The 72,089-nt window shown below is 31.8% G+C and overlaps 2 protein-coding genes and 1 long non-coding RNA gene across 3 annotated transcripts in view; all 3 read left to right on the forward strand.

Annotated features, from left to right (window-relative positions):
- The first annotated feature begins 3,456 nt into the window (after nucleotides 1-3,456).
- Nucleotides 3,457-12,971, forward strand: LOC134695293 (uncharacterized). The gene is made up of 2 exons (XM_063556516.1): nucleotides 3,457-3,560; nucleotides 11,656-12,971. The coding sequence occupies exon 2, from the start codon at nucleotides 11,676-11,678 to the stop codon at nucleotides 12,969-12,971; it is 1,296 nt and encodes a 431-aa protein (XP_063412586.1). The 5' UTR covers nucleotides 3,457-3,560; nucleotides 11,656-11,675.
- Nucleotides 12,972-22,416: 9,445 nt separating this feature from the next.
- Nucleotides 22,417-38,957, forward strand: LOC134695466 (uncharacterized). Its single transcript, XR_010102771.1, has 3 exons — nucleotides 22,417-22,509; nucleotides 37,953-38,071; nucleotides 38,411-38,957. It is a non-coding gene; the product is annotated as an uncharacterized LOC134695466 (long non-coding RNA).
- Nucleotides 38,958-66,444: 27,487 nt separating this feature from the next.
- LOC134695294 (uncharacterized) overlaps nucleotides 66,445-72,089 on the forward strand; it is an 8,542-nt gene continuing 2,897 nt past the window's right edge. The window contains exons 1-3 of the mRNA XM_063556517.1: nucleotides 66,445-66,667; nucleotides 70,562-70,729; nucleotides 71,930-71,989. Coding sequence (XP_063412587.1) covers nucleotides 66,445-66,667; nucleotides 70,562-70,729; nucleotides 71,930-71,989 — 451 coding nt within the window. The remainder of the gene's footprint in view (nucleotides 66,668-70,561; nucleotides 70,730-71,929; nucleotides 71,990-72,089) is intronic.

Consider the following 72,089-nt stretch of genomic DNA (forward strand, 5'->3'; position numbering starts at 1 on the left):
CTCTATAAATTTGTACTTTGGTGTATTCACGTGAATATGTTGTTTCATTATGAGTTTCATCTAGACAATTTGAATTATGCTATTTAAGAATTATATAATCAATGCAATAATATTTTATACGACGTCGAGGAAAAAAAACCTGTTTTTCCTCCATATGAAAGGTGTTGGAAATTTAGTTTTATCTTTGAACACCTTTACATTACTTAGGATGTCGTTCAGATTGTTTTTCGTAATTGAGGTTGAATATTCAAACATATTCATGATAAACTTTTGTTTTGTGTCCTTTACTAGCAGGAAACAAAATAAATGTTAATACAATGTCACTATCTATACTTTAATACAAAAAAATCTGTTAAAATACATATTAGTTCGTGAAATACTTTTATATATTAATTAATGTTGGCTAATAATTTGTTAATAGTATTTTCTTTAACAACAATTTTGAACAGATTCAAAAAAACATATTTTGCATACATTTCAAAGAACTTCTTCTGATTATTAACTCCAAAATGTGCAATATTATTCTCACGTAATTTCATGTTAATATTTGACCTGTAACTTGCAGGATTTTTTTTTTCTGAAAAAAAGATTGAATGTGTAGTCTTTTTAAATTATTTTTTATCTTTTAAATCAAACAATCCGTTTGATTACACACCCTTTAAACTGAAAACACAATTGCAAAAAGGTAAAATATAAATGTATATCAATATTAAGAGTTGTTCAAGAATATTGAAGGTAGAAAATTTCACTGTGTTGAAACATACACGACTGTTTTTTATATCTATTTAGAAAATAATTGTAGGTTACACTTTGTTGATACTGTTGTTTCACAAACAACACGTCTTTTGGGGGAGATATATTGTATTCATAGATATTTTTCATTGTTTTGTTAACTGGTTCCCAGATATTATCTCTATGTTTCATCTTAAAGAGACATGACTTTGGAATTTACCAGAATCCATCTTAATAGCGGCAAAATTTAATTCTGAGGAAGAAGGAAATAAAAGGAGTGATAATGGAGAGTTATAGTACAGTTTTAGGATTTAAAAATTTAAAGGAATATGAAATAATGATGAAAATGTTCCACGCAATTGTACTGCTAATAACTTTTCGCCGTTAAATGATATACTTTTTACGAATCTTAAATGTAAAAAGTTACAGTTTTCAATATTTACAGAAGTGCAACCTTTGTTCGATGACAAAAAGAACTTGAAGAATATCAATTATACTAATTTTATTTCAGATATTTTAACATTTGTAATGGAAATTAGTTTACAGTTGAAGGTTCGCTTACATAAAGCTCTGTATGCAAAGGGAACTTATAATATATGCATGTATGTAATCTAAACAGTGCAGAGGCGCTTATATTAAATAATTGTGGTAATTAAAACTCCTTGGTGAACATCTAAAAATATACATGACACTCCATATTCACAGAAACGAGTTAGTTAACAAATCTCAGACCTAATTGGTAAAAAACAGAGATTGATCTCACCCCGGGGTCATAAAACGTACATCTATTCTGAAGGCTATCATTTTACTATAATATCTAAAAATACTTTGTTTTGTTTAGCTACTGGTTCATAGGCAGTTAAAATGTTTCTGTCCATCCATATAATTTTTTTTTGGAAGAAATAAATAAAATTGACAAAATAAGAATGTGTCATAAACCCACTAGTATAATACAGATCTACTTCTAATAATCTTAGATCATTATATTTTTATTGAATCAAACATATCATACTTCGTTCCTAATAGATGGATATGAAAAAAATCGTTGTCTTTGTTATTTGTACAGTTTGTCAAACATTTTTAAAGATAGCATACATTATCATATCTTTTGCACGGATTCACGTTTCTTTTGCCAATACATTAATCTACACGGAACCTGTGGATGAAACTATTCATCCATCACATACTGCCCATTATAAATATAAATCCATTTAAAATAATTGAACTACGTATACATATATTTTGGTCACACCTTGATTTTGATGAAAACAACGGAAACCTTGCGTTTAAAAGTGGATACAAAAATTTGTAATGTGAAAAACAAAATTGAACACCATCACTCAGAAAAACATGCTCCTTCAATGAAAGAATATTGGGTATGTCATAGATGTAATTGAATCTTTAAATGTAAACAATCTCGCATATCCCATATATAAAAAATAACTACATGGTGGTTCGAACATTGGGGAGTCAATAAGCATTGATGAAACCACACTTTTGACAGTTGTCATGTTACATTGACAACTACATGTACGTATAAAAATGTACAAAATTGATGTTTTTATCGTCAAACTAAAATGGCACTTATCAGCTTGATAACACAATAGTTGGCTCTACTTAAACAATTTAAAAACGCAAATACTTAGATTATGTAAGTTCATCATGTTCATTATATTTAGTTAACATTTAATTTTCGAAGTTTTCGTGGACAACGGTAAACCACGATTTTAAAATTTCAACGTAGTACAAAATAATAAAGACTTGTATATGTTGTATTCAGTCATTAGCAAAACCTATAATCAAATATCCATGAAATGAATTAATCAGGATAATGAGTGTTTCGTCTACTAAAGACTCAGCAACTGTCATGACGCTAGAAATAAAACAAAAATTAAAAGACAAAATAAATTACAAAGTTAAAGAATATTGAAGACCAGAAATTCAGAAACTTTTTGCGAAGATACGCAATGAGGTAGTGGGTAAAAAAATAGTGCAGAGTTAAAACACGCAGCAGTAACAAGTATAACTCACTACAAACAACGACAATCATCAAATATCAGGATTCTGGTTTTTTTTTTCTTTCCTCTTCCGTTTAAAACCGAATTTAAATTTGCATAAACTAAAATCGATCATGCAAACAACAGTCTTGATATATATTTACAATATTGCATCTCAGTAATCATCATTGTTTCCTGGTCTAACTTTCTCATCGCGTCAACTGTCTTGCAAGGCGACAAGATATTAAGCTCGCAACTATTTGACTGATTGATCGCTGCCGAAATCACTCAAATAGAATTCGTCATATAAGTTTAATAGATTATATTGAGTTGATAACCGGGCTTTCATGTTTACTGATCAATCAATAAAGTAAAAGTAGTCACTAGGATTTATAAATAAATCACTCACTTTGTCTACTAAAGACTCATCAGTGACGCAATAATATAACAAAAGTAAAATGGCTAAATAAAGTATGAAGTTGAGCCGCAATGAGAACCACTATTTAAGGGGTAGAAACCCGTAGGTTTTTTTTTATATGTCAAAAGTTCCCTTTACATTTGATTTAGAATGACGACATTGTTAATGATGAGCGTCAAACGTGTTTGTTAAAATAACACATGAATTACCAAATCTGTATCCCATTTTTCACTCTTATGTTGCAACCCTATATCACCTGATTTAAATAATATCTATTTAGATTAACTGAAGTGTATCAATGTTTGTGATAAAATACTTCAGTTCAGTCATTGTTTATTTATAGATTTCATTCAGAAGATAGGGACGCCTTGTGGAATTTATTTTTGAAGAGAGAACAGTCATTGACTATACCGGTAAGTAATATCTGAAACATACCATCTTCTATAAATGCAATGTATACATTTTATTTTCTGACATATTCGATAACTGAACCAATAAAACGTAAAACCACAAAAAATACTGATGTCCAAGCAAAATTCAAAACGGAAAGTTCCTAATCAAATGACAAAATCATATGAGGAAACACATCAAACGAATGGAAAACAACTGTCATATTCCTGACTTGGTACAGGCATTCCCAAATGTAGCAAAATGGTGGATTGAAGCTTTTTTTATTGCGCTAAATCTCCCTTGAATGACAGACGCATCAAATTCCATTATATTTATAATGATAATATGTCTGGTTTTTTTTCCTAGTTTAAAAACTTCGGAATTTACTACAATAAAGGATGAAAGATGATTTATCAGGCCTAGAAAACAAGTTCATGACCTTTGTCTGCCGAAAATATCTTACATTTGTGATGATTTTGATGTTTTTATGTTGCTTTGATTACAATTATTTATTTGGTCGTACTTTTTTCTCATCGTTGGTTCGACATGTTATCGGTAGAGCTACCTGATTTCCATGACTTAACTGTTTGTCTCTTACGGTAACTCACTTGAAATTAGGCTAAATCTTTTTAATGATTATTTTGATGTTAACATCATCTATAAATTATGAATAATGAACATGTACTATTTCGCAAACAACAACAACAACAACAATGCTTTATTTTAAGAGTGTTACACAGTAAGCTATAGAACTATTCTTCCCCAAGGCATTCATCATGAAAATCATACAAAATGTAAATATATATGTCGTGTACAAGTTGTGATTTTGTACAGGTTATAACATGTACAAAAATTTTGTACATGTTATAACTTGTATAATGCAAAAATACAAGTTATAACATGTACGAAAGTACCTCATACATTTTATAACTTGTACAAAATATTGCTTAAAAATGGTTTTAACTTGTACAAAATTTAAGATAAATCTTACTGAAGTAAAATATACATTTAAATTCACCAATGCATAAAGAACAACGATAAATAGGCCAGACCGTGTTTTTTTCTATAGAGGACAATGATTACAAAGTTTAAGAAATATATGTTTCATGACTTATGTTGAAAAATGTGTTTTCATGTAATTGTATGTTTTATGCAGTCCATCATGGCTTAAATAAGTGTGACACTATTTACTAAAGCTTGCATTTCCTCAATGACAATTACATTAGACAGAAGTAACTAAATTCTTCCAAAAAATTTAAGAACAATGCCTAATAATTTTGAGTAAAACTTCTCCCTCTTGTTTTATAGCATGCAAAGACTGAAACAATGTCTTATAAGCTAACTATGTAAAAGCAAGAGAGAGCTGAAATTGTTTTCATAGGACCATGCTTCATTATCAATATCTTTGGAACCACTCTTCAACATTTTTGGCCTCCAGCATGACTTATGTAAATTTATAACTCAATTTGTTTTTGACAAACTATAAGATCATTGCATGAGGCAAATTTCATTTTGATGTTTTAAATATATATCCTGTACTTTAAAAGTATGTATTTGTGGCCTTTGGATGTTGTCTGCTCCATGGGCGGGTTGTTGTCTTTGAGACACATACCCCATTTCCATACCTAATTTTATTTGTAGACACATCTATCCCGGCCATCCTCTTCTGTCTTTTAGTGTCAACTAGAATAAAAGTATTTTACTAATTTCACTCACAATTATAATCATCAAATAAAGATATGTCGATAGATAGTCATAAGAGGATCATAAAAAAAATATCATATGGCAGGTCTAAGGAATGCTTCGTAATACCGACCCTTGGACATTAACTGTATAAAACAGGACAAAACACAAACACGAAGGAATAATAAAAAAGTTATGAAAATATTCTTGAGGTTAATAACATCTATTGCGATAATAGAAACATATATCCTTTTTTTTCGATTTTGTACAAGTTAAATCCATTGTTAAGCAATATTTTGTACAGGTTATAACATGTACGAGGTACTTTTGTACATGTTATAACTTGTATTTTTGCATTATACAAGTTATAACATGTACAATATCTTTGTACAGGTTATAACCTGTACAAAATCACAACTTGTACACGACATATACATTGTATACATCAGAATAAAAAGTCATGTATGTAATATTTAGCAAACAATGTGTCAATTTTCAGACTCAGCCACTAATAAAGGTTAAATTTACTGAAAGATAGAAACATGTATGACGACATTACTTTCGGTCTTTTAAGGACTTACAATATCGAAATGGTCCTTTTCAAGTCAAAATTGGTTGACTAAGGGAATCGAAAAATAAAAGGTTCATATTATTGATAATCACTGGTTGCTATATGTATGTGAATGATTAGAATTATATGGATACATATATAAAAAGAAAAAGATGTGATATGACTGCCAATGAGACAACCCTCGCCAAGAGACCAAAATGACACAGAAATTAACACAATAGGTCACCGTACGGCCTTCGACAATGAGCAAAGCCCATACCGCATATTCAGCTATTAAATATACTATATCTTTAAAGGCAGTGGTCATATGAATGCTAAGTATTGTTAACTGTGCTAATTCATACCATCGAATATATTACATCTTATATTGCAATGCAACATATAATTGAGGACCTTTGCTTATTTGGATATTTAATACACAATGGGAACAAACCCCTACCTAAGAATTTAAACAAACGAAATCAGATATGATATCAGCGGTAAAATATCAAAACATTTTTAGAAAAGAAGCAGAATATTCAAGAATGATAGTCCAACTCAAAAGTCAAAGACAATACCATGACAAACAAAAAATGTGATAAAAAGAGAAATAAAAGTCTTTAAAACACTACACAGAAAATCACAGACTGAGTTAAAGTTCATTCCCTCATCACTAGATTAACCGATATTCAAAACTTTAACTGTATGTAGAATTCAACGACACGTGCTGCATCATTTCTTTGATATAAAAAAACGTAGATAAAAGTTTCCATGGATTTCACTTTCCCTCTGGTATCTTTCACTCCTCTTTCATTTTAGATGACAGCTTATAACAATTGGTTTTATCTTATTCTTTACAAAGACAGTTTGGGAGAGAAAAAGGTCTATTTTACATTTAAACTTGACAAACAGTAGGGTTTGTCCGAAAACAAAATGATCATATTTCAGTTTTATTATCATAAGTAGGGAAACTCTATCCATTTAAATAAACTTTTAAACTTTTCCGCGCTTGAATGGTCCCATCGTTGATAATCTTTTCAATTCAAAACACTATGTATGTTTTATGTTCATTCGCGCAGAAACATTCTTACAGTATATTCTGTAGATTCGAATTTTTCATCTTGCTTTCCCTTTGGAATTTGAATATCATTAACGTATGTGCTTTTGAATGAAGAAAATAATAATAAGACAATTTAGGCTTCAATGGTTTTATTACCAGATTATAAAAATACGCTCTAAAATGACGAGATCATTAAGGTAGGAGTAACGCAGAACAGCCAATTTTGTGTAAAAATGAGTTTGCACTAGGTTGACATTAAATTATAATATCAATTAATTTAGTTCTGTTGAATTTTATTTGATATTTAGCCGGTATTGGTTTAAAAATAAAGAAAAACCAAAAACATTTCCACTCTATATTCAAACAATTATATTGGTCTAAAAGATAATAACTGCATTTCGATTGTTATCCTTTCTAAAGTTCGTGTGTACTCGTGAATTTTATAGACCTAAATATTCCGAGTGATCTTGCTATCAAATGACACCCATATCTGCTGAATTCTGTTTTTTTGGTACCTGAACCCATGTCTTCTCTGCTCTATTTCTGTTCCCTATGTCTTAGTTTTTGATTTTGCACTACAATAGTCCATTTTGTAACGTTATACTTCATTTTAGAATTGATACAACATGAACATATATGTGCATTTAAATCATAAAATGGTAATAATTAATATGTTATAATTTAGCAGTACTAAAATTGGATTTCGTTCGATTTATGGAAATAAAAATTCTTGAAGCACGTAAAGATGGTGTATCATAGCGATCGGATTCTTAATTGATATAGTATTAGTCGAGTGTCATATTTGAAAAAGACGTCTAGTTGATAGTATTGGATCGTGTAATTATATAGAAACGGATCGTGAATTCACAAAAATGCAACTTCGAAATATATGCAAATAATCCGTTTTAACATCTTTATATAAAAAGAAAAGGTGTCACTTAGATTCACTCGTTTTATAAATCTGCACGTAAGATGAAGAAAAAAATTGGAACTTCTTTAAAAGTACACAAATCCGATACTTTATATTTCTGAATCGTCTAAAAAAATCATATTTTAAATTTTTCATGGTCCGTTCCAATCTATTTGGATATACTTGTAGTTAAAACTGGATTGTGTTACAACGTCAATCATATCGCATTCCCATTTTTGTTTATAAACATCACAACAGACTTATACTTTTATTACCAATTGAGTGTGTATTATCTTTATTATTTTCTATATATTAATTTTTGATACTTAGTGTTATAGACCAAATTATTTTCATCAAAACATTTTTTAATACACTGTGAAAAATATTTGCCTACTAAATGGATCATTAACTATGCTTTACAGTTGAATTAATCGTCAACATATGATAAAGGTCTAGAACAAGAGGAAATGATTTTCTGTTCATAAGGGGAAACAATTATTTAATATATAAACACACACCTTCAGGATTTATCTTCCTATATAGACAATAACAACAAGACATGCAGTATTATAAGGCCATATTGACCCTTATTAATTAAGGCAAACGTATATACGATGTTATATGATTTACGAATGCGCCAATTATGGTCATTCCTGAGAGGACATTGATTAAGATAGCATTATTGTTTTTTAAAGGAATGTTAAGGGTTGTTTCCTACTATTTAAGTTTTTTACCCAGATTTGATTTCTATCAATCGATTTATACCTTTGGAACAGCAGTATACTCTTGTTGTCCCTAGTTAACACCTAGTTTCGTTTCGTACCTCACTCAGAGTTTTATAGAGTCTAATATCATTGTACCTAACTATACAGTCATAGCTCGATTGTCTTGGGTCGGTAATTTCATCGATTGTGTCCTATTTCTGATCATAACAAGGCCTGAATTCTCTTATATGTTAACACCAATTTCTGATCCCTTCCAAATCAACGTGTTAACAGTGTACTTATATAGACTATGTCATTATAACTGTAGCAAACGTTCAAAACATTCTTTAAATCAATCGTTAAAGACAGGCAAAACTTTCCAAAGGCACATATACACTCAAAAGTCGAAAACAAACTGACAAATCGATGGCTGAAAAAAAAGAAAATAACAACCAAACAGAATTCAAAACCTAAGAAAGAATATAGACCGAGCAACACAATTACAACCAAAAGCCGGTAGCGTGTGATGCTATCAGGATTTCCGGAAGGGTTAACAAATTACATATGGTACATTTAATTTTAAATTGCGCATGTTACAAAACGATGATAAGTCGAAATGACTATGCCACATTCTTGAAATGGACTGTATTGTTCTTGTAATTGTAGCAAAAAGTCATCTGTTAAAGAATAATTCATTTCATTCAATTAACTCCTTCAGTACACAAAAATGTCACAACTAGGAACTGTTGGTTTAGTAAATTCCATGTAAGCAGCAACCCTTTATCAAACACTAGATTGGAAAACACCAGCCATAGAATATCAACTAGGAGGTACATGTATATACTCCAGATTTACGCTGTACTGGAAAATTGATTTATCGATATTGAAAGTTGATATTTGTTCTCGTTTTCCGTGCAGTTTTAATTTTCACTGACCCTCAATGTCAATTTCTAAATGTTAGTCCAATTATGTATTATATCTAAAGGTAGATACAATAGTGACATTGATAGATAGACATTTGATATTCCATCTTAACATTTAATGACATGCAAATAACATCTGTTGAATTAGTTCACTGATTTACTAATAAAATTTATCATTTTTCAAAAAAAATAAAATGTTTAAAATAAATTTGTGTTTTTAGAAAATAATGTTTTTTTATGTCTATATTTTTTCCTGATACATCATTGCATTACTTACCTGTGAGTTGTATTATATTAATATCGGAGGGAGCAACATTTCAAGAAAAATCTTGATGTTTCAATTTGTGTCTTCTAGTCGATGATTGGTAACTGAATAATCAAATGTCTAATCATATCTTTTTATTTTTATTTTTTCCAAGCTGTTTGCTAACCAGTACATTTTTTTTATTAAATGTATAATTATGTATACGTTTCTTTATACACTATTTCAAATGTGTCACTGACACCAACGGCATCGATCAATATATTTTGACCGTTAGGGAAACATCAATTTGGAGCTATGCTCCAAACAAAGGTGAAGGTCCGGTAAGGGCCGATTTTTGCCTCTCCTGTTCATCTAAGGATTTTAAACACTTAAGTGTCTATTTCAGTTGATTAAATCAGTTTGTGTGAAAAATTTCAACTGATTTAGTCATAAAAACGCTCCGATTCATGCTGAAATATGAAACATCTATCAAATAAACCAAAAAATGTAATATTTTATGTGTTTTTTGTCACAAATAAACGTGACTCATCCGTGTTCATCCTCAACCTTTGTATATGTTAAGTATTATCATCAAATACAACTTACATTTCAATATAAAGAATGAACAGGAATGCAGCCACTTCCATTTAAGACGGAAACCGTCTAAAATTTAACTAAAATGTGACAATTGTGAAGATTTCAGTAATTTAGCATGACTTAATGATGCTAGTACACGTAGTACCCGATACATGTTTATTGTATTGTCAAAACAGCCCATATATATGCCGCAGAAGTATTCTACTTACAATAAACATCTAAAAGTTTATATTTTAATTGTTTTGTAAAACTGCTATATTTTGAGGCCAAAAAGGGGTCTTACTTAACCTACTTCTTTATGATACACATCATATGTGTTTAATACAAGATTGTTTGTGTAGGCCTTTTACTTCTTATTTTTGCCATGGTGTTATCAGTATATTTTCAGTTGACTTAGTGACAAAATGTACATTACAATTAAATCAATTAAAAAAATTATGTTAACTTTAAAGAATCCGGATTGAAGCAACTTTTGTTATTATCGGGTACTTTAATTTTATCAAAAAAATTTCCAGGTACCACTTGCAAGTACATGGTAAAATCAAAAATTGCTTGAACGGTGTTGACTTTAAAAATCCTGATTGAAACAATTGTGTTACTATCCGATGCTTGAAAGGTGTACCTGATAAAAAAAAAAAACTGGTACCATTAAAACAATCAAATTATTGAAATTACATATCAGAGAATATGAGGACCACATACTGAGGACACTATTACATAAATTATGTACACACCTATGGAAGCTTCTAAATTTTTTGTTTTCATCTAATCGTAATAAATTTAAGGGATTTAGTAACTTTAAATAAGTCGCTTTATAAATTTTATGAATTACCATTAATTAACATGTTATAAGTGGAAGTAATTAAACTGATGTAAATATTCCACTCTAAATTCTTGAGCAGCACCAATTTCGCTTGATATTTTTATCAACATCCTTTAAAAACTTCCTAGCAAAGCTAATGTCTTTTTCAATTATAAATAATTATAAATAATGGTCTGCTGTAAATATATCTCCTTACCACCTTTTCTCTTGTATTAATGTTTAATTCAAAGATAAAGTCTATATTTTATCATCGTGTGCTCCGTTGCAGAGGAATCTACGGAGAAAAGAAGAAAGTGTTTCTACTGGTTTGTTTACCGTGCATTATAAGTTGGCAGTCCTTCTGTCATGTTAGCAAACATGAATGTTATTGGAATATTGTTTTAAATATCAACTGTTAAATGACTGAAATATATTCACAAATTATTATTATTTTATTCCATTCCGTTTTTCTTATTCTTTTAAATAATATACTAAATGCTGAGACGAAACCAATCTTAGGTGCTTCATTGTTAGTTTCTCGGGGATATAAGTTTAAATGACCCTAGCCTTGGTTATCTTTATATACTATTCAAGGGAAGGGGAGTGGTAGAAATATAAGTATAACGTAAAAAAATATAATTTCAGGGAATTAAACCTTGCATACGATGGAAGAAGGCCTGAAAAATATTGAAGAGTTTCTATCGACAACAGAGTATAGTGAACATTTAAGAAATGGATTGGAGGATCAGAACACAAATAAAGCAGTTCAAAGCATTGCAGCTGTAATCAAGAATATTCAAAATCAAAGTATCCGTGATGTCGTGGTAGCTAGCTTGAAAATTGTGTCAATTATGGTTACTGCAGCATTTCCGGGTTACGGAACTCTTGCAGGTGGTATATTATCGGTGTGCTCTGCAATTTTGTGCACAATATGGAAAAACACCAAAAACACTGATGACGCTATAACAGAAGATATTAAAGAAGAACAGAAAATTAAAGAACTGAAATCAAAGGTTAAAGGCTTACTTGCAACTTTTCATGTTTCGGAATCTTATCTGAGTACTTTGGAATCTAAACTCACGAAAATCAAACAAAAAGATATCGATTATATGATGGCTTCAATAGATCTTTATCAGGGCTCAGAAATTCTCGGAAATTTAAGAAGTACTATTGAACAAGATATAGATCTTAAAAATAATGGAGAGGCAAAAAGAATAATTTGTCTGACAAATTTATATGTAAGAATAGCAGCCATTCGATCATCTATGTTGTGGCGAATGTATTCAATTTTAACGTCTTCTACTACGACATGGCTTGGTATGTGGCGGAGGAACGACCCTGAAGTGTCAAATACGAGTGAAGCCATAAGAAGTGTAATTAGGAGAGAATATGACATGCATAAAGAATTTCTTCTGCTCGTCGTTGTACCAGATGATAAAACTATTCATTTCTTGACTCTATTTAATCCATCGGAAAATATTGAAATTGCATCATTTGTTAGAAGTTTCAATTTAGAATTCCAACGATTACGTGATGAATTACAAGGAAAATTTTCAATTAAATCGGAAAGATCGGAAGACTATGGAATAATAATGTCAAGTAATATTGTTGGATCTGTGTGGGGATCACGCACACCGACCGAAAATCAAAATTTCTTTAGATTCGAAGCAGTTTCAATAGAAGATAATATATTTGCAATTTTCTCTATCAAATGGCCATCTTGGTATGTTCACATGGAAAGTGATGGACAATGTAGAGGTTATTATGTGTATTCTAAGGGGATAGGTCCACGATCCAAATGGAAGATACTTAGATTAAAGAATGGTTATTTCATTATGTCACCAATACAGTGGCCTTGTAGGTATGCACATATATCAAATTCTATGTTTTCCTATCTTAAAGGATTCGAAGGGAAACCTAGCAAAAGTGGAAACCTAATTTTCGAACCTGAAGGGAACTAAAGTATCAAATATTCGTGACATAATTCATAATTTATCTTCCTGGAAAACAAACATTTACATATGTACATGTATTAGAAACTTAAGAAAAAAATAATTCAAACTGATAAAAAAAAAAATACTTAATTTGTTTTTATCATTGTGGATATTCGTATGTATAGTGTTTGTATAGCATTGAATTACGGGAATATACAACCTGACAAGTAATCGCATCTTCATATTTCGATAAAACTGGCTTATAAGACCCATTGGTAGTCTTAAGCTGTTAGCTGCTTTTTAGTCGGGTGGTTGTGCTTTGGGCATATTATATGTAACTGTTGCCATTCTCAATTTCGTTATAACATATAGCAATGAATTTAGTTTAAACAAATGCATATTGCCTTTCTTTCAATCATTATAATTTCATTTTGGTCATACTTCTGACTCACTAACTCTGGATAACTCTGGATAGTTCTAAGTTCTTGTCATTTGGTTAAGACAGTTGTTTAACATTTGAGCTTCTGATTTATTTTCCCGTTGGTGTTCGGTATTATTTGTTTTATTTAGTTTTTACCATCTTATTTTTCCTATAAGAGCACAGTATATGTCACATGGATTATATACCTAGGCAAATATAGAAATCCGTGAAATTAAAACATAATGATTCAGATATTAAAAGATATCTTCTTCTTTCTTGAACATTAATACATACTTTCATTTAAACTGCTTGCATCACATACACATTCGACATTATTTGTATAAGAATACCTGACATAATTTTGTAATACTGTTTGTGATGCTGTTTTCACATATTTTGCTATGAAAAAATTAAATATATTACAATCCGGAACAAAATTTCTCAATGAACTCAAAAACAATTAACGTGCTCTTATTATACATTTAAAAGATATACCTCATCTCGATACATGTCTGTACCTATTTTCACCTGATGAACTTTGTATTAAAAGATTGGAACGTTTGGTGGATGGGGTGGGGTGGGGGTATATAACTGCTTCAATAAAAGAAAAGCTTAATATATAAATTAATCCAAAAGTTAATAATCATGATAATGATTGCAAACACAAGTGCATTAAATAGCAATCGAAACATTTTATAGATCAATTGTGTAGATGTTTTATAACAGGGTAAGTTTTAGAAATACCTGTTCTGTCATCTAATGTGATTATGGTTCGTTGATTCTCATTAACAATTAGATAACGTGTAATTTAAGTTGAAATTATTGTCATTTTTGTTTGCTTTGTTTTGTATTTTGTTATATATATCATATGCTACAAATATTTAATTAATCCAAGAAAGCTTGTTTTACGTTTGTGTTTGATCGTTTGGACAAATAATGTTTTATAAATAGCAAAACTTGTTCTAGTTCCAAAGCGAACGGAAAGAAAATGACGTTTGTAATATTGTTACTGAATTATTGATGATGAAATTGTATCACTATTTTTAAAAATAGTCCTGTTCTCTTTATGTTTTATGCTTTCAGTATTATAATATTCACTAACTGATGTATTGCATTTTTTGTTTGTTATCCTGCCCTTAGTTTTGTATTGATTTGATAATTGCATGATTATAAGTATTTAGTGTAGATTATACTCTGCCATGAGAGATTTGAAACAAAGTTGGTTCCTAGACTTTCAAGTAAATTTATTGACTATCAGAAAAATATGTGGTATGATTGTCAACTATATAAATAATAGAGACCAAAAGGCGTAGAATTAAAAAAAAAATGTAAAGGTCGCCGTTCGGCCTCCGTCAATGAGCATGCACAACCATAACTGCATAGTTAGCTATAAAGGTCCCTAAAATAAAATGATAATTTATTCGGACGATCAAATAAAGGGCCAAGTGTGCAAAACAAAACAGGGTCTTGACTAAGGCAGATTCATTTATGTATTGACGGGTTTACAATATTTACTGGCGCGAAACCCGCCTTGGTAAATGAAACATTGTGTAACATTTCAACATATAACAATAAATACAACTGTACAATTTGAGAAGGGCTTTAATCATCATCATATATGTACAAGCCTTATTTATATGTATATATTATTAAAACGAAATATTCTTAATTCATTTATGAAAATTATAACATTTATGTTATCCCACACAGTTGATCGCCTGGTATTAATAGGTTGATGTTCTTGTCAATTTGCTAATAAAACACCATTATTTTTTTAATTGCTTGTTTAAATTTTCCATTACCTAATTGCTAGATATCACCCAATTACCAACAAGTTACCTTTTCATTAAAACATTAGGTATGTATTACTGGTATCAAGACTGTAAATATCGATGACAACGGCTTACGTATACTGGATGTGTTTTACATCACTAGAGATATTTTTATGAATTTTATGGTTACTTAAAATGAAAGCATCGAAGTCAATTCTGTTTTAGCTTTAATATATATTGCGTGCCATCGACAACATTTTTTATACATAATTGAAAAACTTGTCTTTTATTAAATTAAATTTTGATGGATGAGGGAATATTTTAGCACTATGAACATTAAGGTTTTATGGGATGTTGCCTTACATCAGCAAATATCGACCTTATGCTGCATAAGTGTTGTGCATTTCAATTGCGTGGCATTTTCTACATATTGGACCTAAGTCATTGTTTTCGTCTTGGCCAAATCAGTCGTTTAGTAGGATTCATCCCTCATATCTATTCAATTAAAATACTTGTACACGCTTAATTATTTAGATACATTTACTTTTTGTAAGCTGTTTTGCCAATGCACATAATAAAAAGGTCTAAAAGGAAATCTGATAATATTAGTCCAAAAAAAACCGGTTCAAACCGTATTAAACATCTTGCCAACCAGAATTTATGAGAAATAAGTAATTGATTTTTCGCAACATGAGAGGTAATCAAAACTTTCTATTGTAGCATGACAAGTATTAAATTCCCATAACAACGAGACTCTGCATGCCAGGGAAATTCAAGCTAGATTTATTATCACCTCTTAAGAAAAGTTTTGAAATTTGTCTGCATCTCAATATAAAAACTTATACATGGACTTTTTCCTCAAGCCTTAACAGATATGTGTTTGGGTAGTAAACTGTCAAAACATGCGTTACCGGTAGTTTATTCCGAACTAAAGGTCTCAGCATCCGACAGATTCCATGGACAAGAAACGTCTTTGAAATTTGATTGTGATCTTTCTCGGAACCGTAACTCATCTGTATTTGTTTAAAACAAAATGCAAACACAGTATATATAAGTATCAGGTGACAGTTAAACAATGCGATATTTAGTCATAAATGAGAACATTGTTTCATCTTAAAAGTACAATTACAAAAGTACTGAACTCCGAGGAAAACTTCGAACAGAAATATCAAAATCAAAAGCTCAAACGCATCAAACAAATAGATTACAACTGACTTCTTATGTAAACAAATGTTGTATTGAACCTGGTTTTATAGCGAAGTAGACCTTTCACATGTAGAAAAGTTCCATTATATTGACAACGACGTGCTAACAATGTAAACAGATATAAAAGTTAAAAATGTTACAAATCACTTTTAAAAACAATATATGTAACAATAAGGCATGTAGACAAAACACATTGCAAAACAGAAAGACAAGAATACAAAATGTTTACAAGAGAATAATAACATAATGACGGGATGAAAATGTACAGTGTAACGTTATATTGTTAGGGAAACACAAAAAGGTGTGTAGACGAAAGCACATAGCACAATGAAAGACAATAATAGAAAAGTATAATATTACAATAACACAATGAAAAAAAGTATAAGCACAGAGCCTACGTCATATGTATCAAAGAATAAGGAATAATTTTTAGAATAAAGACGAGTAGTTCTTTGAAATACTCCTGGTTCATCATCTTTCTGCTCGGACACTGGTGACGTTTTACAAAGTCTGACTAGCAGCTGCAAGTTCTTGATGACCGAATAAGTTTAGAAAGTGTATCCCAAATGCCGGTAAATTTGGTATGTTGCTTAAAAGGTTGGAGAAATCGATAATTTCAAAATAAAAATCGTCCCGTTTGTCATTCTGGTACTGAGATGATTGTGTTTTTCAAATTCCTTCCTGCCAACTAGCATCTTTGAGAAATTATTCATTAATGTTGCAATAATAGAGTTAAACAAAACTTGCATTTGTCCCATGTCAAGTATAATATGCTGTTAAACGAGAATTCACATGCCAGATGAATTCTCGCTATATTCAATATCTCCTCTAAAGAAAAGTTTTTCGGCATCTTTGTATAAAAACTTATACATGGAATGCTTACCAAAGGCATACAAGGTATGAATTTGGGTACACATGTAGTAAACTGTCAGAGCATGTGTTATCGGCAGGTAATTCGAGATTAAAGGTTCCAGCGACCGACAGTTTCACTGGACAAGAAACGTATTTTAAATTTAATACTAATCCCGCTTTGATCTCATCTGCATTTGCAAGTTTGAAAAAAGTAAATATAGAGTACTTATACCTTAATATCAAATAACAGTTAAACAATGTGACTCGAAGTCATAAAAGAGAGTATTTTTCATCTAAAAAGTAAAATTACAAAGGACTGATCCCCGAGGAAAATTTAAAACAGAAAGTCCCTTATCAAATGTTAAAATCAAAAACTTAAACACATCAAACGAATAGATTTCAACTGTCATATACATGACTCGGTACAGAGATGTTCTTATGAAGGATTTTATCTTTTTTCATAGTTAGGTAGACTTTTCACTTACATGTATATGACAGTCACATAATGTCCGATAATTTTGCTTTTTGTTTACCACTTTTGCTTTATTTCCGTTTCGCTTTTTGTCCGATAACTTTCTTTTTGGCCGATAAGTGTTTTCCTTTGAAACTGCTGGCACAATAAGAGAAAATGTGGCTAAAATCATCCTTATGGTATCTAGTTTCAAAAAATTATCCGATGACCCTCCTAATAATTAAGATGACCACCATGTCTAAAAATTGAACTTTTGGGTAACATATAGATTAAGGCTTATATCTCTAAAACCAAAGCATTCAGAGCCAATCTGACAGGGAGTAAAAATTGTCATCAGGTCAAGATGTATCTGTTGAAACATTTTCCGACACAACTGATAACAAGTTTTTGGGTTGATGCCCCTGCATTTTTACGATAATTGTATTTGATTGTAGTTATATTAAGAAGTGATAACAACTAAGCTTACTTGTTATAACGACTTAGCTTAGTAGTTAATTCGACTTAGATAACAACTTAGTTACCTTGTTTTAACGACTGAGTTTAACTTTTTAAACCTCTTATTGTATAGATACACTGTTTTAACAGAGTAATGTTTGATTACGATACTTGTGTTTGTTCACTGATAATTCCCACTTGTATCACACATTAATTTCAAGAATTCAATCGTCTGGGTAACCGAGACTTGTCCCAGGTTTTATTATATTTATCTTTCTCTTTCGGGAGTCATAACAGGGGAATCTGTCTTTGGTAGGTACATATAAAAAAAGAAAAGATGTGGTATGATTGCCAATGAGACAACTCTCCACAAGAGATCAAAATGACATAGAAATTATTAACTATATGTCACCGTACGGCCTTCAACAATGAGAAAATCCATACCGCATAGTCAGCTATAAAAAAAAACTAAATGACAATGTAGAACAATTCAAACGAGAAAATTAACGACCTCATTTATATATAAGTAGAGGCTCTAAAGAGCATGTGTCGCTCACCTTGGTCTATGTGAATATCAAACAAATGACACAGATGGATCATGACAAAATTGTGTTTTGGTGAATGTTATGTGTTTGTACAACTTACTTTACTGAATATTCTTGCTGCTTACAATTATCTCTATCTATAATGAACTTGACAATGTAATTTCAGTGGAAAATGTTAATAAAAATTTACAAATTTAAGGAAAATTGTTTTAAATTGGCTATAAAGGACAATAATTCTTAGGAGGTCAATTGACTATTTTAGTCATATAGACTTATTTTAAAGTCTTACTTTGGTATATTACTGCTGTTTATCTCTATCTATAATAATATTCAAAATAATAACAAAAAACGGCAAAATTTCCTTTAAATTACCAATTTAGGGGCAGCAACCTAACAACGGGTTGTCCGATAACTGATTAACAATCGAACCCCAGTCAGATTTGCTCTAAATGCTTTGGTTTTTGAGTTATAGGCCAATAACTGAATGTTATCCCCTATGTTCTATTATTAGCCGTGACCGCCATCTTGTTGGTTGGTCGGGTCACGCCACGATTTTTTGAACTAAATACCCCAATGATGATTGTGGCCAAGTTTGGTTAAATTTGCGCCAGTAGTTTCAGAGGAGAAGGTTTTTGTAAAAGCTAACGACGACGGAAGCCAAGTGATGAGAAAAAAGCTCACTTGGCCATTCGGGACAGGTGAGCTAAAAAATTGAAAGAATAACAAATATGTAACACATAACACATAAACAAACGACAACCACTGAATTACAGGCTCCCTACTTGGAAAAGGCACATACATGCATACTTTATTTATAAGAAATATACCGATAACTTTTTTCCGCATTTACGAATTTTGTAAGTATCGCATTTCAGTGAGAAGGAAAAAAATATCAATAACTTGTACTTTTGCCGCCTTACAGACTTGACCAATTTTAAAATAAACAGTGTTGATGTATGTATTTCTAATGTTTGGTGGTTGTCATTGGTATTGATAAAACTGCAAGTACACATGCAACGTAGTGTAAATTTACTTTAATCCAGATTTTGGCATACAAATAAAAAGAAAGATTCACTAAATTACACTTGTTACAATTCAACTCAATCCAAGAAAAAAATTAATTCACAGTAGCTACAACTAACACTTTAATCTACCTTAAATCAAAAGTTTATCAAGTGGTATAAACTATGAAATCTGGGACTAAAATATAATTTAGCAAATATACATTGTTTCTCGTTTCTCGTTTTGTTTATATAGATTAGACTGTGGGTTTTCCCGTTTGAATGGTTTTACACTAGTAATTTTGGGGCCCTTTATAGCTTGTTGTTCGGTGTGAGCCAAGGCTCCGTGTTGATTCGAAGGCCGTACTTAAACCTATAATGGTTTACTTTTTAAATTATTATTTGGATGGAGAGTTGTCTCAGTGGCACTCACACCACATCTCCCTATATCTATTAAACAATTTACTTCATAAAGAACGTGTGTATATCAAGCTAGACGACCAACAACTACTTGAAACTAAACAAAATGGCTACATGTTACAAGAGCAGAATTAAGGTAGATCAGACAGAATTTTTTTATATTTTGCCAAAATAAAGATTATTCTATGCTCTTTTCAAAAAGTTTGTAAAAAGTATGGGTCACCGAACTATTTTTCAAGCTATGAGTCGTTGAAAATTGCCAAAATTTGGTTAGTTTGTTTATAAAAAAACACATTAGTGTGCATCAAAAAAATTCTTTGAGATAGAAATTTGAAAAAAAATGTGGAAAGAAAGGTTTTATAATATGTTTTAAGAAAATAAAAAGAAAACATTATGTCACCGAACTTGTTTTCTTGCTATAAGTAAAAATAAAAAAAATCCCTATTAGCCCAGTAAAAATTTTGTACTAGAAGAGTTATCTCCCCTTAAATGGCTTATTTGATTTTTTTGTTTAATTTTAAAACAAAAAAAATGATATTTGTTAAAATATTTTGTAAATTAATATTAATTAACAAGTTTTCGTCAAATAGAAAAAACAGTCTTACTATTGGATTGCAAATCTGTCTAAATTTGCAGATATAGGCTAATAACTAGACCGATTTTGTACTGTAATTGTACAATCCAAGATGGCGGTATACCATCAATCTACCTTAAGGACTAAATTTAGGACTAAAATATAGTGCTTCGTCGGACTGATAGTCCCTTCGTATTAAAATGAGAGCGTTCTTTAAATGTGTTACTCAAAATATAAGATTGACCGTACAAAGGTAACTACTATAACCATGACCCTTAAGTTTAAATTTGAAAGCTTTGAAACCTTACCCAAGTCACTGGGTTTTAGATAGAGCTTCTTACATCAGTGACTGCCGTGTTAAAATAGTTATCAAAAGTACCAGGATTATAATTTTATACGCCAGACGCGCGTTTCGTCTACATAAGACTCATCAGTGACGCTCAGATCAAAATAGTTAAAAAGCCAAATTATAATCCTTGTACCTTTGATGACTGTTATAACTCAAACTGAGGGAAACCACATATATAAGAGAACTACGACTCAGCAGAAACACAAAACTAAAATGTAACACACACAGACACGAACGATAATGTAACAATTGCCATTTTCCTGACTTGGTACACTACCAACAATTTGACTAGCGTTTACATGTACATTAAATGCCGCTATAAAAACAGTACTTTTAGGAAATATTACTAATCAGTACATTAAATGCGGCTATATAAACAGTACTTTTAGGAAACATTACTAATCAGTACATTAAATGCCGCTATATAAACGGTACTTTTAGGAAACATCACTTTTCGGTACATTAATTTTTATATCATTTTCAGTAATGTTGGGAAAAAGTTGATAACAGTACTGAAAATTACAGTCATTTTTCAGTACTGAAAATTTCAGCCATTTTTCAGTACTAAAATTTTCAGCCATTTTTCAGTACTTGAAATTTCAGCCATTTTTCAGTACTGAAAATTTCAGTCATTTTTCAGTACTGAAAATTTCAGTCATTTTTCAGTACTGAAAATTTCAGTCATTTTTCAGTACTGAAAATTTCAGTCATTTTTCAGTACTGAAAATTTCAGTCATTTTTCAGTACTGAAAATTCAAATCATTTTCAGTACTTAAACTTTTTGTCATCTTTAAGTACTTCTACACATACAATATAAGGTCAATGTCAGAAAAATATAAAACGTTTTTATACTGCAACTAGTTGTGTTTATTTTATATAAAATATTGTAACAAAGCTCTATTGTGTACGACGTCAATTTCATCATGGCACACTTTCTCCACAATCAGGGGTCCATGAAGGGATAAAAATAAGTCTTTCGTTTGTGTTACGATTTGAATAGCTATCAATTTATTAATTTATGTTGCAGTATAAAAGCAATATTAGGTCAATGTCAGAAAAATATAAACTTTTTTTGTGCTTGGCGCAAAACTGGGGAAGGGCTCGGTAGAACCTCGTCCTTCCCCAGTTTCTTAGCCTTATACAAAAAATATGTATGAGACTGCGAAACTGGATAGGGCAATATTTTACTGCGCCCTTCCTTTCCCCAGTTTTATTCAGAATACTAAAAAGTTTATATCTTTATGACATTGTTCTAAATTATTCTTTTTTTCTTACTGTAAAAAAAAGATAAACTAAATTAAAATTGATTTTTAAATCGTAACTGTTATATATTATTTGCATGAATATCAAACTGTTTGTATCCCTTAATGAACCCCTGATTGCGGAGAAAGTATTGCATGACGAAATTGACATTGCATAAAATATAGAAATCAACGACAACGGAAGCCCGCAATGAACGGTGTTTTATCTTTTGCTGACGACAACTTCCAAATCTACTTAGGACCAGGATTTTTTAAGGTAAAAAGTTACGAAATATATCAAAGTAGTTCACATTTCATTTGGTTAGTATGGTGATCACGAAATCAAATAACGTGTTAAAACTTGGGGCATTTTAGTTGGTTCCAACATGTCCGTCCTGGGACAACTCGGACCGTCTTAAAAAGACAACTCAGACAAAGACAAAAGGAACATGTTTACTAAGTTTCAAGTTGATTGGACTTCAACTTCATTAAAAACTACCTCGACCACAAACGTTTACCTGAAGTGGGACAGACAGATGGAGGAGTGCACGCACAGGCCAGAAAACATAATGCCCATAATTGAGGCATACAAAATGTAAAATAACAACTTTAGAAAATTATGTATCTAGTATATTGCAGCAAAATAGGCTAGAAAGGGCTAAAGAGAAAAACAGTATCAGCGAATACATTGGTTCACAGAAAATTAGACTTTGAAATAAATAAATAAATAAAAGATTAAAGGAAAAAAAAAATAACGAGTCTGATGAGAAATATCTAAATTGATATTTCCTTTTTATTCCAAATTTGAGTATATATAAAATGATATCGTAAGCATTAAATTTGCCTCAATGTAGTTACTGCCCTGTAATAAAAGTGAGGTATGTGTATCTGACACAATAAAGCTCAAGTTAAATGAAACCCTTTTTCAGACATCTCAAGTATATTTTAAATAATATTAATAATTTTATTAAATGAACTTTTCAGAAGTGTTTCCCGACTTTTTTGTAAATTTTCAATGCATTGTAAGTCAGGTTATGTATTTTGAAACGACCACAGAACAAACCATTTATTTTGTGATTATCAAGGCTCCCCCCCCCCCCCCCCCAGAATATTAAACAGTTGCCTCCTTAGAAGGACACTATATGGACAACTAGCTGGATAAATAATAAAACACACGGACAATAACAGTAAGGGTACGACCGTTTGTTATTCTAAGGATGGGAATGGGGCAGCACGATTTTTTGCGGATTTTTTAAAATTATTTTTTAAGTCTAAAAAATTGTCGCCAAGCATGCCTATTGATTCCAGCTCTTACCAGGCCACCATATTTATATTCAAAGACCTCCTGCCACCTCCCCCTTTTAACCCCAAAATTTAATTGATTTTCTACACGAGTTTAAATTTATTGATTGTTAGTTGTTTGCTTTTAACGTCAAGCGACTAATATTTCATATATAGTTTAGACAGGACGCGAAATTTAAAGTCATGCACGAAAAATGTATACAATAACATAACCAAAGAGATGTGGTATGACTGCCAATTTGGTAACTATCAACTGGAGATCAATGAAGTAGTTTTATTAATTATAACCAACCGTGCGGCCTTTGACAAAAAATGACAAATACCCATACTGTATATCAGTTATAAAAGGCCACGACAAAAAAAATGTGAAACAATTAAGACGAAATAAACTAACGGCCTAAGGGACGACATCAAAAGTTCAATGAAGGATAACTAGAGCCTCTTAAGAGCCTGTGTTGCGCACCTTGGTTTATGAGTGTATTAAACAAAGGAAAACGATGGATTCATGACAAAATTGTTTTTGGTGATTGTGATCTGTTCGTAGATCATACTTTACTCATCATTCTTGCTACTTACAATTTTCTCTATCTGTAATGAACTTGGCCCTTTAGTTACAGAGGAACACATTTTGTAAAAACTTACCCAAATTTACCAAATTAATGAAAATTGTTAATTGAAAATTGACTATAAAGGGCAATAACTCCTAAAGGGGTCAATTGACCATTTCGGTCATGTTGACTTATATGTAGATCTTAATTTGCTGAACATTAATGCTATTTGCATTTTATCTCTATATATGAAAGCATTCAAGATAATAACCAAAAACGGCTAAATTTCTTTAAAAATTACCAATAGGGGGACAGCAACCAACCAACCAGTTGTACAATTCATATGAAAATTTTAGAGCAGATATATAAAAATATACTGTAATAATGATTTTGGCTCAGTTTGGTTGAATTTGGTCCAGTAGTTTCAGAGGAGAAGATTTTTGTAAACAAATTACGAAAAATTGGTAAAAAAAATGACTATTAAGTGTAATAACTCCTTAAGGGATCAACTTATCATTTCGGTCATGTTGATTTTTTGTAGATCTTGCTTTGGTAGACATAATGGCTGTTTACAGTTGATCTCTATCTATAATAATGTTCAAGATAATAACAGAAAACGGACAAAATTTCCTTAAAATTACCAATTCAGGGACAGTAACCCAACAACCCATTGTCCGATTCATCATTCTTTGGTTTCAGAGTGATAAGCCAAAACATACATTTAACCCCTATGTTCTTTTTTTAGCCATGGAGGCCATCTTGGTTAGTTTGGTTAGTTTGGCGGGTCACCGGACTCAATTTTTAAACTAGATACCCCAATGATGGTTGTGGCTAAGTTTGGTTAAATTTGGCACAGTAGTTTCAGAGGAGAACATTTGTTTATAAGTTAACGACGACGGACGCTCAAAATTCGGATTTGTGGACATGTTTTTCCTGTCGACAGGAATACATAACTTTTTTGTATTAAAAGATAAACAGATAAACATAATCTGTTTTATGTTAAATTATTTGTAAATTCTGTTTTATATATAAAATGTTCTTTAAATGTGTGCAATTTGTTGGGGTTTTTTTCATCAAATAATCCATATTTTTTAACGAAAGTTTACTTTTAAACACTATTTTTATTTGTTTTTTTTAACTGAAAAAAGTTTTAAATGTCTGAATATCTATATTATTTATTTTTATTAAACATAATTTGGCTAATTTATAAACTCTGCACTTTCCCTCTTTTTTGCCAAATTGAGTCCTGTTACCAGGAAATGGTAAACATATGATCTAAGGGTAGAATATTTTTTTGTTAAGCTCATCTAATAAAGTTTAATTCCGCGGTCACACTAGGCAACGATCGCAACACGATCTGTGAAAAAATGCAAATGTTGACGATCGTAGTGCGATCTTGAAGATCACAGTAAGGTCGTATCACGGTCGTGGTGAGGTCTTCAAGTTCGTGATGAGCGTATACAACTTTGAACATGTTCAAAGCAATCGTGGTGGAATCAGGTATTAGTGAGTTCGCACTAAGGTCGTGGTAAGATCGCAAAGGTCGCTGTGTCATTATAGCGAGAGCGTAGTAAAAGCGTGATTCTATTCGGAGAGACCAGTACCATAGTGTGGAAACGGAACTGTACGGTTTTCCAATAATTTGGTCATTCGGGAGACCTGCAAAAGGGGCCCCGACATTTGCAAAATAACAAGTTGTTTGATGAAAATTTGATGAACTCTTATGTTTCTAACTTTCTATATATAGCTATGTAACGTTTCTGCTTCAAGTTTTGGTAGCTAAAATATTCTTATAAAGAACCAATAAAATAATAAGAAAGCTATGTGCATCCAAACGTTTTCCTTAGAATGATGGAGCTCCATGTGAAACGATCCAATTTGTCACACAACAGCGATCAAAAATGTATAAAAAACATCGAAAAATGTATAAAAAAAACATCGAAAAATCAATGTTTGCTACCTGAATTTCCACATGTACCTTTTCTGATATATAGTCGTACCTGTCTGAAAGTTTTGAAGTCATTGTTCCAGAAGAAATCCAAATATATTCATTTTCTCCATGTCGGATATTTTTATTGACTGTAAAATCGCTTGCAAGTTTACTGTACAATCACTCTGAGCCTTCCTGAACAATATATATGAGAAGAACATAAACCGTGTACTATCTCTTCTGCCACATTCATGATTAGTTTATGTTTTCCATGATACTTCTGTCATATAAATATTTATTAAAACTACTGTAATCCAATGCTGCAACACATGTCTGGAATGAGTTTCTCTTCTTTTTCTGTTACAATTTAATATCAGTTAGTTATTTTGTATTGTTATCAATTTTTTATACCTAAATTACACACTCAAAAGTTGAGGCTGCCTGAGTTTTTCGAATTTTTTTTATTTTGTGGAATTTCAGGGTGTTCCGTGGTTTGGATCCCGCACCTGATCTGAAATCGTCATTGATAGTATTAAATGATGATCCGATCATTCAACTGATTTTTTTATAGTTTGGTCTTGTGTTGTGATAGGTTTGTTTTTTTTTAGAAATGAGCGCACACAGACTTTTTTATGTACCTGTTTTAAGTCAAAAGCCCGTAGTTCAGTGTTTGTCGTTGGTTCGTGTATGTAATATATGTTTTTCGTAAATTGTTTTATTATGAATTAGGCCGTCAGTTTGTGTATTAATTCTTATTTTTCATGTCGGAACCTGTTATTGCCGACTATGATTGCTTAAATCCATTTATTTGTTTAACTTTGAAAATCCTATCACATCTCCTTATTTTTATATTGAAGATATAAATATGGTTTGATAAAATGTTGTTCTCACTATAAAAAAACTTTTTCGTTAATTTGTCGGATTCTATAGTTGGGAATATTGAAAAGTTCCCGATATAAAAAAAAGTCATGTTGTTTTCTCTGTCTTTCAGATAACAAGGCCTCTCCAATCCTTGATAAAGTTTAATTTTACTGGAGCTTTTTCCTCCAGTAGTTATAGCTTGTAGTAAACAGAAATCTCATTGGAAATTATACCACATCTTCTTATTTTAATATCGTGTTTATTGACCTATATAATACGTGTCTTTTCTTGGATCCATGGTTAGCTACCACCATTTCACATTCGAATTCCTTTATCAAGTTACAATATCCCGATCCTATGATGAAAAATTCTTTGTTTTATTGTTCAAATATGTATTTATTATTTTGTTTACATTGCTGGTCAAAAACATATTAAGTAAAATTCGAAATATGCTAATTACCCTTGCAGAGCATCTAGTCACCTTTTTTTATATAAATATTTATTTTGTACGAGGATTATTTTCATTTTTATTTGAGATTAGATTCTAAACATATTTTGTACTGTCCTTTTCTTTTTGTCTTGTATACTTATTCAGTGGTTGTTTGTTTATGTGTTCAATTTGTTTTTCGTTCGTTTTTTGTACATGAATAAGCCGTTAGTTTTCTCGTTTTACATTGTTATTTCGAGGCCTTTTTAGTTTTATAGCTGACTATGCGGTATGGCCTTTGCTCATTGTTAACGGGCGTGCGATGACTTATTGTTAGTAATTTCTGTCATTTTGGTCTCTTTTGGAGAGTTGTCTATTTGGCAATCATACCACATCTTCATTTTTTATATCTATTGTAAACATTTTGTTTTTGTCTCTGATATAGTCACCTTAAAAGGGTTCCTTGATAGGATCTTAATTGTTAAAATGACTGGTTTTGTGCTAATTTCCATTTCAAATACCATATATAAATATAATAGGACAGACAATGAATATGGAATGCCATAGCTGTGTCACAGGGGAAAAATGGACAAAAATTGATTTTGATACTTTTTGGACATTTTGTTAAAGATTTTGTAAAACCAGTGATTTTGTTATATTTGAAATATTTCACTAGGGATTTTGATATTTTTATTGAGCAAGATTTAAGTCGAGTTTAGAAGATTAAGCTGATATAATTTCATGTTTTAATTTGGTTTTTTTAAATGGCGACATTTTACTTCAAAATGATCTATTATTCCTGAGACTACTATAGCACATGTTATAGTAGTCTCAGATTATTCGTATTTGACAAGCCAAGGCTTTAATCCCATAAATAAGTCTGTATGTTCTATAATTGTTAATTATTATCTACATGTATGTATTAATTTTTCTGTTATCCCTTATTTGAATTTTCTCACTCATTTAGAGAAATATTTGTCAAGTACAAGTAGTTTTGGTTTGTTATATAAACTATGCTTAAAAAGGGGGGATTTTCCAATTTTGGGACAATAACTAACACTTTCAAAACAAGTTAAAAGAGCAACGGGCGTATCATGCGCTAAAGCGCAGCACTTTATTATCAGTACTGTTATCATTATGTTGAGTGAAATAAATATTATGTTCTGTAGACTGATCATTATGTTCAGTAAAATAAATATTATGATCAGTTCAAACAACTTTATGATCAGTGGTCAAAATGTTTTATGTTTGGTTCAAAACATATTATACTAGGTGGTTAATCAATTACTTTCAGTGCTTTTTTTTTATTATGTGGTGTTGGTAGACTTCCGAAAATAACCGAAAACATGTATATTTCGGGTTTATTTTCATACTGTCAACATGTCGTCTGCTGTACAACGTGCTCTTGCAGAACTTAATCTGCAAATCTTTCAAATTAAAAAGTATAAAGATGATAGGATAGAATATGACACTTTTCAGCACCTTATTGATCAAGACTTGATCAGACTAGGTGTTGAAACTATTGGTAATAGAATAAAGATTGAGGGAAGCGATGAGGATGATTCTGTGACTATATGACACAAACATTAGCAACTATAGGTCATCATAATGCCCCCAATAATTAGAAAAAGCCCCCGCATAGTCAGCTATAAAAGAGGGAGGAAAGATACCAGAGGGAGTGTCCCCGAAATGCTGTGTGGTAGACAGTGTTATTAATTAATTACTAGCGCCCTTGGGAAAACTTCAAATTTCATAATTAATGTATTTCATTGTTAAATAATTTACATGAAGCTTATATAAGTATATGTTTGTTAATTGCATAGCTTTTGCTATTTGAATTCGTTGGTTAAAGACATTTATTTATATTGTAAAGTTTAATATTTGCATCGTCGCAAAATCTTTGGTTACCCTCTTTCTATACATTCAGTGAGAAACTTATATATTTTATAGATCATACAGAGACCAACTTAGGAAATTGATAATTCATGTCTATCCTTTTTATTTGATGCGTTTTGTTATTTGATTTAGCCATGTGATTATGGATGTTCCGAATTGAGTTTTCTCTTATACCCCAGTCCCACTAAGCCAATCGCACTACGATCTGTGGAAAAAATGCAAATTTTGATGATCGTGTAGGTCGCAGTAAGGTCGTTCCACGGTTGTGGTGAGATCTTCAAGATCGTGAAGAGCATGGCCAACTTTGAACATGTTCAAAACAATCGTGGTGCGGTCGTGGCGAAATTAGGTCGCAAAAGAGCACATCAACCAGAGAATTAAGTTAATAAACACAAAGCTGTAATAAATTCCAGTAATTTTAAGTTTTGGAAGCTCTTTGGTATTTTATTAGGTACTTTAAATGAAAAGAAAAATTACAAGTAACATATCTTATTAGTTTAAACGAGTAAGCACTAGGGACTATATTCGTGAAAAACGAAGCAAAGAAGAACAGACAATTGTGATCTCGGTCGTATATTGGTATGACGTTGGCGTCGTTGTCGTCGTCGTCGTCCGAAAACATTCAAGGTATTTTCGCACTTTAACTTAAGGTCAAGGAACAGTAAATGGGCCTTGTCGCAGATTTTGCTTAAAATTTGCATACAACCTTGGCTCGTTGAACTTCAACTGAAAATCGAAAAAATAATACATTTATCTCTTTTATTATCTGAAAAATTGCAGATTGATTTCTTTTAATATGGGTGAATATTTGTATAGAAAGCACATAAAATCGACGAAAAACCTTCTAAAATTTGTCTTAAAATCGAAAAATCTCTAATTCTACTCCATAGATTTTTCTTAAAAAACTATATGTTGTTGACACATAAATTTCTGTTTTAATGATATAAAATAATCATAGGGTCACCGACTTCGTTTTTTGTCTAAAAATCAATTTGTTACCTTGTTGGTAGTAAAAAAACGTCAAAAATCAACGTTTTACGGCCTGCAACGCGATAACGTTACGATTATTTCAACGTTTTGGTGGATTTTTCACAAAGAACGCAACTTTGAATGAGGTATACCGTTAAAACGAAGTCGGTGACACTATCTTTATTTTGCATCATTATAACCGAAATTTATGTATCAACAACATATAGTTTTTTAAGAAAAATCTATGGAGTAGAATTAGAGATTAGGCGATTTTAAGAAAAATTTGAGAAGGTATTTCGCCGATTTTATGTGCTTTCTATACAAATGTTCACCAATTTTGTAAGAATCAATCAGTAATATTTCAAATGATAAATGAGATAAATGCATTATTTTTTCGATTTTCAGTTGAAGTTCATCGAACCAGAGTTGTATGCAAAATTTTACTGAAATCTGTGACATAGCCCATTTACTGTAACTTGACCTTAAGTATAAGTAAAAAGAAACCTGTGAAATTTAAACACAAGGTTTATGACCATAAAAGGAAGGTTGGGATTGATTTTGGGAGTTCTGGTCCCAACAGTTTAGGAATTAGGGACAAAAAGGGCCCAAAATAGCATTTAACTTGGTTTTCGCACAAGAACTTTCAGTAAACTGAATTCTATTAAATTTTAACATAAGGTTTATGACCACAAAAAGAAGGTTGGGATTGATTTTGAGAGTTTTGGTCCCAACAGTTTAGGAATTAGGGGCCAAAATACGGCTCAAAAATAGCATTTTTCTTAGTTTTTGCACAATATCTTTAGTATAAGAAAATAGAAATCTATGAAATTTCACGCAAGGTTTATGACGACAAAAGGAAGGTTGGGATTGACTTTGGGAGTTTTTGTTTTCGTATAAAGCTGTGCCCTACGGAGCATCTGGTTCTTTTAGTGGTTAAAAGCGTGGAATTCATTATCCAGTGAAATAAAAAAAAAGTAAAAAAGTATATCTACTTTCAAATACTCTTACAAGTCATTATATTGTTTTAAGTGTCAAATGTATGAGTTAAGCCACAATGTATTATACTATAGGTGTTTTTTATACGACCTCAAACATTTTTTTGGATCGTATAATGGTATGATGTCGTTGTCGTCTGCGTCGTCCGAAGCCCAATTGGTTTCCGGACAGTTTCTCTAGTTTAAAAAAATAGATCTTAATGATTTTTTTTCAGAAGGGTCAATACCACAAAAGGAAGGTTGGGATCGATTTTGGGGATGGTTGTCCAACCGTTTTGGAATAAGAAGCCCAAAAACAAGGATTTTTCTAGTTTAAGGATAATAACTTGTGTATAAGTATTTCATTTGCTCTGAAATTGTACCACAATGTTTAAAACCACAAGTAGAAGGTTTGGATTCGTTTACGGGGTTATGGGTCAAAAGTTTAGGAATAAAGGACCAAAAAGGGACCAAAAGCAAGCATTTTTCTAGTTTTAAGACAATAAATTGTGTGTAATTGTATTGACCTCTCTAAAATTGTACCACAATGTTCCACATAACAAAGGGGAGGCTAGGATTAAGTTTTGGAATAATTGCCCAAATATGTAGGAATTAGTGGGGCCAAAAAAGGGCAAAAAAGAAGCATGTTTCTAGTTTCCAAACAAAAATTGTTTAGGTGAATGAATCTCTCTGAAATTTGTATACAAGGTTCCATGCTACAAGGGAAATGATGGGATTGAGTTGAAGGGTTATTGCTTAAAAAGGGGGTTTCAATAAAAAAAATAATTAGGGGAGTTAAATTTTTTAAGGGATTCCTTTTTTTCAAAACTTTTTGAAATTCGAATTTTGAAAAATTTCAAGAAGAAGCCTTCAAGTGAACATGTTTAACCCCGCCGTATTTTTGCGCTTATCCCAAGTCAGGAGCCTCTGGCCTTTGTTAGTCTTGTATTATTTTAATTTTAGTTTCTTGTGTACAATTTGGAAATTAGTATGGCGTTCATTATCACTGAACTAGTATATATTTGTTTAGGGGCCAGCTGAAGGACGCGTCCGGGTGCGGGAATTTCTCGGTACATTGAAGACCTGTTGTCGACCTTCTGCTGTTGTTTTTTTATTTGGTCGGGTTGTTGTCACTTTGACACATTCGCCATTTCCATTCTCAATTTAATTCAATTGCACAGTATTGTACAGTAGATTTGTTAGATCTCTGGCCACATTTTGTTGGTGACAAAAACCTTTATCATGACAAAAATTCGATAACAATCCAAATTCAGACAGTATCAAGCTTGAATATTGTGACCAAATTTGCTCCAACCGTTCAGGGTTGGACCACTGCGGTCGTATAAAGATGTGCCCTGCGGAGCACCTTGTTGTTGTCATTATAGTTTGTTTATTTAGATCTATTGTTTACATTTGTATATTAGTAAATTATGCATTCATGTAGTTGATATTGTATGTAGAGAGCCTTATTGAAATTTGGTTTAATACTAATAAGTTTTTATTATTATTATTATTATAACTCGCAACTCAACTTTTAAAACTCGCAACTCGACTTTTGTAACTCGCAACTCGACTTTTGTAACTCGCAACTCGACTTTCGTTACTCACAATTCAATACTCGCAACTCGACTTTCTTAACTCGCAACTCGACTTTCTTAACTCGCAACTCGACTTTCTTAACTCGCAACTCGACTTTCTTAACTCGCAACTCGATACTCGATAAAAAGTGAATCTCTTGCGAATTGTCGAAATGATGTCAGAGGCGGATTAAGGGGGGGGGGGGCGTACAGTCCCCCTTTTTTGGAAAAAAAACCTGCTTGCTTATAAAAAGAATCAGCGAAGCTTGACTGGAGTGAGGCCCCTCTTAAGCAGTCAGCGGGCCCCCACTTATAAAAATTACTGGATCCGCCACTGGATGTCGCCATCAAAACTGTGTCACTTAATAATTTGTCTCCGGGTATATTGTTATGCAATCTGTAACTTTACTACAATGATTCTTTTATGGTTGCCATGGTTAGGGTTTAAGGGTTGTTTTGTTTTAAGGGGACAATAATTTGATGGGGTTTTTTTTTGGGGGGGGGGGGGAGTTGACGAATAGATCTAATCATTTTGATCTGTTGCTACGCAAGTTTATATTTTACTACAGCAAAGCTTCATTTTTAGGCAGTTAAGCTGCCTTATGCGAGCACCCTAGATTTGTGTTCTACCCAATAAATGCTGAATTATGTGCCATTGTTATTATCTAGCTGGATGTTATGTTATTTATAACTAATTGGACAGTTTTTTTTATACTTTTAATTCTTGATTACAAAAAATATGATCAGAAAAAACTGAAATGATCGTAGATTTATCAAAAAGTTTTGAAGTTGCACATAGGAAGTAGGGCACATTATGAATCTTTATGTAGTTTATTATCCCCTGAGATTTTGACTAAGCTGTCAAAGAACAAATGTATGAAATGTTTAATCGCCGAAATCTCTAAAGACAAGTAGTTTAGATTTCAATGGCAAAAGTCGTAGGAATATTGTTTGTCATCAATACGTAGTCAATTACGTCAGTAATCTTAAAATAAGTTCGACTGATCATGCTGTTGGCGGCAATTTTAAATTATAAGACGAAATTTTTGTATCTTTTCAATTTGGAGGCAGGGGTTCAAATTAGCGGCCTTCCACTTTTGCAGTCGGACATTCGACTTGGTTAAGCTATGCTCGACATTCCCGACTTGAGAGGAAATAAAAAAAATAACTTTGCAAACCTTTTTACTAAAGTCGGCTCCTAATAAACGATCTCAAAACTTGTTTTAGCATTACTATGCATGACAGCGATGTTCATTTTGTTCAACCGCTAGCTTTATACAGAAAATCGCCGACAAATAATGTGTAAATTCGAGTAAAATCGTATCTGACAAAAACAACATTGAAAACAAAATGGCTGATATGAGGTACAAATGTAGCACTCCACAGTTAGGTGTGTAGTTTCGCATTTTGGCCCGTGAATTTTTCAAATATGAGAGCTAGTGTGCAATAAAATTCATTTTTGGATAGCTGAGTATTAAAATAGCCTTTGTATTTACATTGTCTTATCGGGGCCTTTTATAGCTGACAATATGCGGTATGAGCTTTGCTTATTGTTGAAGGCCGTACTGTGACCTATAATTATTAATGTTTGTGTCATTTTGGTCTTTTGTGGATAGTTGTCTCATTGGCAATCATACCACATCTTCTTTTTTATTTTTGTATTGGGTTTATATGAACATCGATATTATGTAATAATAGGCTGTTTTCTGTATGACAGTCGTCCGTATTTGCAGGGCCCTACCATACATTGGTCCGGCAATTATTGTTATGTTTTTTTTCAACTTTTTATCGCACGAACTTTTTGTGATTGGATTTTACGAAAAAATGAGGCGAAAGTCACCCATTTTTTATTTGATCTTGAGGAAGATTTATGAAAACAGTTTCTAAAAAGGTATCACGCAACGGCATTGAAATTCTAGTTTGATCCAAATTTAACATGTTAACCCCCCTTTTTGCAATATTTTATGGTTAATAAATGCAGAATGTTGCCATTGATAAACATAAAAGGAATCAATTTTCACTCTTTTAACTTTTGAACATCAAATCTATAAAATATACTGATTACATACGTCTGTACATGTACAACACAAATAGTTAGGTTAATGTATTAGAAATCCAGGAATAGGAGATGATTTATAAACATTTTGTGGCTAATTTTTTACTGTGGAGTGCTACCTGAGACGAAAAGTACAATACCGGATTCGATTCCGGAAGCGGATATCGGTAATTCCGGGTTTTGGCGATCTTTGAAATTTTAAAAAAATCAAACAGATGGCAAAATACATCTTTGCATGGTAAATAAAAATAAACACTAGAATTGAAAACCAAAAGATATATGTAAAAGAACGAAAAAAACAGAAAATATTTTGTACTGAAACTCAAAATTACTTTTTGACAAATATTAATGTCAAAATCCAATACAATGTGAGTCTTTGTGACAGCTGGGAACAGTATATCTAACAATGTATATGGTCCTGGTGACAGTATAATTTTTCTTTAACAGTAAGGAATGTTGGTAAAGCAAGTTAGATGCTTTTAAAGTGTAAAAATATTACTGCAATTTCAATAGGTATTTTTTTCTCAATTTTGATGGGTCAGTTAAAATAGCAGTAAGTTTCTTATTGTACACATAGAGTGCAACTAGATTATATGCTATCTGAATGTAAGCAAATCATATGATATGTATGTGGAGTCCTTTAGGGCACTCTACCCCTCCTGTTTGATAACTTTGAAACTGATGAGATCCCCACCTCTCAACCATATATATATTCATATATTGGACTATATAACTGATCAAATGAAATATAGGGGGAGTCCCTGCAGTCACCCAGTCCCTCCTGTTGTTTGAGAACTTGGAAACAGTCGAGATCCCCACCTTTAAATTAAACCATATATTTTCATGTACATGTATGGGACAATAGAACTAATCAAATGAAATATAGGGAGAGTCCTACCAATCCTGTTTGATAACTTAGAAACAGATGAGATCTCCACCCCTCAACCATATATATTCATGTATTGGTCTATATAACAAATCATATGAAATATAGGGGAAGTCACTTGGGTCCCCTACCCCTCCTGTTTGAAAACTTGATAACGGTCGAGATCCAGACCCCTAAACCATATATATTCATGTATGGGACAATATAAAAAATCAAATGAAAAATAGGGGTAGTCCATAGGGTCACCCAACACCCTCTTGTGTGTGTTTTGAGAAACTGTAAAAGATTCAGATATCAACTCCTAAACCATATTATTCATTCCTGTTTGTCATTTTAAAAAGATTGAATGACATACAAGGTCAATATCATAGGCGTCACATATGCATAACACTTTGTTAGAACTAACACCTGTAATTTTATTCCAAACTTCGACATAATGGACTTGGGGTGAAGGTGGGAGTCATTTACATTTACTATGGACAGGTCAGTCAGACCTCACCATTGACCCCTGTAGTAGTAAACATTTGTCTGATTTGTGTCTCATAACTTTTGGAATGTAGAACACAAACTCAGTTTACTTTCCAGGGAAGCAAGTCCATTCATACTTCTACAAGCTCGTACTAAAGAACTAAAGTCAACTTGAACTACTAACAGTCAACTAATACCAACAATTACGATCAACTAGAAGAACTGCAATCATTGCGAATTTGTACCACTGCTGACTCAAGACTCATGACCATGAAAAAAAGTATACTTGATATATGTGTTGCTATTGAAAACCTTGATAAAATATGAATTATTTGCCTTAATGATTTAATTTAATTCATTAAATGAACATACATGTACAATTATATATGAATGTTTAATGTTTGTTCTTTTAAATCTTGAAAAAAAAATTTGAAGCAATATTAATATTGCCACAGTTTTCATAATTATGTTTGCCTTGGTTTTTGGTTAACTGCCTACAGTGCTTACAGCGCTTTGATTACTTTTTTATACTACCGTCAAAATTTTGACGGGACGTATTATGTTATACAAATGTCCGGTGTCCGTCCGTCTGTCCGTTGTCCGGCGTAAACATGTCGGGCCGTAACTTGAGAACGACTTATCCAAATTTCACGAAACTTATTGTAGTTGTTTCTTGTGATAGTCAAATGATCTGTATACTTTTCGGTCAAAATAAGATTAAAACGTTTTGAGTTACGGCACTTTGTAACTAAAATAGGGGTGTGTTTTTTCACATGTCGCACTGTATATCAAAAACATTTTTTGATTATTGCTTAAAACTTTACACACTTCTTAGTTATATTAATTTTAAGATCTGTATACTTTTTGGTGATGATTCAAAATTTCATTTTTGAGTTATTGAGTATTTTGTAAAAAAGGGGGAGGGGATTTTTGCATGTCGCGCCGTATCTCAAAAACGATTTATGATTATTGCTTAAAACTTTACACTCTTTTTTGTTATATTAATCTTAAGATCTGTATACTTTTTGGTGATGATTTAAAATTTTGTTTTTTTCAGTTATTTAGTATTTCGTAAAAAAGGGGGAGGGTCTTTTTAACTGCCACGCCGTATCTCAAAATCAATTTATGATTATTGCTTAAAACTTTACACACTTCTCTGTTGTATTGATCTTAAGATCTGTATACTTTTTGGTGATGATTTAAAATTTCATTTTTCAGTTATTTAGTATTTTGTAAAAAAGGGGGAGGGTATTTTTACATGCATGTCACGCCGTATCTCAAAATCAATTTATGATAATTGCTTAAAACTTTACATACTTCTTTGTAACATTAATCTTAAGATCTGTATACTTTTTGGTTTTGATTCAAAATTTTATTTTAGTGATATTTAGTTTTTTTGGGTTCATATGTCCCTCTGTATCTCAAAAACAATATATGGTTATTGCTTAAAATTTTCTCAAAAAATATTTATGATTATTGCATTAAACTATTTATGATTATTGCATTAAACTATCACACAAGACGACAGGCGTATCATGCGCTCATGGCGCAGCTGTTTATTTTAATTTGTACACAATTTACTACCTGCATTTTAAGTTGCAGAGAGTTAATTTTCCTCATGCTCTGGGCATGTTGTGCAAAATAATTACTTTCAAGTCTTATCAGCCTATAGTAAAGTTTAAAAAGAATTGGTTGTCATATTTGTTTTAGCCCACTTTGCTATATTCATAAATTTTTATTCGTTATCATTGTCCGTTAACTTATCTAAAATTGTAAAAACTGTTTTCCTCTGCATACTAATAAGCTTAATTATTTTACCAAACTAGGGAACAAGAAATCTTCATAGGGATACATAGATTGAACATTTTCTAAATGGATCCACAGAACTCTGTGTCTCACCTGCAGTTGCTGCTGTTAGTGTAAAAGTGTGATGTTGGCTATAAAAGTGAGTATATTTATTAGTAAAATACAGAATTTAAAAAAATAATATATGTGCATGTATCATACTCCATCCATGAACTATGGATAATTTAAACAATGTTATAGCAATAACTAAAAAAAATTCATAGATCTAATTTTAAGGGTTAACTTATTATAGCTCTTCATCTTTTATATACGATTTGGATTTTAAATATTTTGACCACGAGCATCACTGAAAAGACAAGTTTTGTCGAAATGCGCATCTGGTGCAGAACAAATTCCGTAATAATAACCCTGATTGGTAAGGTTACCGTAGTATTTGATGATTATTTAAGAAAATTGTACCCTGAATTTTTATATTAAGATTTCAGCAACAGAATGAAGAATTCCAAGAGTCTAATACGGTTTATTAAACAGGATTTTATCATTGAATCAACATCCTACAAGGATATAACATACAAATAAGTAATTATGTGCAGGGAAGAACATTTAAACAAAACTGTAAGAGACATACAGTGGTGTATTTTTAAAGAGATCGAAAGAACCTTTAATAACTTGCCATGAGTGTATATTTTCCAAACCAGAAGCTCGTTCATAATAATATACAATTTAAATTAAAATTATTGTATGAACATTACAGATAAAGTCTCAAAATAGAAAATTTAGTTTCAAATGAAACATTTAAGTACAAAACATTGAAATAGTCCTTTCCATGTTGTGGGACATGTAGAAAGTTTATGCTTTCACCATTCATGTAGCTCCATATAGAGGAATACCATACCAAAAAAAACCGCATTCGTATCCGACAGCAATCAATCGATAAAAAAACACCAATTAACATGACATGAGACAAGCAATGAGAAGGTTCCTACCTTGATACAGGCGTTTGAAAACTACTGAAGAGCTGTCTAAAAAAGGCATTAAAGTTTTATTTTTATTGAGAAAATATAATATGTCAAATTTTAATTTTGTTCCCACTAATTTGTCATGTAAATTATTTGATACTCTTATCATGATAAGACCTATTTTGACATACAACTCTGAGATTTGGTTTATGGATAATTTTCAGTCAGCTTATAGAGCATCCAATAGAGCTGCAGTAAATAATACATTTTGTGATACTCTTGCATTAACAGAAAAATATCCCTTTGAGAAGGTTAATTCTAAATTTTGTAAAGCAGTATTAGGACTGAAAAAGACAGCCACTAACATAGGTGCTAGATCAGAATTAGGTAGATTTACTTTGGACTCCTATATAAAAACTCAAACACTCATGTTTTTTTATAGAATAAATTGTAATGATATTAATCCCCTGGTTAAAGAATCTCTACAAACAAACATAAATTTACATTCAGAAGGAATTTATTCTTGGTACTCATTTGCAGATAGAATTTTTAAAGAAATGAAAATAAATCCAGAAAATTACTCTAATAATAATGTACCTTTTAAACAATCAAAAAACATGTTAAAATGTAATATAAAAAAGTGTGTTTCAGAGGAATATGAAAAAAATACTTTAATTAAACTTTCAAAAATGGATTCCTCATCCAAACTTTGTCTTTATGGGAAATTAAAAAATAATTGTCAGTCTGAGGAATATTTAAATTGCAATAATTTTATACATAGGCAGTTACTCTCAAAATTTAGACTAAGTGATCATTCCCTAGGCATTGAATTAGGGAGGTACAGAAACATTCCAGGAGCACAAAGATTATGTAAAAAATGTGAAGTCTTAGATGACGAATATCATTTCTTTTTGTATTGTGACATTAACATATCTTTGCGTTTTAATCTTTTTGTTTATCTAAAAGACTATGTACCATTATTTCAGCATCTTGATGCATTCAATAAACTTAAAACACATTCTAAACCCCATCCCTGAACTTGTTTGTCATATTGGAGTCTTCATTAAACAGTCTTTAGAACTGAGGGAGTCAGACCCGTGTCAGACAAGGTTATGATGGTGTTTTTTACATACATTTATAATTGAACTCTAATGTTCTATTTTTCCATATATTGTATTGTATTATTTAGTATTTCATTGTATTACATTGTATTTCATTTTATTGCATTGTATAGTATAAAATTATTGTTTCATTGTATTGCTTGACCCTCATGGGTGTAATTTTGCAATAAAGATATTATGATAAATAAATTATTTTTAGAATATTAAGTTGATAAATGGATTAGAAAAAAATCTTCCGTTCTGTCTTTTGCAAGTAAGACCCTTTTCCCTGAGTAATTTGTTTCAAAGTTGATTAACAAATACAACTAAAATCCAGGATGCGAGACATTGATGTACATGACTTTGCTTGTCTTCTTTCTTTATTGTCGTGCCTGTGACATGCGAAAGATACAGATAACAATCCTACGGCGTTAGCTATTTGTATTGAGCTTGATATTTTATATGGTAATTGACTTTAACTGGAGGCTTCATACCTCGTGGCTTATACATGTATAACGAGTCTGTATTATGCCTGTTGGCCTTGACCTCATTTTCATTGTCAAGCAACTGCTTGAAAACAAATTTCTATTTTTATTATGTTAATTTCTCACTTACCTATTTGTGAACTACCGAATTGGACTATTTACCGGGTTTGTAATAACATGAGCAACAGGATGGGTGCTACATTTATATGTGGAACAGGATCAGCATACCCTTCAGGAGCACCCGAGATCAAACCCATGGTGGGATTCGTGTTGCTTAGTCATTAGTTTTCTATGTGTCTTGTAAACTATTATTTGTCTAATTTGCACAGGTCATTAGTCAATGTTAAATTTAGTTTTTTTTGTCTATTTCTTTTAGCAATACTAGTAGATAAAACTAGATATAGTGTATGAAATGATGTTATGATTTAAATGTCTTGTCTAGCAGAGGTCATCTGACGAGTCACCTTGACTTTATTTTTTCATGGTTCTGTCACCGGGGAAACTGGGTGACTTGTGAGGTTGTGCAACAAGAGCCTGAATGAATGGCCTCTTGTTACTGAAACTGTGTGATGCACCTGATCACACAACGAATGATTGCTGTGAATAGCAATGAGAACTCTGGAGACTGGAACTCGGGTGAAAACTAACTACTGAGACTCTGGAACTAGCGATGAATAAACCAATAATTCAGCATGGAATACTTTTACTTTTATTACGGATGGACTGTGTTCAGGGTAAAGTCCTGAGTCCGAATCTTGCTTATAAAAATTATAAACAAGTATTTATACACAATTGAATTGACAAGTATAGACATAACAAATAACAATTAATTTGAGTGATATTGTTCACTGACAAAGATTAAACTATTTTTAGAACTTGAAGAATAGATATTAAATGATAATCTGATTATGACAATTAAGAACATACATTATGAATAAGGTAAAATGTCACTAATTACATAACAGATTGAAACATGTCACTCAATGTCCAAACTAAGAATTAATTTGCATATCAAAGCATGTTGATTTTAAATCTTGAATACGAATGTAAATAGAAACGAAAATATAAAAGAAAATGAATTATAAAACACAGAGAATCAAAGTCTAAAATATCAAAACTGAGAATTTTAAATTAAAGTCCAAAATAATAAGCGAAGCTGCTTTTTCCACTGTCACATATGCCTCTCCTCCCAATTAAGTCCGTCCTCGGACTTAGCACTATCTGAATCGGCCTCCTCTGCGGTTGTTATAGTGTCTGTTGTTGTTATTGGGACGCTGTTGGTTTTGACGGGATACAAGATGGAGTTCGTGGTTAAGGTCCTGAAGTTGAAAAGTCAATTGAGAAATCGAGTCCGCTTGAAGATTTACCTTTGAACATAGATCTGCTTTTTCTTTTTCTAACGCTTGTTTTTCATTTTTCAATGATTGGATTTCATCCGAAAATTCGGTCGAACGCATATAGTAAAGATCTTGCACCATTTTAACAGTCCCGTCTTTTTCGATTACTTGGTCCTTTAATTCTTGAATTTGATTTACATATTCCTCTACGTTTATGCGCGAAGTACTTTCTTCTTTCTGTTGACGCAGGTTTTCAAGTTCTTGCTTGAACTGGTCTCTTTCTGATATGATAATTTGCTGATTCTTTAATTGAATTTTGAGTGCCTCGATGCACTTTTGCTGTTCTATATTTGTATTCCTTTCCTTGATATGTTTCTGTTTCACACTTTTTAATTCTGTTTTGAGCACATTTGAAATATCCAAATATTGAATGAACGGTGAATTACGCATACCAGAGAATGGTAAAGCACGGATAATATTTTTACACTGAATATAGCTGTTTATCCTAGCTGTATCGCGCTCTTTCTGTTTTCTGGATTTCACACTAACTGGTTTACTTTTGCTGTCCTTTGTAACTTTAGAAAAACACTTATATAATAATGTCCGAATTTTCCGCACGAGTAACATCTCTGGTTGAAAGAGTTACAAATATAATGTTTATGGAATTTACCGCATCTCCCACATGCTGGACTATAACCTGACTGGATGTTCCATGGTCTCCATTGTGGTCGGAAGCTGTACTCCATCACTGAATATTGTCTACGCTATTTATCTTGGGAACTCGCTTGGCTGCTTGAGGTCTCTGGGTCGTGTGCTGAGCATAGAAGTCAGCACGCCGTCGTCTTCCACCAATCTGTCACCGGGGAAACTGGGTGACTTGTGAGGTTGTGCAACAAGAGCCTGAATGAATGGCCTCTTGTTACTGAAACTGTGTGATGCACCTGATCACACAACGAATGATTGCTGTGAATAGCAATGAGAACTCTGGAGACTGGAACTCGGGTGAAAACTAACTACTGAGACTCTGGAACTAGCGATGAATAAACCAATAATTCAGCATGGAATACTTTTACTTTTATTACGGATGGACTGTGTTCAGGGTAAAGTCCTGAGTCCGAATCTTGCTTATAAAAATTATAAACAAGTATTTATACACAATTGAATTGACAAGTATAGACATAACAAATAACAATTAATTTGAGTGATATTGTTCACTGACAAAGATTAAACTATTTTTAGAACTTGAAGAATAGATATTAAATGATAATCTGATTATGACAATTAAGAACATACATTATGAATAAGGTAAAATGTCACTAATTACATAACAGATTGAAACATGTCACTCAATGTCCAAACTAAGAATTAATTTGCATATCAAAGCATGTTGATTTTAAGTCTTGAATACGAATGTAAATAGAAACGAAAATATAAAAGAAAATGAATTATAAAACACAGAGAATCAAAGTCTAAAATATCAAAACTGAGAATTTTAAATTAAAGTCCAAAATAATAAGCGAAGCTGCTTTTTCCACTGTCACAGTTCATTGGTTAATATGTAATTTTCATTGTTTTTGCTGTTTCTTGTATGAGATAAGCAATATAAAAACTATATTACGTGTGTATAATGATTGTCAGCTTAACATGTCTTTCTGACTTAAATTGGTTTATCTCTCATTGACTTCATTTTTATGGATCTTTGACAATGTGTGATGTATGTGACACCTGTACTTAAACTCTTTCCTTGGTCTATCAGCATAAAATAATTCGTGGATATAAAAGCAGGCGAAACGTTTCAGCTTGAGCATTCTCGTTGCATCTTATAAGTTGTATTTGTCTGAGACATTATTGGTTAGAGCTTACAGGACTGACTTTAATTGTTGAGGACCAAGAAATTTGAACAACAAGAAAGAAATAAAGAAAGGTTGTTTAAAACATGCTCACGACCAAAAAAAAGTCATATTTACTTTCTATAATATTATCTACAATATGTTCAGTTACTGTTAAATTCTTGTGAAGACTCGATTCGTGTCCATTTCCAATTTAAAAAAATCATGTGATAGATCGATTCATAGGTAGAAAATTTGTCTGTAGTTTAGATCTTTTACACTAACCGTGATTTTTAAAAGTGCTTTAGGTCAAGGACAAAAAAATCATTTTTTTGCAATTTAACACTCTTTTACTTGTAACGTAAAAGATGAAGAAAACCGAATAAGACTCCAATTAGTAATAGACTGAAATATCTTTTGTAGAAGTGTTACTGTTTTGTGGAGATTTAACTAACATTTCTTTTCATATTTAGAATTATGTATTTTAATTGGATTCTGCCTTACTACCCTAAAATTTAGTCCAGCTTTTCATTCAAAATCTACTGCTGTCAAAATTCTTATGCTATATAAAAAACCACACAAATAACAATACAAAGCAAAAGTTCTATTTTCTTCCCGTTGAATAGAAAATATTAGTTTTGGTAAAAATAAGGAATGTTGTTATAATTTGCAATGCTACAACTATAATAGTTCACCAAAGTTTTAGGTAGATATATGCAATTGTAGTCGACTGTACGACCTTCATAGAGTGAGTAAAAGTCGATATAAAAGGTTAAAACATGTGAAATATGAATATGAAACAATTCATATCAGAATATTAACTGCCTAATGTACAAGTATATAACAAAACAATTTACAAACAATAAATATGACCGAAATGAACCAACAACAACCACTTGACTACAGGTTCCTGACTTGATCCAAGGTTAATGTTATAAAAATATCTTGAAACGTGTGCTTATTCTTTTAAATTACTTTGAAATTATTACTGATAACAAACTGTCATGGTATCAAAAGAATATTTTCTATCTATAGGAGAAACGTGAACTATATTAAAGACGTCATTGCATTTCAAGTGCTACAAGAAAGTATGAAAAAGCAACAGTTTTAATATAGACGACTGCATATATATAATCTACATATTTAGTTCTATTAATAAAACAAGGAGATGTGGTATGCCTCCCAAGTTCCCAACTAACAACAACAGAACAAGGATACTATATAAATAACCATAATGTTCAACGTCAGACGTCGACAAAATCGGTTTAACCCGCCATATTTATATGCACCTCTGTCCCAAGTCGGACAAAGTCATGTTATAGATATATCTTGTGTGTAGTTCTAATAATAAAACAAGGAGATGTGGTATGCCTCCCAAGTCCCAACTAACAACAACAGAACATACTATACTAAATAACCATAATGTTCAACGTCAGACGTCGACAAAATCGGTTTAACCCGCCATATTTATATGCACCTCTGTCCCAAGTCGGACAAAGTCATGTTATAGATATGTCTTTGTGTAGTTATACATTTAGTTTGATGAACGATATTCTGACATTGTGCTTTACATCTAGATGACATCTATTTTTTTTCTCGGAGCTATTCAGAACTTCTTGTATGGTGCTGACTGCTTAATATTGAAAAACTGTATTGGTGACCCCTGTCTGATAGTTTTGTATTTGTTTCTTAACAACATGTTTTATTGTTCTTTTATTTGTTTTTGTTCTATTATTAAGATTACTTTTACTGTTGAATGGTTTTATGTGATATCCGTTTGACGTGGCTCGGTACTTATACATCTCGTCAATGTGTTTGTATTGACTTTCATTTTTTGGTGATTTGTTTTGTATATGTGACTCTTTGTATTTTTTTGGTGCTTATAACGTGACTCTGTACTTTAAAAGATCCCGTCAGTATGATATTTGTCTATAATATGTCATTATGATATATTTCTATTATGAATTACTATATACGTTGAACCACAAACGTCAAAATCAATCAATGGCGTAGTGGAATTGACAATTTTTGGATTCTCATAAATTCTATGTATAACTTTTGAACTAGTTTGAATCTCGGTCTATTTCTGTAATTTATTCTTACATACTTTTGATTTTTTAACTCTGTATGCGTACATTGCCTATGAATTTTTTTTTTTTTTTTTTTTTTTTTTTAAATTGTTTGTATGCACATTGAACAACAAATTTATGTGACGTATATAATTTTTCTAACGTCAGACACTCAAATCAATCCATGTGTTCTTAGACAGTAGATGTTATTGTGTCCTGTTAAATTGTTCCCTTTTTTTAAAAAGTTTTGGATTCTCATATATTCTATGTATAAATTTTGGACTAGTTTGAATCTCGGTCTATTTCTGTAATTTATTCTTACATACTTTTGATTATTTAACCCTGTATGCGTACATTGCCTATGTAAATTTTAAAATTGTTTGTATGCACATTGAACGACAAATTTATGTGACGTATATAATTTTTCTGACGTCGGACACTCAAGTAGATCCATTTGTTCGTGGATAGGTTTTTGTGTCCTGTTAAATTGTTCCTTTTAAAATTTTGGATTCTTATAAATTCTATGTTTAACTTTTGGACTAGTTTGATTTCTGTAATTTATTCTTACATACTTTTGATTTTTTAACCCTGTCTGCGCTCATTGCCTATGTAAAATTTAAAATTGTTTATAATCCAGGTACTTTTGATAACTATTGTATGCACATTGAACGACAAATTTATGTGACGTATATAATTTTTCTGACGTCAGACACTCAAATCAATCCATGTGTTCGTAGATAGTAGATGTTGTTGTGTCCTGTTAAATTGTTATACGATGATGACTGATGTTCCCATATTTTGACTATTTTATTGATTGTGACTGTTTATTTAACGCATCATGTAAATGTAACCGAATTTGATGAGACTGTTATTAAAGTGAGAGGGTTAGCGCTATAGAACCAGGTTTAATCCACCATTTTCTACATTTGAAAATGCCTGTACCAAGTCAGGAATATGACAGTTTTCTCCATTCGTTTTTGATGCGTTTTGTTTTTTGATTTTGCCATGTGATTATGGACTTTCCAAATTGATTTTCCTCTGAGTTCAGTATTTTTGTGATTTTACTTTTTGCTAATCTGATTGAATTTGACTGTTTTTATGACAGCTCCTTTTCCGCCTTTCACACAAATCAACAATGAAAACATCATTGCGCATGGAAAGCTGTAAAAGTCATCTTGATAACTAGCGAAACTAATCGTCAGGAAAAAAAAACCGCACTGGTTTACGCCAAAAACATTGAATAACACCAATTATGACATACAACAAATAACGCCAATCAAAAATGAAAAGTCGTGGCTTGAAACAGGTACATAAAGAATGTGGTCATACAGTTCATCAAAAGAATCCTCTTTAATGTATTTAAAATGTGTTGAAATGAAAGAATACATATAGCCATGGAGTTTTAAAATAAAATTCTTGTTTTTATCCCAAACCAACTTATGATATTTGTTGATGATTAATTTTTATTGATTGTTGATTGCTTTATGTCCAGTGGCAAATATTTCACGATGGTTCTGGACGAGAACAAGTTAACAATAAATACAACAGGTACTAGTAGGTCTTGTAATAATAGAGGCCCATCCCGATGATGATCAAGGGAAATTTCGACTTCCACTGGAAAATAAAGGTATATAAGTAAGGGACAGAAATTTTGCCATGCAACAGGAAGAGTTGTTGCAAGGGATCTTAACATGCAGAGATCCTGTCACTCTCTTTACTCGAGGCGTTGGATTAAACCTCGATATATGCATTTTGACAGGACGAAGCTGCAAACTTGATACATCTTTCACAGCCAGACGGACGCCCCACTTTAACAAGCTTTTTACTGCCGGTCGGAACAGGACCAAGTGAGCATATTTCTATTCCCAACTCACCCTTGGGGCTTATGATGTTTGTGATAGCATAACCGAGTTTTTTTTTATTAGGTCTTGAATTTGACTTCAACTTTCTGTACTTAAAAATGATTGAATTTTCAGAACTGTAAAATGACTGAAATTTTCAGTACTGAAAAATGACTGAAATTTTCAGTACTGAAAAATGACTGAAATTTTCAGTACTGAAAAATGAATGAAATTTTCAGTACTGAAAAATGACTGAAATTTTCAGTACTGAAAAATGACTGAAATTTTCAGTACTGAAAATGGCTGAAATTTTCAGTACTGAAAAATGGCTGAAATTTTCAGTACTGAAAAATGGCTGAAATTTTCAGTACTGAAAAATGACTGTAATTTTCAGTACTGTAATCAACTTTTTCCCAACATTACTGAAAATGATATAAAAATTAATGTACTGAATAGTGATGTTTCCTAAAAGTACTGTTGATATAGCGGCATTTAATGTACTGATTAGTAATGTTTCCTAAAAGTACTGTTTATATAGCGGCATTTAATGTACTGATTAGTAATGTTTCCTAAAAGTACTGTTTTTATAGCGGCATTTAATGTACTGATTAGTAATGTTTCCTAAAAGTACTGTTTTTATAGCGGCATTTAATGTACTGAATAGTGATGTTTCCTAAAAGTACTGTTTATATAGCGGCATTTAATGTACTGATTAGTAATGTTTCCTAAAAGTACTGTTGTTAAAGCGGCATTTAATGTACATGTAAACGCTAGTCAAATTGTTGGTAGTGTACAGGACATTTTAAGACAAATATTGTGGGTCGAACCTGGTATGCGGCTAGCAAAACCGCGCGCTTTTATGGAAAGATAATATTTACATTAAAATGAATAAACGAATAAATGCAGGAACCTTCAAGACAACGAAATACACAACTAAACATTAAAATAGAACATTTCGACATGCTGATAACTATCAAAGTTACCATGCTTATAATTTAATACAGTACACGTCAGTGTCGTCTACATTACATTCATCAGTGACGCTTAAATCAAAATGGTAAAAACAGCCAAACAAATACAAAGTTGAAAATCATCGGTGACCAAAAATTCTGAAAAGTGATGACAAATATGGTTAAGGTTATCTATTCCTGGGATAAGACAATCCTTAGTATTTAGAACAATTCTTACTTTTGCAAACATAAAATTTATAAAAATGACCATATAACTGATGTTCATTTCAGCACCGAAGTGGTGACTTACCACAGAATAAAAATAAAAATGTAAAACAAAAAAACGAAAGCACACAAAACAGTACAAAATAACGTTGCATTGTCACCTTTAGAATAACGCTACGCTACAAAATGAAAATTTTCCGAATGTTTGATATATATTTAAAAATCAGGTTTGTAATTATGGCATGAAATAATCAAATCTTTGACCAAGAATAGTCTTTATTTTTGTAAAGCATGTGCCAGATTGATAAGAAACTACATAATGTCTTATATAAAAAAACTATTATAAATAGTCAATAAATTGAATGTCATAAATTTGACTGAAGGATGTTCGCCCGTAGTGTTTCGGATTTTTTGTCAGATTTTCGGAATCCTCTGGTTTTATCCATTTGAATGCCTTAAGGTTGCATTTCTGTTAATATTGACAATGCAATTTCCCATAGGAACGGCTTAAACTGTACCGATTTTACTATGATGTTTTGAAAAAAATCTTATCCTAGAATTGAAAGTTCATATGCACCACAACTTTTTTCAAAGGTCAAAATATAGGGCTGTGCGGCATATTTTCAACGTTTATGTGCCCTGAACTTCTGAGAGTTCAAACTAACAATAATTTTCTAAACTGTCCCTTCTGTACCTCGTATGAGGTTACCACAGATTTCAATGTAAACAATATGCACATGTTTATTTACTGTTAACATTCCCAAGTTATGTCTCTGTGAGATTGAGCATAAACAGCTGTATTTACAAAGTGCAACCTTAAAACATTTTGTCATATAATTTTTGAAAATTGTGACTCGTCAATGATAAAGCTATGAAAAAATCAAGAGAGAAATTTTTTTTGCAAAAAATTCAGTGATTATTATTTCTAAAAAACAAGCACACGGACCTATATATTTTATTTGCTGTGTTTGTTTCCTTTATTTATCCACTATCAATATATATTAGAGTTATAAAAAGCTTGACAATTTGAAACTGAGTAGCGAACTTCCTTAAATAATAGATAAGCATAAGTTATTCAAAATAAATTTTAAAAAAATGTGTTATTATGGATATTAAATATTAAGAAAATCAATATAGTCAATGAATCAAACGTAATATTTGTTTCTTTAAAAAAATAATAAGCATTACTTATACAAAATAATTCACCAATAAAAACGTAAAAACATTGATATTTACACAATAGCTGTACGGTTTGGATTTAAATTTTTTAGAATGTTAAATTAACACATAACATTATACATCACAAAATATAATAAAATGCAACGACATAAATTAATATAATATGTACAGAACATATAATGTTTAAATCCATTCTCGATAGTTACCATGACTTCTTAATAAATGAAGCAGCATACTGCATGTGCATGTATGAGGGACATGAAAGACATAAAAACAAAAGTATCCGTGCTATCCATATCATCTATATTCGAATAGATATTTTCAATTTGTTTAAAGACTCAATTCTTCAGTTTATATTTCCCGTCCATTTAAATCAGAAATGTCCCTTCTTCTACTCCTTTCAAAGCCAAATGTTGACATAAACGGTCTTCTCACTTATTATGATGCGAAATAAGAAGACAATAATTGTATGAAATTTTTACTAGTATTGTCATGTAAAATTTGGAAAAAAACAGTGTCCTTTTCATGTTTAGAAAAAAAAGACACAATGGTTTAATTTCATTTTGTAATTATAACAACTAAAGTTTTAGTTAAAAAAATAGATAAAGATTGTAATAGTAATTTTAAAAGTGATCTCCCTTTCGTGAGATATTCATAACAATGCATACTTCCTATGATCAGAGAGATATTCAAAAAGAAAAGTAATGTGTCATTCGTTAACCAGAGGTGGGGAATCTACCATAATATATCATCAGATCTTGTAAAATTTATGTTTATCATCTCGTTTGTTTGTTGTGCATACAATCTTATACAACAAATGACTCTCTAAAAAAAACAGGAGATAGGTAACCATGTATTTTATAGTCAAACGCAGTAATGGAATATACTAAGTATTTTCATAAAAACAAAGTCTTCTTATTATTTATATATAAAAAAAATATTTGAATATTTTTCTTAAAACTAGCTAAGTATTTTCATAAAACGAACGATACTAAGTGCTTTCATAAAACAAGCTATATGACATATTTTCTTAAAACAATATACTCATCATAGATACCAGAAATTAAAATTTTATATATACGCCGGACGCTCGTTTGGTCTACAAAAGACTCATTAGTGACGCTCGAATCAATACTAAGTAAGTTTATAAAACCTAGCTGTACTAAGATTGTAATACAAACTAGCTATACTAAATATTTTCTTAAAACAAACAAAAGTTATATTTAGTATTTACATATAGAAATAGAGAAACAAAGGATTTTTTTTATATAAACTAGCTATTCTTAGAATTTCATATAACTATCTTTACTTAGTATGTTTATAAAAACAATCTATACTAAGAATTTTTTATAAAAACAGTTTAAACTAAACAAAGTTATAAAACAATCTTGATTTTGTCATAAAAACAAACACGTGTACATGTAACTGGTTAATTAGATTAATCAAACTGTTTAATCAAATATTGCATGTGTGTGCTTACCAATGTTTCAACATGGCCATTTAAAGGTAGAGAAAAAAATTACAATTGAATTCTAAAGATATTTTCTAAAAGCATGACTTAAATTTGATTGCAAAATTTTATCTTATATGATGTCATTTCGTTGTTTCACTAAAAAGTGTTTTTAAATGTGTACTTGCTATCCACAATAATTGTGAAGTCCTAGCATTTATGATGGTCATTGTCAATAGAGTGTATATATATTTGTCGTTTGTTTGATCGCCTTTCAATATACAATATATTATTTTTGTTTCTTATTAGGAACAATTATATGTTCAAATGAATTTGTTAAGTAAAAACGTAAATATGTTAAAAGCTTGATGTTTAAAGATACATAAAAGTCACAGCCAAACTCTTTTACCCGAATTTTCAACGTGGAATTATAAAATAAACAAATTTCATATCGGGACATATTAATAAGTAATGAACAAAATTACGAATTAAAGGATAATAAATGTATAAATTTACCAATAAAGCAGAACGTTATCCTTTTCTGTTATCGTTACTTTCTCATTTGTACGGCTTTGTCTGGTTGTTCTATCGTATTCATGTCTAACTCATGTGTACGGTTTTGTCCTGGTTGTTCTATCGTATCCATGTCTAACTCATGCGTACGGTTTTGTCCTGGTTGTTCTATCGTATCCATGTCTAACTCATGTGTACGGCTTTTTCCTGGTTGTTCTATCGTATCCATGTCTAACTCATGTGTACGGTTTTGTCCTGGTTGTTCTATCGTATTCATGTCTAACTCATGTGTACGGTTTTGTCCTGGTTGTTCTATCGTATTCATGTCTTCATCATGAGTATGACTTTGTCCTGGGTGTTCTATCGTATTCATGTCTACCTCATGTGTACGGCTTTGTCCTGGTTGTTTTATCGTATTCATGTCTACATCATGTGTACGGCTTTGTCCTGGTTGCTCTATCGTATTCATGTCTGCCTCATGTGTACGGCTGTTTACTGGTTGTTCCGTCGTATTCATCGCTACCTCATGTGTACGGCTTTGTCCTGGTTGTTCTATCGTCTTCATCTGTAGCTCATGTGTACGAATGTTTCCTTGTTGTTCTATCGTATTCATCTCTACCTCATGTGTACGGCTTTGTCCTGCTTGTTCTATCGTATTCATCGCTACCTCATGTGTTCGGCTTTTTCCTAGTTGTTCCATCGTATTCATCTCTACCTCATGCGTATGGTTTTGTTCTGGTTGTTCTATCGTATTCATCTGCACCTCATGTGTTTGGCTTTTTCCTGGTTGTTCTATCGTATTCATCTCTACCTCCTGTGAACGGCTTTGTCCTTGTTGTTCTATCGTATTCATCTCTACCTCATGTGTACGGCTTTGTCCTAGTTGTTCTATCGTATTCATCTCTACCTCAAATGTTCGGCTTTTTTCTAGTTGTTCCATTGTTATCATCTCTACCTCATGTTTACGGCTGTTTCCTGGTTGTTCCATCATACTCATCTGTACCTCATGTGAACGGCTTTGGCCTGGTTGTTCTAACGTAATCATCTCTACCTCATGTGTACGGCTTTCTCCTGGTTGTTTTATCATATTCATCTGTATCTCATTTGCCCTGATTTTTCCTGATTTTTCCGTTGTTGTCATCGCTTTTCTGTCTGTTGGCTGTGTTCTATTATGTGGAGTTTTCCTTATTTGGTGAATTTGATCCTTGAGTGTACAGTGGGTAATTATTTTTTTTAGGAGCAAAACGATTTCTTTTCTCATTTTTGTTGACATCATAATGTAGATGATAAAATTTGACATACACCCAATAATTGTAAAAAGTTTTAAACCTTCCATAAGCCAAGTAACGATGTAATAGTACGAAATATAATCGGCATAACTAGACAATCCAGGTGTCCATAAAAAATAACCCAAAAGTCCGGCCATCTCTTGCTCGTACCTTGTTATCACCCAAATTTTATCTATGGTTGAAATATCATTCATCACCTTATTAAAATGATTAAAACACCACAATAAGAACACAATTACTTTTGGAACTTCTGTAATGAAGAAAACAATAAGAACTGCAATGATCATTGCAACTGATCTTCTTTCTTGTTTCCTTTGTTCTGTCATCCGACCCCTGAACTTGTTAGTGATTAACTTGTAGACGATGAATATTGTAGATATCAGCATGACCAGACAACAGCTTGTCAAAAGAACGGTTTGCATCAGGAGATATGTAACAGAGGAGTATTCTAATATATTGTCACCTCCAGAATGAACAAAACAAGAAACTGTGCCATCTTGATGCTTGTATTTCTCAGACCAAATGCTAAAATGTCGTGGAATACCTATTGCTATGGACAATACGAAGCACATAGCACAACAGGTTACGGCTTTTTGTTTTGTCATCTCATTTTTAGTCCAAACGGGAAAGAGAATGGCTATGACTTTTTGTATTCCGAGACATGTTGTGAGCATTGTTGATACATTGTGAAATGTGAAGGATGCTATAGAGAGATTATGATAAATAGAACAATACGGATATGGTAAATAACAATTGTAAGTTTCAATGTCAATGTCAATGACAAATTCACAAACATATTGTGACTGGAATATTGGTTCCAGCCCATAACATGAAAGCGCCGTTAATATATCAGCTACTGCTAAACCCTTCATAACCATTGTAGCAGGTGAACGCAATTTTTTACGACTGAGAATAACAAATATGATGATGTTCATTATCATAGAAAAATATGATATAACAGAACCAGCACGGTACATACCAAGTAAATACTTGTCCAAGTCAACATTAAAAGTATCAACATACATGTAGATATAAAAATTAATACTATCATTATGACCAAGCATTATTTATATTGGCTGATATTGATTTTAAATACGAATACTCATCGTATTTTCGCAACGCACTCCTGATAGCTTAATCAACTATCTTATATCAAAAAGTGAAAAGGTAAATACTTTATCCTAATGTCCGAATGATCATATTTCCATGACGATATAAATCACATGGACAACAAACGAAACTGTGTCATCCTAGTCTAATTTAGTCATCATTTGTCTGGACGGAAACTGCTGGTTTAAGTGAACGGAAAATATACAGCTTAATATTGCATTTAGTCCCCTCTAAATTAAAAAAAAATCACACACAAGATAGACGTGTATATATCAAATGTGGTTATTTTACTTGTTTTTAATACCATTAATGACATGTTTATCTTATTGAGATCACTAAACGCCACATTGCATCATAATACTAACCATTATTATTGATATATATGACAACGTATTTGTCCTTTTGTAAAATAACAATAGTTCACCCATGGGTAAATGAAAATGACACTTTGTTAATTTCATTTATTCGAAGCACTTTCCTGACTTTCGACAGGAATGCTTAAACCAAAACATATTGAAAGTCGGGGATGTAGAAAACCTAAATGTAGATCATGTTACCAAGATGGTAAATCAAGAATAAAATTCGTCCATTGATTTTAACATGAAATATCAATTGATGTTCATTAAAATGACGGTATACCGTCAAACAAACAGGAAACAACAATTCCAAAATTGCCTAGATGATAAAAATACTATGACCATGACTTCGGTCATCCGACAGTGAGGTCATTCGATTCGATGAGCAGAAAATCGAGAACGGAAATGGGGAATGTGAAAAAGCTCTTGGAGCATACACTACAAAAGTCTAAAGGTCTGAAAAGACCAGTTTTTGTCTTAATTTGCATAAACTTTTACTTGACATTCTTAAAAAGTATGACTCGTGTTTTAATTTTTCTTGACAATTCTAATTAATATAAAATTTGTATGAAATTTACTCGACATATTCTCGACATGCTGATTATGGTCTAAAATTTCTTAACTCATTTCTGACATTTGAATACTGTCTTGAAATTCCTCTACATATTCTGGACATTCTTTTTTTCTCAGTATGGCTTCACAAATTTTTAACATTTTAAATTGTGTCTTAAATTTACTTGACAATTCTGAGTTTTATAAATCATTACCAATATTCATGATATAAGTTTAATCTTCATTTCTATTTCTATTATATACTGTTATTCAAAGTTACACTTCTTACAACAACAAACTAGAGGCTCTTAAGTTTATGCATGCGCCAAAAAGATATGGCAGTGAAAATTTTCAGGCTAAAATTTATAGTGATATTTGGATTTGTATAATGGTTATCAGTGATGCCACGCAGTAAAAAGAGTTCTCGAAATAGAGCCCAAAAGTATTTTAGTGATTCTGCATCGTCGGATGAACGACATTTTTGTGATAAAAGATTTTGTACACAAGCAAAAGACAAGGTACATTTAAATAATAGTGAACACAATTCAAGTACAAGTACTAGTAAAGGCAATAACATAAATAACGACATGTATAGTTCTAGTCAATACACACCTATGGCTGGTACGCCGAATATGAACTATCCACAAAACTTTTCGTCTTTTCCACTACAATCTATAGCCCCTAAATACCACCTTCGATTTCACCTAGCATTGAAATGTCCCTGAACGATTTTTGCCAGAAAATGTCAAAAGTAGAAATGAAATTAACAAAATTAGATCGAATTGAGGAGCGTTTAGAAACCATGGATAAACAATTTAAGTATGTAGATTCTAAAGTATGTGCCTGTAAACAGAGACTCAATACGCTCGAACCAAGCGCCCAATTCCTATCGAATGTACATAATGAATGTGCAATAATATTAAAAGGACGCATAGATACTCTCATAAGTAGTATTGAATCAATAAAAAGCTTATATAACAAGGTCCTAGACATTGAAACGCAAAGTTTAGAACATAACTTCTTATATTTCTCAATTGACGAAGAACCCATTGAAGAAAAAACAGAGAAAATAAAGTAGCCGATAGTTAGGAGTCTGGTCGTGTGATAGGGGGTCACTACGAGATAATGAAAACTGTATGGAAAACATTTTGAAATTTTTGGAGAAGGAAATGAAATTTGAAGATGCAAAAAAATTTAAAATGAAAAAGGGTTAGATAAACCGAGGCCAAAAGTGGTGAAATTTAGAAGCTTGTCTTATAGGTCAAAAGTGAAAAGTGCATCGAGAAGATTAAAGGACTCGAAATTTGGTATAAGCCCTCAATACCCTCGTGAAATAGTCGAACGAAGGAGAAAACTTGACCCTATAATGTTAAAAGAGCGAAAAAAGAAGAAAACGGCATATATTGTAGGTGACAAATTGTACGTTAACGGAGAATTGTGGAAAGGATAGGAAAAAGCAGAGTGTGATGAAAATGTGCCTGATTTACGGAAAGATGTTATTAGTATCTGTTCTTGGAATATTTCTAAAAGTTTAGTTTGAAAATTTTCTGATCCAGAGTTTCTACAAATAGTGCTTCAGGAGGCTCGAGGGTATAAAAATTTCAGAAAAAAAATTAAACATTTGTTTTTCAATAAAAATTGTATTTGTTACCTTTTGTAGTTGTTACTTTATCATATGGTACAAAAAACATTCAAAACAGTCAATTCGTGTTGGCCCCAGATGACTTTTAAGATGTATACATCTTTGAAAAAAATCCAAATTATCTCCCTTTGGTGGAAAAATCCCTTTTTTTGGCTTTAAAATTGAAATATCTTTTTCCACTCATCGGTGACCTATATTTTTTAATATTATTTCCATATAAGCTGTACTTAAACTAAATTATTTAAATTTGAGCGATTTCTGTAATAAATTTCTTTTTTTTATTTCGATATAAAATTTATTTCTCCTATTACTTCAACAGAAAAAAAACATCTTTTCAAAAATGTTTGTTTCTTTCGAAGGCAGATTGTGAGCGCAAATGAACGGTGACCCCACTTTTTTATTTTATGTTTCTATTAACTTTAGGATAAAGTTCCTTTATAGAAAAATATAGAGAAATCCTATATAAATGATTTAGACCCGCAAACCCCCTTAAATATGATGTGTTGTGTTTTTATGAATGTTGGGTCAAGTGCCCAGATCAGTTTGAAATAAATGGTTATAGTAAAAAAAACACCTCTCTAGAGCAAAGTGCAATGGCGGGGGTATAGTGTTATTCTATAAGAAATGGCTGAATCAATATATTGATATAATAAAATGTGAAGCAGATTGTATGATTTGGTTTAAATTTGATAAATGTATTATGCCAAATAGCAAAAAATTATATATATATATATATGCAATTTATATGCCTCCAGATAAAAATGTGTATTATGAAAAATATGATATAGACTTTTTTTATGTATTACAAGAACAAATCAAACATTTCTCAGACATAGGGACAGTTGCAGTGATAGGCGACCTAAACGGGAGAATTGGAAGAGATAAAGTCTTTATTGAAGGTGATATTCTGAATAAACAATTAATCGATAACATACAGTTTGTTGATTATATAAGTGACAATTGTCTCCCAGATAGAATTACAGAAGCTTAAAGGCCTCTTATAGTTTCGGGCGTCGAATATTAGAACTGTGTAAATCATCTGGCGTACTAAATTATAATCCTGGTACTTTTGATAACTACTTACACCACTGGGTCGATGCCACTGCTGGTGGACGTTTCGTCACCAGCCCAGTAGTCAACACTTCGGTGTTGACAAGAATATCAATAATGTGGTCATTTTTATAAATTTCTTGTATACAAAACTTTAAACTTTTTGAAAAACTAAGGATTTTCTTATCCCAGGCATAGATTACCTTAGCCGTATTTGGCACAACTTTTTGGAATTTTAGATCCTCAATGCTCTTCAACTTTGTACTTGTTTGGGTTTATAACTATTTTTGATTTGAGCGTCACTGATGAGTCTTGTGTAGACGAAACGCGCGTCTGGCGTACTAAATTATAATCCTGGTACTTTTGATAACTATTTACACCACTGGGTCGATGCCACTGCTGGTGGACGTTTCGTCCCCGAGGGTATCACCAGCCCAGTAGGCAACACTTCGGTGTTGACATGAATATCAATAATGTGGTCATTTTTATAAATTTCTTGTATACAAAACTTTAAACTTTTTGAAAAAATAAGGATTTTCTTATCCCAGGCATAGATTACCTTAGCCGTATTTGGTTCAACTTTTTGGAATTTTAGATCCTCAATGCTCTTCAACTTTGTACTTGTTTGGGTTTATAACTATTTTTGATTTGAGCGTCACTGATGAGTCTTATGTAGACGAAAGGCGCGTCTGGCGTACTAAATTATAATCCTGGTACTTTTGATAACTATTTACACCACTGGGTCGATGCCACTGCTGGTGGACGTTTCGTCCCCGAGGGTATCACCAGCCCAGTAGTCAACACTTCGGTGTTGACATGAATATCAATAATGTGGTCATTTTTATAAATTTCTTGTATACAAAACTTTACACTTTTTGAAAAACTAAGGATTTTCTTATCCCAGGCATAGATTACCTTAGCCGTATTTGGTTCAACTTTTTGGAATTTTAGATCCTCAATGCTCTTCAACTTTGTACTTGTTTGGGTTTATAAATATTTTTGATTTGAGCGTTACTGATGAGTCTTATGTAGACGAAAGGCGCGTCTGGCGTACTAAATTATAATCCTGGTACTTTTGATAACTATTGACACCACTTGGTCGATGCCACTGCTGGTGGACGTTTCGTCCCCGAGGGTATCACCAGCCCAGTAGTCAACACTTCGGTGTGGACATGAATATCAATAATGTGGTCATTTTTATAAATTTCTTGTACTATACAAAACTTTACACTTTTTGAAAAACTAAGGATTTTCTTATCCCAGGCATAGATTATAATTACCTTAGCCGTATTTGGCACAACTTTTTGGAATTTTAGATCCTCAATGCTCTTCAACTTTGTACTTGTTTGGGTTTATAAATATTTTTGATTTGAGCGTCACTGATGAGTCTTATGTAGACGAAACGCGCGTCTGGCGTACTAAATTATAATCCTGGTACTTTTGATAACTATTAAGAACTTGTAACGGACGATATGGTGCTGATAGTGGTAAAATTACATTCCTTATATAAAAACGGTTTGATTGACTATTTATTAATGTCACATGATATAATTTGATTTAACAATTAAGTGTAAAAGATTTTAATACTTACTCTTGTCATGCTCCATTGAATTTTGAAATTCACATAAAAGGTTTTAAAATTGTAAATGAAAAATGTACCTGTTCAAAATTTGTATATAATACTGTTAGATGGGATGAAAGGGACAAGGATGACATCATGAGCGAATTATTGGAAACATTCTCAAAAGGTTGATGATCTTTTGTTACACTTGACCGAACACGGGAACAAAATTGACGAGTGTGTCAACGAATTAAATAAACTTTTGATTACAATTTGTGAACAGTATACTAAAGTTGAAGTAAAAAAGTAAACAAATGCGGCTACTGTGTAATATAGCAATTACCAAAAAGCCAGTATTTAAACTTAACAGACCATGGATTTCAGAAAACTGAAAACTTTACGTAGACAATATAAATCAGCGTTAAAAGTTTTCAATGAAAAACGTATAAATGAAAACAGAATTAAATTGAACATTGCTAAACAGAATTACAAGCAAACAGATATGAGACTCAAGAGACAGTACAAAAACCAACAAGGGAATATGTTGAATCGGTTGCGTTGAAATAACCCCAAAAAGTTTGTCCGGAAATTTAAAAGAACTCGGTATAATCATTCGAATTCTAAAAAACTGCAACAATTTCAAGCGCATTTTCAAAATTTAGTGTCGGGAAATACGTATAACGAAAACGAAAGAGTCTAATATATACAAAATGTGTTCGAAGAATTGGACGCCCCATTCACTGAGAATGAACTTAGTTATGGAATACGACAATTAAACGAGATAAAACTCCTGGATTTGACAACATACTAATCGAATACCTTATTACTGGTAAAGCTGCACAAGTCCTATTTAATAACATTTTAAATACTGGAAATTTCCTGCAGATGTGGGTTAAAAGCATAATGGTTCCTGTGTTTAAGAAGGGGATTTGGATGATTTGTATTACATCAGTTCGTGTCAAACAAAGTGTCAATTGAAATATCAAAGTAAAACAAAGGTAAACAGCAGTAGCAATGCAAGTAGCAGGTGGTCTTTTCAGTCGGTAATAAAAATCGGTTTTTGAACAGCCTGCACTAGTGGTATCTGACGTGTTACTCATTCAAGCAATCACTCGTTGATAATTCTAAGCCGTTCAATAGTCAATATTTTGTATTTAATAACAATACTTCTTCAATATTTTCTATTAGCAAAGATGCTGAAAATACCACAAAAAAAGAGTAATTGTCCATTCATAGTAAATTTGTAATAAAGTTACGTATTTTTTGTAATCTCAAACAACATGACCAAAATGATCAATTGACCCCATAGGGAGTTATTGTCTTTTGAAGTCATTTTTTAACAATTTACGTAAATTTTTGGAATCTTTTTTAAAAGTCTTCTCCTCTGAAACAACTGAGACAAATTCAACCATACTTGGCCACTATCATTATTAGGGCATTTCGTTTAATAAATGTGTCCGACGATTCTGCCTGCCAACCAGCATGTCAGACATAGCTTAATATTGACATTGGGGTAAAATGCAGTTTTTGTCTTAAATCTTTGAAACTTAAGCAAAGGTATAACGGTTGCATTCTTTCATACATTAATTGTAAATATAAATATCAGGTGAGCGACACAGGCTCCTCGGAGCCTCTTGTTAAGAACACAATATCTGTTTTTAATGGGAAATGGAACGGAGCTTTTTAAAGAAAAATCAATCTTTTTTGTATAAAATCATTATTTACCAAATAACGAAATTATTTATTGATTTTGTCTATTTTCAAAATTAAGGCCTGCAATTAAAAAGATTTAAGAAAACTGTAAAACACACTTTTGACTACAATAACACGTTTTCAACTACTCACATTTGGCGCCCGCATCAATCAAGGATACTCATTCTTTGTATACACGTTTTGTTTTCGTTTCAATGGAGTCGAGCGTTGATGGTTGATATTGTCCATTGTATTTTTCGACACCAGTTTTCTATTCTTGTTTACATCTTGATGTATTGAGGTATGCTTCTGTTCGTTGGTGAAGACAATTTAACAAAAATAGCTTTAATCGTTAAGAATGTCCACTCTTCTAATTTTTGAATTTTTGCCAGATACTCGGAATTTTCTGGTTCCATCAATGTAGTGCCATATTTATTTTTTCCCACTTACTCTACCTGTCTTTTCATAATTTTATTACATATAGTTTAAAAAGCAATGTATAAAAACCTTATAAAATCCTGGTTATTTTTTCATTGTATTTTTGTAGAGAAAAAAGGCGCCAATATGAAACATAAAAAATCACTAGAAATTTTAAATAATTTAAATCTCGAAAACGTTTCGAGTATGAATACCGAATTACATATTCCTGATTTATTATAGGATTTCTCCGATATTAATGTTGGATTTTATCTTGAAAAAGCAAGCTGAACTTTTCATTTATATGACAGTTGTTTATAGTTTTATATTGACGAAATAGAATGAGCAATCCAGACATAACGGCTCATGTGACAATAATTAGGATACAGCAGCCAACAACGAGTATCACACATCATAGACATACAAAACAATAGACCCCAAAATTCAAACAAGCATACAAATAAATTTTACAAAGACGATAACAAAAAAAATGTAGACAGTAAATTTGACAATGACGTCAACCAAAACATGTTTGCCTTTACATGTCGGAAGAAAATCCTTATAACTAACTTATATATTAGATTAATGTATGCACTTATGCAAGATAACTGTTCTTGAATGTTTTTATATCATTCGTAATTTGCATATTATATTAACGATTTGTATGAGAGCAATATTGATAATAAGATATAGTAAAATGGGGGAAAAAACATTTTGGAGCTAAGATTTAGACTACGCCCTTTTTAAATAGCCTAATACGATCTTAGGACAGTGTTTTTTTGGACTTTTGTTATCTTTATGCCTCTCAACTGCGTACACGATTGTCTTGCATGCTTAATAATTTCTACCCCAAAACAAAGAACGAATATCACTGTGTACAACCTTTTTGGGTTTCCTGTTTTATTATTTTTCTTTTAGTATGTAACTTGGCCTTCTACCTATGTGTTTGTCGCGTGGCACTGATAAATCTTTGTTTACGAAAAGATCGTCTGGCGTAATAAAATCACAATGTTTGTGTCATGTCCAACATTTTAGTCGGTCGGAAGTTGGTCGTTGCGTTTTATTTATTTATTTTGGCGATTCGCTGTTTTTCCTTTTTATGTTATCTTTATCTTGCTTATATAGGCCAAGGTACACTAAATTAGTCTACCTTCATTTTGAAAGAAACGGCTTTGTAAATTTAAATTGAAATAGTAAGAATGAACAAACATTAGATATCTGGGAACTAACGTTTTATTGAATATCGTTATATACAATGTATGTTATAAGCTATTGATTATATAATAACCAACCAGACAAAAATATGCCGCCTAAAACAAGTGGTAAATGAGTCAAAGATATTTCCTCAAGTACATTTATTCAGACGTAATCCGGACTATTTTGTTTTTGGTATTGAGATTTTGTATGCAGCTGTATTCATTCATCGATTCACTTACTTATTCATACGAAGCGTGCTCAGTTCGGAGAAAATGTAAAAGATTTGACATTCAATTTATTTTGTTTACTTAGCAAGAATCAAGCTTAACTTGAATATTTTAAAAGTAAACAAACTAACATATAGTGTCGTACAAAATAAATGCATGTTATATACGTAATAAATGTAATGTACTCATTTTGATTTAGTTACACAAGTTGCTTGATAAACGAATTAGCTATTCATCAGCATATACCCTCACGACACTTACCAAAGAGGAAATCCGGGATAATCATAGGTCTGTTCTATGTTCCTCTGGAATTTCAACCAAAGATGAAGAACTGATCTTCCATCGCTGTATTGAATTCCTAGACTACATAAGTGTCCTTAAAAACAACGGTATATTGCTGGGTCTTCCAAAGTGCTCCACGAAACTTCTTTCGAAATTATTAGCATCTAAGACGAGCTTTAAAGTTAGTGTGAAACTGTATATCCTAGAGATGGCGTTATTTAGATGTAGATACTTTAAAATTCCAAAGATATTTTAGAGTACATACAATCGAATTCTCTTTCATCTTGCAATAGTATTCAAACAGTTGACTTTTTTACACTTTACACAAATTTTCCACAAGCAAAACTAAATGACAAATTGAAAGAGTTGGTATTGCTTTGTTTAAGAATGCTCAACGTAGATACAAGTATCTTATCATAGAAAGGGATAAATCTTACTTTGTAAAGGATCATTCTGATTCAAACACAGCTAAAGTAATCTATTTCTGAGGTAGAAAAGCCTTAATATTTCAAAAATCTAAAGTTATATAATTATGACCATATCAATCATAACTTTAGTCAACACATATGTGCTGACTACTGGGCTGGTGATACCCTCAGGGAAATAAATCTCCACCAGCAGTGGCATCGACCTAGTGGTTGCAAATAAACTCATCATAGATACCAGAGAGCAAACAAGATTCCATGAGAGTTTGAGTAGTTTATCAAAATTTAATTACGATCACAAGGATACAACAGACACAGTTAATTCGGCCTCATATCTTACATCTAGAAATTGACAAAGAGGGTCGGTTGAAAATAAAACTTTACGACAAATAAGATAATTTCAGCTTTCCAATTGTGAACTTTCCATTTCTAAGTAGCAACATTACAGCAGCACCTGCATACGGGGTATATATCTCCAAATTTATTCTCGTGCTTGCATTACCTATCATGATTTTCTTGATAGAGGGTTGCTGCTCATAACGAAGCTATTAAAACAAGAGTTCCAAATGATGAAGTTGAAATCATCCCTTCGTAAAGTTTACGAACGCCATTACGAGTTGATGACCGTTATGAAATAACCGTTTCACAAATGATATCGGATATGTTTCTTACGTCGTACTACAATTCCCTTCCCTTTCATAAATGTGATCTACCGAATTAGACTATTCACCGGATCTGTTATAACATGAGCAACACGATGGGTGCCACATGTGGTGCAGGATCTGCTTATCCTCCGGAGCACCTGAGATCACCCCTAGTTTTTGGTGGGCTTGTGTTGCTTATTCTTAAGTTTTCTATGTTGTGTCATCTGTACCATTGTTTGTCTTTTTCATTTTTAGCCATGGCATTGTCAGTATAATGAGTTTGACTGTCCTTCTGGTATTTTTCGTCCCTCTTTTTGACATGTGCACAAACCCCTTTTTTTTGCTTTTCTCCTTCATGTAGTAAACGACGAAAACGCAATCTAAAGATATTTTATCATCTATAATCATTGGTAATTGTTGTTATTATATCTATTTAAAGATTCGCATATCAAAAAGTTGATAACGTAACCAGGAAAATATTCAATAGGTTAAGGAAATAAATGATGTGTATAGGCTTGTTATCTAGTGATATATTTAAAGTTAAGTTTGCTTGCGGTTAACTTCAAAACAGAATGTAAGTTCATTACCTTAGAAATCTCTAAAATAATTTCATCTATTTCATTCTTAATTTTTTTTCTTTTTAACTGATAATAATTATTAAGATGATATTCGTGATATTAGGCTCGGAGTAAAGTATATGTTAGTGTAAACATATTTTTCTAATTAAATGTTATGGATTAAACCCGCTGCAACTGTTTGAGGTTGTCATAAGTCAGGAATCTAATGATTAGTAGTTGTCGCTTGTTTGTGTGGTTCATAAGTGTTTTTCACTTCTCGGTTTTAATAAAGATTAGACAGTTTGTTTACTGTTTGATTGTTTACAACTACTTATTTTTGGGGCCTGTTATGGCTTACTGTGCGGTGAAAGTCTAGGCTCCGTGTTGAAGGCCGTATTTTGACCTAAAATGGTTACCTTTATAAATTGTGACTGGGATAGAGAGTTGTCTCATTTGCACTTATACCACATCTTCCTATATCTATTATGGGTTGTTTTTTCAGGCAGTAAAAACATGTATAGGCAGTGGAATGAAACATTAATTTTACTTGATTTCGGGAGTATTGAAATGTGTTTCCAATCAATCTCGTGAAATATAATTCCTCTTGAGTGAACACATCCTGATATCTCGGAAAATAAATGAGTTATAACAATAAACGTCCGTCGTCTGTCTCTCTGTCCGTTTTCCAAAACTTCACCTTTGACACAACTGCGCCAAATTATTACAAGCTTGACATGGATGTTCCATCGGGAATCATGTTGAAATTATAACCAGGATTTGAGCTATAAACACACAACATCTGCTGTTGCACTTGTAGAACTTGTGGGCTTAATTTAAAATATTGACTTTTATATAGAAAAACTAGCTCATTTGAGGCAAACACGGACACTTAGATAACAACAATAAACCAACATAACGACCCATTGTCAACTCATAGTTGTTGTTTGGTCATTGTCTTGAAAGCGTTATATAGAGAACAAACATGATATAAAAAAATGATTTTTAGGATCATTAGCTATACTAGGATGGTCAGTTTATGTTAATGACGGTTATCAAGAAACATAAGAGAACTACCGGCCATCAGCAGGACAATGGCAAACACAGTCGTTAACGATCCTATATTAACGAACCTACCTCGTTTCTTCTAAAAACTTAAATGATGACAGGAAAATTATCACTGTAAATGAAATATATACATCAGTCGGCAGTCGATGGCCCAACTAGAAGTGGTGATATAAATTACCTTTCTTGTGATTTTGTGTTGTAACGATTTCATCAATCAGTCATTTTTTGATTTAAGATTGCGCATTTACACTCGTTACATACTTCCTTGAAGCAATGATATCAGCTCTACATATTCATATCTATCCTTTCCCAAACAGACGAAAACGAGAAAATAATGTTTCTGGTTTGGTTTCTCATCAAAAGGTTTTAAAAATCATAATAATTATACCTTCTGTTCCCTTTATTCTGTTTATCTTGCATCATATAAAAAGCTATATATAAACTTCAAATACGCTGTGAGATGAAACTCTACTATACTAATTTTAGGTTTTTTTTTACTAATGAACAGGATGGTATCAAAAGAGATAGAGAACTTTCTACGTATTGTGTATTTAAACTACAGCGTAGCCATTAGAGCACTTACAACATTCTTTGATAAACTACACCCAGACTTATCGGCTGATTTACATATCACAGGGAACAAAGCTTCACTCAAACAGCTGCTACATCCATCTCCTGGTAGAAAACGTGTTCTCTATCAAGGACAATGGAATATTCTGTATCCTCCAACAGGTAAGTTCCGAAGTGAAAACGTGGCTTCACAGTTTTATAAACGATGGCTTTTTAATTTACCTCTATATATTGTGTGGGCTGCTGTATTCAACCACGCATCGGATATACTTTCTAGCAATTCTTTTGAAACGAAAATTTTAATAAAGCGTGCTATTCTAATTCTTTCATGCAAATGCCGATCAAAAACCTTCCTCCCTTTTTTACGAACGAGATTCTTTTGAATGAAAATTACACTTTATAATATAAATTTGTTTCTCTCGATTGACCGTCATCAAGATCTTCAAACCGGAACATATGAAAGCAAGTGATGCAAGATACGGGAAAATAATACAAGAAATTGAAAACAACACGTTAAATAACTGCACGCGTCCGACGCGCTTTTCTAGATTCCCTTTCATCAGGAACGCTCAAAGCCAAACATTTGAAATCCAAGGATGAATAAGTACCGCAAAAGTTGAAGAGGTATATGACAAAAATACTTGAAAACTAGCCAAATTCTTCGAAGGTCAACTTTGTCTAAGAATAGCCAAATGCATATTTATGATCACCTTTTTCAGGTAATTAGAGCCTAAGTCTCTTAAGAATTTATCAACCGGATATTTTGAAGCAGACATGAAGCATGTCAGTGCTAGAATATTTACTAACGAGCTGATGGTACCCTCGAAAACTAACAGTCCACCAGTTGTGGTTTTGACTAAGTGCTAATAAATGAACATTTGTTTTCTTTTTTTTTTACATGGTCCGTCCGAGACGCTTTATCAGGAATATTTGAACTTTTGTAGATTTCGTGGATATAGGTTAGTCACGAACTTATATGTTTAATTAACACATAACAAAAGTACAATAACAATCAAGGCTTGTATACTTACTTTGGCAAAACCTCGAAATCAAATATTCACGTAATCATAATTTTTTCCTTAATCAACGAAAATAAATGAATCCAAAGTACCAGGATAACGGATGTTTCGTCTACAAAAGGAAACTCAGCCATCATGACTAATAGAAAAAAATAAAAAAGGCGAAATAAAGTACGAGATTAAAGAACATTGAGGATTAAAGATTTCGAAATGTTTTGAGATTTATCAATGCGGAGTCGAGAGCCAAACAATGTGTGATGCCATGACGTGATGGTAAACCAGTTGCCTTCTCTTCAAGGAAATAATGCTGATAATGTTTGCAATCTCATAACTTCTAAGCACTTTTTCCTTAAATATAGAAAGATTTTGATAAACCAATGTTTTATTGAAAGATCTCAATCACTGAAGGAATGTGAACAATGTCTTACAACAATCAGGGAGTCTATACAGGGCGCTACACATTCCACGACATTGACTCCCTCAGGAAAATTTAATCTCCATATAATACCACTTACATTTAAGGAAATTCATGAGATTAGATCTCCATTAAATCTTCGGAGAGACAAAACCACGAAATTGTAACCCCACAAAAGTGAATGTTTCTACAGTATATTTCTATTGCAGGGACCCCAATAGTAACTTCAGCTGATTTGGACTTCACGAGCTACCTAATCCTAATGACAAAAGTGATGGAGCCAACATTGCAAGCTTGAAATATTATAAAAATGTTCTAGTGTCGCATTCCAAAGATGGTTCAATATCCAATGTAGACTTTGTTGGAATGTGGAATACTTTAGAACAGGTAAAAAAAATAGAGCTACTATTTCTTTTAAAACAAATGAGCAAATCTTTAAAGCTTCTTGCTCTATCTGCATTTGGTGTCAGTCATATATTTATATTGTTATCCTCCACTCTTTTTTTTTTTTTTTTTGGGGGGGGGGGGGGCAAATGTTTATCTTCTTAAGCACTAAACCAATTAAACCAAAGTCTAACTCAGTGGTTATTGTGCTATTTACTATTATATGTAGATGTTAGAAGAATGTAGTATGAGTGCCAAGGAGACAGCACTCCATCCAAGTCCCAATTTATAGAAAAAAAACATTATGGGCAAAAAGAGGTCTTCAAGACGAAGCTTTGGCTCACATCGAAAACAAGCTTTAAAGGGCCCCAAAATTACAAGTTTAAAACCATTATAACGAGAAAATCCACCGCGGTCTAATATAAGTTTACTGAAAATTTGATGCTTTTGAGATAGCTTTTTATTATCAATAGAACTAGTCCAAGTTCCAAGTTATAGGCCTGTGATTGAAACAATGGTGCGCTGAATATTAAGGAACAATATGTAGTTGTTTTATATAATAACCCACTGTGTAGTTTTTCTCTTCAAAAAAATATTCATCTCTAAAATTACTTGGAAAAAAGTAAGTAAGCACAGGTAGCGTCATGCTGTTCTCGACAATTTGACTGTTCATTAATATTAAATTTACAAGAATTTGAAATTATTTGTTTTTTCTCAAGAAACTGTAATACTCAGGACTTTTTTTATAATCACTATATCACATAAACTTTAATTTCTGGTGTTTCTGGATCACAACCTGGTTACTTTCATTACGGGCGATACTATTGTTTTTCTGTTTGTCTTTTTCATTTTTAGCCATAGCGTTGTCAGTTTGTTTTAGATTTACGAGTTTGAATGTCCCTTTGGCATCTTTCGTCCCTCTTTTAAACCTAGTGCGAACCTTCAACTTTAAGAGACCCGCACACCCTAAAGAACTTCACCTATGATTGAAATAGAGTTGGGTTTATGTTGATATTCAAGATTTAACCTTTCCTGTAACAGCTGTTTCTTTCTTAAAATGAGACATTTTATATGAAAAAAAAAACAAGTGACATACAATTAAACCAAGCCTAGACCAAATACCAACTTCCTTGTCAAATTTGTCAAAGTGTTGGGGTCATTTTAAAACAAAAAAACGACAATCTCGGTATTTACTAGTATTTAAAGTAGAAACAATTTTATTTTTTAAAGAGTTCCATAAATAGAAAATGAGTGCAACAATGCCATCATTTTAATCAAACGATACAGAAGTTCTTTTGCATCGACATTCAAATCCTGTAATGTTCAAGATCCCATTATTTAGTACCTTTACGTTGTAAAAGTGCCTAGAAAAAAATAAACGACATGAATAAGAAAGTTACGAGAAAAATGGGTTGGGTACTTAAGCCACTATATACTCTGTAAGAGGTAAGTGAACTCATTTCAAACACTACATCTTGACGACTCATAAATTAAAATTCTTAATTAACTTACTTACTTAATTAATTACAATTTACATAGTGGTTTCACGATTTTAAATGACGAACGGCGAAACAGACCTTCTTAAACAAAATATTTTTCTTGATAACAAAAAAACACACACACACTTAACCGAAGCCCCTTCTATCGAATCTGCATGTTTCATTACAAATATCAATCTTCTCAGAACTGATAAAGTCTTTGATAATGTTTTATAACAATATTTCAAATAGTGCAGTGACATTAGTATGGATTACATGTTTAAATAAATCTTTCTGGAAACAATATATCAATGTCTTTTTTGGAACATGCATTCATTGCAGTCTATTCAGTATACACGCGGTAAATCAAATAATTTCAAAATCAATCCATGGAGTAGGAATAAAACCCAGAAAAAAAGTCCTTATTCGTTTATGGTTATAGAAACAAAAAATTAGAAAAATATATACAAGTACGTTCATCTAGTGTATAAGCCTGCCAAAATATGATACTAAAGAATACTTTGTATTTAATGGCCCAATTTAGTCATTTGTCAATTTTACATTACCTTTATTTTTCAGGCCATTAAAGGTCTTGATAATTTACAAGCTTCTATTGTAAGTTTAAAGGCTGCTGAAACAAAGATGCTGGATAATTCAATGGCACAACTATTGTCTACTCAAATACAACTCGAAACGAAGGTTTCGAATCTTCAAGATGAGCTGGAGCAAATTTGAATATATATTGACAATGATGTTCAAGAAAAGAAGGAACTTAAACAGCTAACAACAAATCTAGAAGAAATGATAAAAATAAAGGGAGGCAACCTAGAAAGACTTTTTGGAAAAAGTAAACAAAACATAATAGGTATGTTATATGAACGACTGAATAATTGTGATAGTGAAGTTGACACCCTTAAATTAGAACCAGGTATCTTTTTAATAGTAATGGGTATTGTTAAAACATCCAGTTAATGTATATCTGTGACTGCAAGTGTAAATTCTTGACACAAGTAAAACACTAAATTTGACCAAATATATAATATGATACATAATGCGCAGATGGTTGTGAGTTGGTGTGTGCGGCCATATTAAAATACACAGCTGAAATGCTGATTTAGTTGTTGATAATTGCTTTCATCTAAATTTATTTTTGCTAATAGACAAATTGAAAACCTATAGAACGTCATTAAAAATCTTGCCACTGCTTTCTACCAATGTTGTTTGAATTCTCCTGTACAATTTTTGGGAATTTCTTGTAACAAGTTAAGATTGCCATTGTTAAAATCATGTAAAAGGTATAATTACATGAAATATGATATGCTTAAATTATCAGCTTGTCATTACAAGGCAAAAAAACGGTACCCTTCATGTTTGTTGGATCATTGGTGTGTCTGTCAGTCAATTTTTATTATGATATAGTGTGTTCCTCTTATGGTGGTGTGATTAAAAGCAAAGTCATCCTTACTCTCTATTAAAGATCAATGATGCATTGATTTTAATAAAATTGTTTTCGGCTTTGATAAAAACTAAGATTTATATTTAAGGTAATATTTACGGTCATTTTACTATCACATTTACAGGTAACACGAAACGATAAATATATAGGATGTATTCATATTCTCCTGGTATTATGCATCTATTGCGAGCGGTTTGTGTTCGAATTCGTTTCAGTCCTGTCGCTATTATTCAAAAACAAATTTAACGCTTGTGATGTCAGAAACTACATGTATACGTTTAAGATCAATCTTATTTCATTGAGGGCTAGAAAGGTTATTCGTACATTGTACGAAAACATGATATATGTTTAACCTCTACGAAACAGAATAAAAGTCAGATCTGTTCATTTAGTATTTTTGTGTCGGGATGAACAAATATCCGGCCACGTCCACTTGTATTTTTGTAACTTTAAGGAATTTTGAATCCTCAATGCTCTTTATCTTCGTACTTTATTTGCCAATTTGACCTTTTCGTTTCAAGTGTCACTGATAAATCTTTTTTAGACGAAACGAGCGTCTGGCATGCAAAATTGTAAGTCTGTTCTAATTGACGAGTTTGTTTAGTATAAAAATATATATATATATATGCTTGGTGGGGGTGTATCATGATTAAATTCTTATTCAAATTCCAGAATTATTGCAGAACAAATGGAATAAACAAGAGAAAGATCATATTCCGTTACATATTCGAGGTATGATTATTATAAACTTTCCTCGAAGTACTTGTTATAAGAACGTTATCCGCTTGCTACCTGTTAATTATAGGTCTTTTGTTTTAAGGAACAATCCAAA

Source organism: Mytilus trossulus, chromosome 13 (genome assembly GCF_036588685.1).
Source record: "Mytilus trossulus isolate FHL-02 chromosome 13, PNRI_Mtr1.1.1.hap1, whole genome shotgun sequence".
Lineage (NCBI taxonomy): Eukaryota > Metazoa > Mollusca > Bivalvia > Mytilida > Mytilidae > Mytilus > Mytilus trossulus.

Bases quoted from the DNA above. Each gene is read 5' to 3' on its own strand.
- LOC134695293 (XM_063556516.1), top strand. From the start codon at position 11,676: ATGGAAGAAGGCCTGAAAAATATTGAAGAGTTTCTATCGACAACAGAG.